This window comes from Grampus griseus (genome assembly GCF_964374135.1).
Source record: "Grampus griseus genome assembly, chromosome: 5".
Lineage (NCBI taxonomy): Eukaryota > Metazoa > Chordata > Mammalia > Artiodactyla > Delphinidae > Grampus > Grampus griseus.
In genome coordinates, this window is record NC_138998.1 from 75,669,675 (window position 1) to 75,730,622 (window position 60,948).

The following is a 60,948-nucleotide window of genomic DNA, read 5'->3' on the forward strand; positions in this document are numbered from 1 at the left end:
GGCCTTTAGCTGGATTCGTGGGCTGTTTTTGAGCTGTAGGAATGTTTTCAAATGCAGTTGTCATTTTATACAGAAACTGCCTATCTGATAGCAAAATATTTCCATGGGGAGCTTGCCCACGGGGAGGAGAAAAAGGAGGCTGCTCTAATGAATAGATAAGCTTGATTTGCGTTTGGCAACATACTTAGCATTTAATTCCAGCAATTAAAGTAGGCAAGTCTCCTTTGTTTCCTTCTCCTTGCCAAAACAATTAAATATTACAGAATGTTTGGAAAACAGAAAAAAATTCCTACTCATGGACATACCACCTTAGGGTGAGCACCGCCACCACCGTCCACAGTACTTGTCCGACAAGGTATGAACCAAATATGCTGCTCACCTTATTTCATTTAAGCTGCGCTGCAACCGTGAGGCAGGGTCCTGGTTCCAATCCGTGGCGTGTCCCTGAATGCCAGGTTCTCTCCTCCTGTGTCTGGTCCGCCCGCCTCCACCCACATGCCGTCCCCTACAGAGTTGCCCTCACGAGGTTCACACTTGCTTGTTGTGCCAAGTGATGTAAATATTCCCTTTCTATTCTTGTTTTCAGTCCTGACCTCGTGTTGACATACTCTGTTCATAGGAGCACGTCCAGACTGATGATAAATGCAGAATGGCTGTGGACTGCACTTTTAAGCTTTCCCCGTCTGCAAATGTTTGCCGGAGCAGCCTGAGCTCCGGCAAGAAGCCCTCCAGGCCCGGACTCTGCTCACAAGGCTTTGTCCAATAATGCCATTTTCCTGTGTGGTGCACTGAGACTGTGCAAGGGGCAGGCTCTGGAGCTCGGCCGCCTGGGTTTGGGTCTGACTTCTACCTGTTTGACCTTATGTGAGTTACTTAGCTGGTCTGCGCCTCAGTTTCCCCATGAAATGGGGATGAGAATAGTACCTGCTCCATAGGATTATTGTGTGGATTAAATGGCATAATATAAAGAGCATAGAGCACTGCCTGATACATAATAACATGGTCTTTGTTGTTATTATTTAGTCTTGGTTTTCCCACCAGCTCCCTGCCCAATCTCAAGCTTCACTTTCCTCATCTATAAAATACAGGGTTGAACCAAATGATCTTTAAGAGCCCTTCCTATTAAACCTTCTGTGATCACACTTTTCCTTTTATCTTCCCCATAGGTTTACTTGCAGTTAGGGGGATGCAGGTGGGACTGCAGGAAGCATGCCAAACACTGATGGGACAGATGCATGACTTGGAGTTTGCTAGGAATAGACCAAGGAGAGGAGACGCCAGCCTAGCCCGGCCCAGCCCGGACAGCAGAGTGCAAAGACAGGGAATGAACTTGCCCCTGGGAAAGGGGGTAGGGGTGGGGGTGGCATCCCATACCCTCACCCTCAGGTTCCAGAGCTGGAAAGTGCTGGGAAGTCTTTCCGAGCCTCTGCCCCTCCCCCACCTGGTCCCAACCTTCTCTGGGGCCCCGGCGACCAGATGGTCTAGATGGGAAGAAAAGAGAGAAATCCGTATCCAATCTGCTCTATTCAGAGCAATGGGAAGGAATCTGCATCTCAATTTTATCTTTGTGCTGAGCTTGGCTAAGCTTTGCCCCCCAAGTGGTGAGTGATGGGTGGGTGGGAAGATGGCATTCCTGGTCCTGGGCAGGGGCAGGGGGAGGGGGAGGGAGGAGCGCCCCCCTCCCCACACCTTTCCCTCCCCACCAGACCGCAGGCAGATTGCATTCTTTCCTGCTCTTGGTTCCCCCTATTTCCTCTTCTTTTCTTTTCCTTCTCTTTTTCTCCTTTCCCAGGCAGGCAGCCAAGTGGAGACTTTGAATCAAGCAAGGAGGGAGGGGCCCGGGAAGGAGAAGCAGCTGAGCCCCCTTCCCTGAGGGTCCCCAAGGGCTCGAGGGCTGAGCTGAGGTGGGGACGGAAAGGAGCATCTCACTCTCTCCCACCCACCCTGGCCCCTGGCTGTCCAGTCTAGGCTGGAGCCCAGGGCTGCCAAGCAACTGTCAGTGCCCTGGGTGTGGGGCTCTGGACCCTGCCCTGACCGTCCAACCTCTGGAATGTCTTTCTCCAGAGCCGCTCAGGACCTGGAAAAACTGGCCTCCACAGCCAAACTCACAGGAGACGGATTTGCGGCCGGAAGTCGGCTTAATCGCCGGAAAGCGCTCTCCCTGGTCTGGAAGCCGACTCAGGAAACCAAATGAAACTCCAAAGGCTGCTTAGAGAGTGTACGCAGCCAGGGCTCGGCAGGTGCCAGGAGGGCTGGGGCCAGTCCTCCTCGTGGGAGGACGGTGTGTGGAGTGGCCGAGAAGTGGGCTTCTGCAGCACACAGTCCCGGATTCAAATCCCCACTCTGTTATCACCTGGTGCTGGGAGCTTGGGCATGCTCCTCAGTTTTGCTCACCTCTGTTTCCTCTCAGCAGCTGAGAATGGTGATCTCTTGGCACCTCTCAGCTTTCTTGCCAAACTGCTGTGAGATCTTGCAGGGAAAGAGCTTAGCACAGTGCCTGGCACAACCTCAACAGGCAGCAGCCACGTTTATTCGAGGTCATAGGTTGTCTTTTCCTTTCTCATTATACCTTTTTTTTATCAGTCAAATGAAAAGAGAGCCCTGGCTGCTCTGGAGACAACCCCCTTGCAGCAGTAATTTGAGTGGTCTCCACTGCTGCCTTGGTTCAGCTCTGTGACCCATGTCCCTCCTACCTGGTCGTCCAGACCCTCCCGGCTTCTATGCAGGGCCACCCACTGCAGTTGGGCTGTTGTGTTCTCCACTGGGTGCCAGTGGGGGCTGAGATCCACCTGTGCTCTGAGTGCACCTAATTCCACTTCTCAGAGTTGTCCTGCAGACAGGTGGCCTGCTCTAACCAATCCCACCCGCTGCCCGCTGCCCCCTAACTTTCCAAAGCACAGATCCAGCCACATCCTTCCCCTGCCCCAAACCATCGACATGTCCTCCTTTTCAGCAGAAGAAAACCTCCTGATGCTTCAGGTTCATGCTAAAGTCTCCATGATTTTGCCTTGGTCTTCCTTTGCAGACTCATCTCCTGCTGCCCATTTCTCCAGCCTCGCTAGATTATGCGAGGATGGACAAGGGCCAAGTCTCTGCCTGTGCACTTACCATTCCGACAGTCTGGAATGCGCTTTGCCCCGACGGCTGGGCGAGCTCCTCTTCTTCCCTCAAGGCCCTATTTGAGTTCTACCTTCTACATGAGGATATAGACCTCCATCCCACTGGCATCCTCTCACTTCCCTTTCCCAGGGCACCTTGGAATCTGCTTCCTGCTCATCCTCTCCTCATGCTTCAATCTCTTGTGGGACCATAACCTGCAGGAGAACTGGGACACCCCCTCGTTCATCCTTAAACTGAATGGAATGGCGGATGACCCGATGGTCCTCAGTGCGGCCTTTCAGCGTCTCCTGCCAGAGGCAGGTGTGGGCAGTGGGCTCTGGCAAGCAGGGAGGGCCCGGTTATACATCACACACACACACACACACACACACACTCTCTCTCTCTCTCTCTCTCTCTCTCTCTCTCTCTCTCTCTCTCTCTCCACCCCTGTCTCCCTCCTCCTTCGCCCCAGAGAGCCAGACAGGAGCAAAGGTCCCTCTAGGACTGTGGGCCTTCCAACAGCCCCAGACCTGGCCCTCTGCCCTTCTTTCTCTCTCCTTCACTCTCTGTCAGCAGTTTCATCCCCTCCCACAGTTGCAGCTAATCCTCCTCCCACTATCTGAGCTGGGAAAATGAGCCCTGGACAAGTCCCATAGAGGCGAGGAGTCTCAAGGGGCGGTCCGCGTGGGTGTGCATTCTCTCTCTCTCACACACGCACACACACACACACACACATTCACACGGCTCCAGGCACCATTACAGTGACCCCATATTGAGGACCACAGGGAATTGGGGCAGCAGCCGGAGAGAAGGCAACAGAAGCTCTGGCCAAGGCTTTGGGAAAATGCTTTCCTTGTCACTGAGGGTTTCCGAAAATAGCAAGAGTCAGCTTGTGCTGCTCTCCCTCCCCCTCTCCTAGAGCACCCCGCCCCAGTGCCAGTGCCAAGCGCTTGGAGACAGGGTGAAGTACAGGCTTCCAGTGACCCCTTACCATCCAGACCCCAGGTCCAGGTCACTGTCTCTGCCTAGTGACTTCTCGTGCCATGGGCAACTGTCTCCGCTCCTCTAGTGAACCGTAAGCTCCTTGAAGGTAGGGGCCAAACTTTTATCCTGTGACGTTCCACCTCCCTCACATCCTTTATCTATATAGGAACCTGCACATAGTAGGTATTCAGCAAATGCTCAGTAAAGTATCATATTAACAAATGCATGGGTGAACCTGGGAAGACATTTAAGTGACTAGTTGAATGTTTTATGTACATGAAACTTTCATACAAATGGATTTCATAAAAGACCTACTCTGTGCTAGACTTAGTTCTGGGAGCGTGACAATCATTCTGTCCAAGGCAAGGACATATTAGCCGTATTTTACAGGTGACAGAACTAAGATTTGCACTCAGGTCCTGCAGCTTCCCAAGCTCCAGACTTTCCGTGGTACTCTACTAGCCTCAAGAAGGTGGGATGACCTCTGCTATGCACTGCTAGTGGAGAAATGCTGTGATTATTTTCACGTCAGACTAGAAAAACATAATAGAAATAGAAATTTCTGTTTGTCTTAGGCGTGTTGGTTGTAGGTATGAGAAACCAAACTGTGTGGAATAGGAATCGTGCTTGGCTAATGATATCTGAGGCCTGAAAAAAAGGGCTTAAATTAGGAGTGAATTATGCAATAATAATAATAATAGCCAACCTTTATACAGCATCTGCTTTGTGGCAGGTGCTCATCTAAGCCTACTAGACAAAATAACTCATTCAATGTTTGCAGCAACTCTGTGAGGGAGGTATTATTATTCTCCCCATTTTACAAACAAGGAACAGACACAGAAGTGTGATGGTCCAACATGAGAGAGACGCCTGGCGGTAGGCAGAGCAGAGCTGATTCTGTCATCAACAGCCCAGGTTCCACCTGTCTTTCTGCACCACGATCCTTATCATGTGGCTAGAGGTCACCTAAAGATGCAAGGCTGTCCTATCTTCAGGCCAGGCGGGAAAGGAGCCTTCTCAGATACGTCCCCGCAGGCCCCAAGCGACTTCCTTGCGCATCTCACTGGCCACTGGTCTGAAGGCCAGGACAGGCCCTGAGCAGGGCAAGCTGCCCCCACCTCACCCCCAGTGATGCACAGGCGCCTTTAGGAAGAAGGAGGGCAAGAATGGACACCCAAGAGGCAATAGTGTGTAGGCGACTCCTGGTCTGACACAACTCCAACAAGCTTAGGCAAAAACAGGGACTTTGATTACAAGGATCTGGGAGCGGGTGGCTCACGGAAGTAGAAGGTAGTCAGACCTCAGGAAAGGGCTAGAACTGGGAACTAGAAGGCTGGCAGCGTCCCAGGGAGACTGCTCTCTCCTGCCACTGGTCTCTGACTTCTGCTCCTCTCCTCAGCCCACAGGACAGGTGGAAGACAGCGGCCCCATGGGGCCATTAGTGTTCCAGGTTCCTCTGAAAAGACTGACTTGACCCTGGGGTTGGGGGTGGGAAGCATACACCCAAATGGCCAGGGAGAGCATCTGATTGGTCTATTTTGACCACGTGACTTCCCTGGGTGCAGGCAGCTATGGTGGGGGGGCGGGGATAAGGTGTGTAAGGCTGCTGAGGGTCCACCCCTTTAACGTGCAGATGGGGGCGTAGATCATTTCCAAAGATGGGGAATTCTCGGGAGTTGGGAAGTCAGGGCCCACCCCAAGGATCTAGAAAGGGTTCAAGAGGTCAGACCCTGTAACCCTCTCAGTGATGTGGAGGTTAACTGCCTCCTTTTTTCACTATGGCAGCCCCTGCTCTGCTGGCATCTCCAGGCCCTGGTTCACGGAGCCCTGGCCATCTGCACCCCATGCTCCCGCCCCATCCCTTGCCACCCGGTTCTTTCTGTCCCTCCTCTGTACCCCTCTTAGGATCTCCCGGCTTCTTTGCCAAGGGCAGAGGAGGTCCTTGAAGGTGGTGGTCAAATAGGCTGGGCACGGCCCCTGTGGCATTGCGAAGTCAACACGTCCGCCACCCCGCATCAGGATCAGAACCCTCACCGGAACAAAGACTCTTCCTGTCTGCTCCCTGATCAGAGTCTGCCTGTCGCTGGGTGACTGTGGTCTGCGAGCCGCTTCCACGTCCATCGACTGCTCGGGCTCTCTCTCCCTCTTTTCTCCTCCCTCGCCTGAGCAGCGGAGATGGGAATCCAGGTTCTGCCCTCAGTCCTTCCCGCCCTCATTCCTGTGCCGTGTACCCTTCCCTTCTCCTCAGGCCGCAGATGTGCTGTGCTGGGGCCAGGTGGACAGAGTGATATTAATCTAGCAATTATTGATTCAGGAGGGACCTGGAGGACATATTTACATGAAAACCGTAATGTGAGCAGAACTTCTGCTGCGGAAATTAGGTATTTTTAGGCCTGGGGTCTGGGGGAGAGGAAGGGGCCTAGGATGTGCTCCTAATTCAGGCTGGGGGGGGACTCAGAATCTGGCCACGCAGAGGGCCAGACCTGGGGACTCTGGGAGTGGCAGGGAGGCCTGGGAAAGAAGCGTAGGGCAGGGGGAGGGTTGGGAATAATGGGGGGAGGGCAGCTGCCTTACCGCCTTCCATGTCCTGAGAGGCCAAAGGAAGAAAAGCCCCAGCTAAGGTCTAAAAAGAGTAGGCTTGCATATGCATTGAACATTGACAATTAGGTGTTAATATCAGTCAGGGTCCCCATAGGAAACAGATGGCACATGCAAACTGGGAAATGTGAGGCCAGTTTAATAAAGGAACTGTTGACAGAGGTGTGGGAAGGGTTTGGGGAACCATATGGGAAGGCTCACTGTGCAATACCCTCGGGCTGATAACCAGGGGGCAGTACACCCCCACCCTGAAGGGAGGAAGTGGGGAGCGATTGTGGAAACCTGGAGGCCGAGAAGCTGCAGGAATGAGCTCTGACCTTCTGTGGAGGGATGCAGCGGCCCACTCTGCTGCCTCCTTCCTCCCTCCCTCCCTCCCCCTCCCCATCTTCTGCCAGTTTCCCCCATTGACCAGAGGGAAGGAGGCCCCCCGATGCAGTCCAGACACAGAACAGGGAGGGGGAGGGAGAGTGGAGGAAAGAATAAAAGGCATCCACCGCAAGGGCGCAAGGGGATTTCCCCAGTCCCTCCCCAGTCCCGTGTTTCCCCCCTCCCCTTCTCTTCCTTCAGGGCACCAGAATAGCTCTAATTGATGCTCACTCTCTGCCGGGCACTGTTCTAGGCCTTTAAAAGGTAGGGAGGGAGACGCAAGAGGGAGGAGATATGGGGATATATGTATGTGTATAGCTGATTCACTTTGTTATACAGCAGAAACTAACACACCATTGTAAAGCAATTATACTCCAATAAAGATGTTTAAAAAAAACAAAAAAAGGTAATACACTCCAGTATCCATGGGGGATTGGTTCCAGAAACAGCGCCCCCATACCAAAACTACCTTATATAAAATGGTGTAGTATCTGCATATAACCTATGCACATCCTCTCATATACTTTAAATCATCTCTAGATTACTTATAATACCTAATGCAATGCAAATGCTATGTAAATAGTTGCTGGGAGCATGGCAAGTTCAAGTTTTGCTTTTTGGAACTTTCTGGAATTTTTTTCCCCCAAATATTTTCGATCCATGGTTGGTTAGAGGCAGAACCCGCAGATACAGCCACCTGTAACTCCCTTAACTTTTACAACTGCTGAGGGAGTTGATATTGTTATGCTTACTCCCAATTCGGGGAAACTAAGGCAGGGAGAGGTTAAGTATTTTTTCCTAGAGTCGCACAACTGGTAAGGAGAAGGCTGGGATTTAAACTCAGGTTGACTGGCTCCAGAGGGTTGGCCTTGCCTGTTGATTCCACACTCCCCCAAGGCCAGGAATCAGAGTCAAGGAAAGGAGATGATGGGCACCCAGGACAGGACAGCAGTGCCAAGCCCTTTGCAGCAGGAAGGACCCAGCTTAGGACTGAGGAATAAGTTCTAGTGAGCAAGTGTGTGAAACATCGCTTCAGGGAATAAGTTTGAGCCAAATCTCCCTCCCAGAGGGTCTCTGCTCAGAGAGATGGCCAGGCTCTCCTGGGGAGGGACAGAATTGAGCCTGAGAATGAAGGAATGAAAGAGGTGCTCTGGGGACTAATGACCCGTGGGGTGCAGGATGCGGTAGGGTAAGGGTGCATGGACGGTGTAGTCACTGGGGTACTTCTGGAAGCCTTGCAGCAATGCAGTAATAGGTTTTAATACCGTTGCACACACAAGTGAGGAAACTTAAGAAGAAAATCATCCTGCTGTAGCTTTCCAGACCTTGAGTAAGTAGTGGCAGTAGGGAGGGAAGAGAGAGGAGGGGTTAGGAGCAAAAAGAGCATGAAGGAAACCCAGGGGCCTCTAGGGCTTGGGGAGGCTCATCACAATCACCTTTGGGATCACTTACCTGCTGGCCCCAGGACTCCGCCCCCAGTGGAAGTGATTCTGATTTGCTCCTATCCCAACGGGGAATCCCTGATCTAGTTCAACCTTTCACTTCACAAATAATGAAAGTGACATCAAAGAGGTCACTGAGTGGGTTAAGGACATGTGAGGGATGTGGGATCAACAGGGCTTGGTGACACATTGGATGGCCCTGGGAAGGAAAGAGGTGGGAACTGATTCAGAGGGTCTGGGTCAGGCTCCAGAGGAACCGTTGGGCAGCTCCATATTAGAAGTTTCAGGGAACCAACACTAATTTTTAAAAGGTTTTAAAATTTTTATTGAATAGGTATTAAACATATTTAATATTCAAAAATGAAAATAAAATAAAAAGGTATATATTGAGAAGACTGGATCACCATTTTGCTACTTTTAAGTAACCATTTTTTAAAGAATTAGTTTTGGTTTATTTTTCCATTGTATCGTAATGCTAATATAGCAAATATAAATATATATTCTTATTTCTACCCTCTTTTTTAAGAAATTTATTATTTATTTTTATTTTTGGCTGCGTTGGGTCTTCGTTGCTGCGCACGGGTTTTTCTCTAGTTGCGGTGAGCGGGGGCTTCTCTTATTGCGGAGCACAGGCTCTGGGCACACGGGCTCAGCAGTTGTGGCTCATGGGCTCTAGAGCACAGGCTCAGTAGTTGTGGCCTACAGACTTAGTTGCTCTGCGACATGTGAGATCTTCCCGGACCAGGGCTTGAACCCATGTCCCCTGCATTGGCAGGCGGATTCTTAACCACTGCGCCATCAGGGAAGTCCTCTACCCTCTTGTTTTACACAAAAGGTGCTATTACACTGTTTTGCACCTTTCTTTTTTCACTTAATACACCTGGAGATTCCTCCATAGCAAGATCTGGTGCAAACCCCCATTCTTTTCTGGAGCTGCATCATATTCCCTTCCAAAGACATAGCGTGGCTTATTTAAGCAGTCTCCAGTTGCTGGATATTTGGTTGTTTCCTGTCTTTTGTTATTTCAAAAAATACCACAAGGAATAATCTTGTGCATAAGTCACTTTGCCTGTGTGCAGGTGCGCTTATAGTCTATTTTTGTTTCTTAACTAACTGTGGTGAAGGAGCAGGTTTTCCCTTTCAATTTACAATCTGTCGCAGATGGATACTTATGTAAAATTCAATAAAAGCAAATTCCTTGAGGAGTGAATTGAAAAAAAAAATCTAGGCAAAATACAAGTCCACATATTTTGTTATTACATCCAATAGACATAAAAATTGCTCTGTTGGGTTTCCCTGGTGGCACAGTGGTTGAGAGTCCGCCTGCCGATGCAGGGGACACGGGTTCGTGCCCCGGTCCGGGAAGATCCCACATGCCACGGAGCAGCTGGGCCCGTGAGCCATGGCCGCTGAGCCTTGCGCGTCCTGAGCCTGTGCTCCGCAACGGGAGAGGCCACAACAGTGAGAGGCCCGCGTACCGCAAAAAAAATAAATAAATAAAAATTTGCTCTGTCAAATTACGATAAAGGTTTTAAAAACCACTCTCCAAATTCATTTATGTTATCTCAGACTGATCACAGCTTGTGGATCGGGTGACCGCTTTACTCCCAGGAATTAGGTCAAAGGGTAGACGCCTCTGTTGTTTTGCCAGATGTTGCCAAATCCCTCTCCATCGGGTTGTACAATTTTGCCCACCCACCAGCAGTATATGAGAGCGCCCCTTTTTCCACTGCCTCACCAAGAGCTTTCATCTCACTTGGATATGTGCTAAACTGACAGGTGAACAACGATATCTCAGTCCAAGTTTTCATTTGTGTTGCTCTTATTATGAGTGAGAATAGCGTCGTTCATATTTTTAAGTCCTGTTTGTATTTATATTCTTTGCCATTTTTCTACTGGACTGTTGGTCTTTCTCCTCTTAATTCTCAGGAATTCTTTGTATATTAGGAATATTAGCCCCTTGTCTCTGACATGAACTGCAAATCTTTTTCCCTTTCTTGTCATTTGCCGTTTGATTTTGCTTGATGTTTGTTTTGGGGAGAGAGGGAGCATGCAGAAGTTTGTGGGATTTATGTAGTTAAATTTGTCAATCTTTTCTTTAATAGCTTCTGGATTTGGAGTCGTGGTTCTCCACTCCAAGGTTATGAAGAATTCGGCCCACATTTTCTTCTAGTATTTTTCTGGTTTTATCCTTAACATTTAAACCTTTCATCCAGTGGAATTTTTCCTAGTTGGTGTGAGTTATGGATCTAAATTTATCTTTTTACAAATGACTACCCACTTGTCCTAACTCCATTTATTAAAATCCCTAAGATACCACCTTTATCATTAAAATAAATTTTAAGCCATTTGGGATCATAATAGAAAAAGCTCTATAATTTGTCAGTTTTGTCCAGAATACCATTACAAGGGAAATTAGCTTTCAAGGTATGATCTATAACTTTACATTACTAGAGCAGAGCAAACTCTTAAGTATTGTAAAAAAAATTAAATTTATTTAAACAGACAAACAAACAGATCCCGTGGGGCTACCGACAGGCACGGAGGAGATCGGGAGAGGTGGGCACTGCTGAGGGAGTGTGTGGTGAGAGTGAGTGTTTGCATTTCAGGTCTCCCCCCAGCCCGCCTCCAGGAGCTGGGAGTACAGAGGGGCCCATCATGGTGTTCCCGGGACCCCTGGCTGTCACCCTGCTGCCGCCCAGCCTCACACTGCTGGTGGTGCACCTCGCCAGCTCCCAGGATGTCGCCAGTGAACCCAGCAGTGAGCAGCAGCTGTGCTCCCTGAGGGAACACCCCATCGTGGCCTTTGCAGGTGAGAGCCACTTCCCTCTCAGTCCTTTTTTGCAATGACTGTGTCCTGAAGGACTTTGTGTCTCTTTGGCTGTTGGAAGTCATTTCTTGTAGGGTACGGGAGACTCTTCCTCTGGGGATAGATGTAAGAAGGATGGGCAGCCATGGGCTCGAGGGATCTGATTTTAGTCTCCAGACAATTTGTTCAGGCCCTTCATCCATTTTTCCCTGGGGGAGGAGGTGGTCTTTCTCTGGAATTCCTTTGCCGGAGAATGAGGTTATAGATGCCCAGGGTGCTGTAGCCAAGGGTTGGTTGGTCTTCTTGTGCTTCCAGCTCTTCTGGAAGCACAAGCTCTATTTCTTGGCTACCCTGGGAAAGAATGAAGCTGACTCGCTCATTAGGAAGTGCCTAGAGATCTCTGGAAAGGTTCCCTGTGCTCTAAGATGGCTGCAGGGATGCCTGTCTTCGGCGCCTTGGGAGCCCCCAGGGAAAGGGGCCTTGATGACAAATAACTCCTTCTGTCAAGGAAGGGCATGAGAGTGTCTTATCATAGTCTTTCCCAGACTGGAGTTTGGGAGTCGCTGGACATATTCTGAGGGGTCCATACGTTCTCAATAAGTTTCTAAAATTAGTATATACATTTGATGATCATCTAAAATCGTAACAAAACACACATCCTGGCGCATCCTGCACGTTCTCCCTCAGCCTGTTAGCCAGTTTGGTGGTCACCGGGGGTGTTAGGACCACGTCGACACTCCATGATGGAGCTCACACTGGGATCTGCAGATGTGGTCTCAGGGGTCCCCATGTTCTTAAGTGATAAACACCCATCCTATTTCCTCTTCACAATAACACTGGCAGCGAGGCAGGGCAAGGGCTGTCACCTCTGTTTACAGATGGGGAGGGCTGAGGTGTAGACGGTTGGAGCCAGATCTCCATGTCTCCCTCCTGACTCCATCCCGGGCTCTTCCCATTCCCCGCCGCAAAGGGACCAGGTGCGTCCACCGTCAGATGCGCGGCAGCCCATCCTCTGTGATTCCACACAGCCAGCTGAGAGAGGCAAGATGGAAACCAGAGTGGAGAAATGAATCCATAAGACCGAGGCGGGCGTGGGATTCGGCGGGTGGGGAAGGCAGTATGGATAGGAGTTGGGGCAGCGAGGTGGGGAGGCTGGAGGCGTTTCAGATGTGTGCGATTCCCAGCTGTGGGCTGGCTCCTGTCTCCGGGAGGAGGGTTTCCAGCTGTCTTCTCCGTGCTGTCTTGTTTGAGCTGGGATCTGAGGCTTCGAAGGCTTAAGTGGATTAGAGCAAATTAGTAATGTCCTTAAACCTACAAAACGCACGCACACCCTCCGACTTCTGATGGCTTCTGGAGGCTGTCACTGCAGGGAGGGACGAAGGAGCAGAATCCTGAGCGTGTCCTCATGCGGGGGCCGCCTGCGGCAGCTCCTAATGAGCCCTTTCTTCTCAGGGGCTTTGCTGGGGCACAGTTGGCCTGGCTGATCCTGGGGCCATGGACAATGGAAGGAGAGCAGGGAAACCCCTGTCACCCAGCCAGGCGGATCTGTACTGGAACAAACTGGCTGGTGATGGGAGGAGGGTGGAGAGGTGGAGGATGTGTTCCTTGAAAGCCTGGCTTCCTTGACACCATTTCTGATCTTCAGCTGTAAATTACTTGAATGAAACTGACTTCCCACCCCGCCCCCTTTCAGAAGGAAGGAATGAGGCCCAGAGTGACATAGGCAGTTGACACAGAGTGACTAAGAAATCCCCTGAGCCCCAGGTGAGCAGAGATGGTCCGTCCTAGACTGACAGCCCCGGAGACGGGCGTCATATCTGTTTTTCCTCCTCAGGCCTCCTGGCCTCCCCAAAATTCACCCGTTCCCTCTTTCTGTTGGCTTTGGGTTTTCCTGTCTATTGGCCAAATTTTTCTTGGGCCCCTGACCCAATACCTGACTCCAGGCACGGAGCTGGACGCTGCGGGGCCTCAGAGGTGAAGAAGTTTCCTTTGAGTACTCATGTCCCTGTTTTTCCTTAAATGTCGCTCCCTTTGGTCCCCCAGTGCAGTTAGTCCTGGATGAGGGCTTGTCCTCTTGTCTCCCCGCATCCTTTAGTTCTGCTGGGCACACACTAGAGACTCCATTCACGTTGGGTGACTATGTTCTGGGTGATGCCGTGTTCCAGAGAAGCTGCCATAATCCAGCCCGGCACCAACCCCCAGCTTCCGGATGTTACATTTTACTTCTGACAGTTGAGTAGGCTTCTAACCCTGTAGCTGTGAGTTTCCCTCTCCCCTGACACCTGGCTGATCTGTGAATAACCCCTAAATACCCCAGAGGAGCTGCCAATTGCAGAATCTGACAGACGTTCTTCTGTTTTGTAAGGTTAAATTTTCTCCTATGGGTTTCTTTTAAGGGGATCCACCTGTGTTTCTCTCCGGCCTGCACGTTATTCCTTTTGCCACAGCTTGGTCTGTCGAGGTGGCGGGGAGAAGCCAGTATGGAGTTCACACTGGCAGTGGTTAATCCACAAAGTGGGTAATTGAATTGACTATAATTAAAATCACAGGCACGTCATGGAGAATGTCATTTTTCTCTTAAAGTCACTGTCCAAAGCGTTCACTGCACATGGAGCTCAGAACGTGCTCGGTGTTTTAACAACAGCCTTCCCTCTGGTCCTGTTTGCCTGTGTAATAAGAGGAAGCTGGCTCCCTTCCAAAGACAGCTCCCCCAGGATCACCACGCTGTGCCCCCTGCATCTCCCCCCCTTGCCCCTTCCCCCTTGCCCTTGTCAGTCACTTCGGGGTAAGGAAGAGGGACAGAAACTGGAAGGGACCGCCCCCCCCTCCTCCACCCCCACCTCCCACTGTCTTCCTGGCTCCTGCCCTTTTTCCTCTTCCTCTCCCTTCTCCCCAAGAAAGGGTTGGAATGAAGGCTGAGCTGAGCCATCTCCAGATGGAGTTTCTCCTGGTTTGCCGCAGACCAGTCATGCCACGTCTTCCCCTGTTCAGCTGCTCACATCTGGAATACCCCTGTCAGAATGGAAGAAGGGGATTAAAGTGCAAGCCAGTTGCTACTATTGGAGAGCACCCAGTATGCTGGGGATGGCAACCCCTCACACACACACACACACACACACACACACACACACACACACACACACACACACACACACACACACACACACACACACACACACACACACACACACACACACACACACACACACACACACACACACACACACACACACACACACACACACACACACACACCACCCGGAAAACAGATGAGCACATTCAGAGTGACAAAAACATGCAGTATGAATGGAACACGAAGGGTGGAGAGAATATGGAACAAAATAAGATCAGGATGGAGAGGTTATAATCCAGGAAGGCTTCCTGGAGAAGGAGGACCCTTGGCTTAGTCTCTAAGGTACCATGACATCCTATCAGGATTTCTGAGAGCAGCCCTGAGGTCAGCTAAAAACCCGGCCTACCCGACTCCACATCCACTCCTTATACTGTGATCACCCAAATGCCATTGCAACTTCGTGATGGTTCTTGCCAACCTATAGTCACCTGCTGAGGGCAGAGGCAGACACAAAGGATTTGCTTCATTTTGCTGCAGTTTTTCTTTCTTCTTTTTTTTTAATCGTCCATATCACAGTTTTCTGAAAAACATCCAACTCGCAAAACCTTCAGTTCTCCAGGGAGCGATTAAGTGTTTGCCTGCCGTGCAGAAATGAAGCACTGCTTTTACTCTGTAGTGGAGGGATAATGAGCACTGATTTATTTCCCTTGGATTACACACACACACACACACACACACACGCACGCATGTGCACACACACGCACGCGCGCGCGCGCACACACACACGCACACTACTCTGGGCCTTCTGGGAGCCAGTTACTAATACACTGTGAGGAAGAAATCTCAGGGCCTCCTCACATTCCCCTCATCTTTACCCTATCGGCGGGAAAGTTCCTCTGCCCCACAGCTTTCTCTCTTTACTGGTCGGTTCCCTCACATCCATGAAGAAGGAGCTGAAGGAGAGCTATTAAGGGGCTGTGAGCCAAGATGGGGGAAGTGGTTCTCCATTTGGAGGGAAAGTCAGCTGGGCACTGTTCCCCAGGTGTACCCTCTCCAGACCACTGCCCCATCCATCCAGAGGGCTTCGAGGTCTCCTCTGCCCACCTGGTCCCCATGAAAGACTTTGGCCTTGGCTGGGAAGAGTCTTCTTGGAGACAGAGATGGGCACTGCCCACCCACCCTCCATTCCTTACACCTCTGTGGAGTCTTGTCTGAAAACCTGAGGCTTCTTGTACAAAAGGGAGTTGACGATTATTCATATATTCATTCAAATACTGCCAGCTGCTGGGAGGAGGCTAGAGCTCCCAGAAGCAAGATTTTCCTTGTCCCCCAGGGCAAACTACCAGATTAGACACCCAGTGAGATAGGAGCTTTGATGGCAGTCAAGAAGAGGTCTATGGGAGCCCGTCACCTTGCGTGGGGGAGTCAAGGAAGGCTTCTTGGAGGAGGTGGGGTGGGGACGGGGACAAAGAGGAACTGTTCCACTGAGGAAGAATAGAATTGCAAAGGTTTGCGGGCTCTTGTGGGATAGATCTGGAGATGTGCACTGTGTTCTGGTTGAATGTGACTGGAGTGGAGGGTTTAAGGGGGAATGTATAAGCAGAAGCTGCATTCTTTCAGTGGATCACTAGATCACTAATGTGCCAGGCATTCATTCTACTTGGGAGGACAGTGGACCAGAAACCAAAGGAGTTGGGACTTTTCCTGGAGGAAACTGGGAGCTATTAAAGAGTTCTCAGCTGGAGAGTGACATAACCAGATTTGCATTTTAGAGAGATCACGTTATTGCCTTGTGGGAAATGGGCTGGAGGGGCAAGAGTGGAAGCCATGCCAGTTAGGATGCTGTTGGCATCAGTCCAGGCAAGAGATGATGGTGGCTTGGCTGGGGAGTAGGGTGCAGAGGGCGAGATGGATGGATTTCAGAGAACGGACAGGATTTGCCAGTATGTTTGGCGTGGCTGGTGAGGGTCTCGGGGGGTCAAGGATGATTACAGGTGTCCCTTTGTGCAGCTAGGGGGTGGGTGGAGCCCTTCTCTGAGCTAGGGAACAAAGCAGGAGCAGTGACGCCACCCGCACTCCCTGTCCCCCAGCCGGCTGCTCACAGAGGTGGGCAGGCAGAACCCAGATCTCCGGGGTGCCTCTGCCTCACTGCAGCCCTTCCGTTCTTGGGTCCGATGCTGGTGCAGCTGGGAGCCCCTGGGCCAACAGTAACCGAATGGCTGCTTCTCCCTCCCCCAGATCTGAAGCCATGGGTCTCTAACTTCACCTACCCTGGAGCCCAAGATTTCTCCCAGCTCGCTCTGGATCCTTCCAGAAACCAGCTCATCGTGGGAGCCAGGTAATGAGGTACAGGAGGGTTGGGGCCAGGACTGGGGGATCAATTCTAAGCGAATTGAGTGGAGGGAATATCATTTGGCATGACCCTCTGTGGGCAGACCCTCACCCTGGGCTCCTATTCCGCCCTACCAGGCCCTCTCTGTGTCTGAATGTCAGTCCCCCAGAAAAGGAAGCAGTGGATGGGTGGGTGCGGGGAGGTGGGAAGGAAGTGACCTCCAGATCTCAGCAAGACACATTCCTCAGGGTCTGGCAGTTATCAAGGGCAGGAATGCCTGCTGGAACCTCCCAGCCCCTGTCCCTGCCATCCTGCCAGGACCTACCTAGCTGGTGTCCTCCCCATGCAGAGAAGGTGCCCAGGAGCCCCCTGCTGGCTGGCTGGCTGCCTGCACCTGGGACATGGGACACGGGCCATGTGCTTCTTTTATGAAGGACCTCACCTCCCTGTTGCCTGATATCAGTTAGCCCCACTGCCCCGATCTGGTATGCAAGGGGTAATACACTCTAGGGAGGACTTGTAGAGACTTTACAGAGCAGAGTAGGAGGAGAGAGTCCTCAAAATCATAGACCTTCAGCTCTGGTAGGGAAGGGAGCTTAGAGATGGTCTGTTCCAGTGGGACCAGAAGCATCAGCAGCATTGGGAAACTTGTTAGAAATCGAATTCTTGGGCCCTACCCCAGACCTGATGAGTCAGAAACTCTGGAGGTGGGGCCCAGCAACCTGTGTTTTAACAAGCGCTCCAGGTAAGCCTGATGAACACTGGAGTGTCAGAATCACTGGCCTAATCCAACTGTCCTCGATTTCAACATGAGGAAGCAGAGGCTGCAGTGGGGAAGGTGACCTTCCCAAGACCACGTAAACAAGATGACAACAGAGTCTGGGGACGAGAACCCAGGTCCCCTAACCTCAGGGCTAGAGTTTTTTCTGCCAACCCACGTTACCACCTCCAACTGCACTGCTGTTTTTCAGAAGCTCTCCGCCCCAGGGGTTCTGATTCAGCAGGTCTGGGGTGAGGGAGGATGGTCACTGGGTTGGATGCCTCCAGGCTCCACTGTGTAGCTGACCATCCTTGACTTCTGGGCTTTCCTGAGTGGCCCCGCCCCTTCATTTGCCACGTGAAAAGGAGGCAAGTCGAGGACGGAGCTCTGGACCAGATGAGCTGCATTCTTGTCCTGGGTAATCTTGACCTGTGAGCCTCAGTTTCCTCATCCATAAAGTCTGGGTTATGTGATGCTGCCAACATCACAGGGCTATTAAGAAGCTGGGCTGAATGCATTTTATTTTTTTAATTTTGAAATTAACTTATTACTTTGCATCAGTGATATGTGTTATGGTATAACATTCAGAAGGTACAAAAGTGAAAAGCAGGGCCAGCCCACTATACACCAAGCAGGACCCCTCACTGGAGGCGTGCCCTGTGGTGAGTTTGCATGTCCTCTCAAAAGTAATCTCTACATATGCAAGTATACAAGAGTGTGGACCTTATTTTCCAAGCAAAGAGAATCATTGTTTTACTTTTTATGTTGAGATAATGGTAGATTTACGTGCAGTTGTAAGAAATAATACAGAGATCGCATCCTTATATCCTTCACCCCATTCCCCCCCACACAGTGGTAACGTCTTGCATAACCATAATACAACACTGCAGTCAGGAAGCTGACATTAATGCCATCCTTCCACCTGATTCAGAGTCCACCAGCTTTACATATGTAGTTTTTAGACTCCTGATGCCTTTGAAATAAGACAGAGAAAGACAAACACCAAATGTTGTCATTTATATGTGGAATCTAAAAAATAAAACAAACGAATTCATATAGCAAAACAGAAACAGACTCACAGATATAGAGGACAAACTACTGGTTACCAGTGGGGAGAGGAAAGGAGGGGGGCGAGATAGGAGTCGGGGATTAAGAGAAACTATTATCTATAGAATACATAAGCCACAAGAATAAACTGTACAGCACAGGGAAATAAAGCCAATATTTTATAATAACTTTAAATGGAGTATAAGCTATACTTTTTTTTTTTTTAATTAAGACTTTTTTTTTTTAGAGCAGTTTTAGGTTGGCAGCAAACTTGACAGGAAGGTACAGAGAGTTCCCATAGACACCCCCGCCCCACGCAGGCCCAGCTTCCCTCACCACCAGTAGCCTCCACCGCAGGTGCATTTGTTACAACTGATGAACCTACACTGACACATCATCATCACCCAAAGCCCAGCGTTTACCTTAAGGTTCACTCTTGGTGGTGTACATTCTGTGGGTCTGGACAAATGTATACTATCATGTACTCATCATTAGGGTAACATACCTAGTAGTTTCACTGCCCTAAAAGTCCCCTGTGCTCTGCCTGTTCATCCCCGCCGCCACCCCACCCCCTGGCAACCGCTGATCGTTTTAATGTCTCCATAGTTCTGCCTTTTCCCGGAATATCATATAATGAAATCATACAGCATATAACCTTTCCAAATTGGCTTTTTTCACTTAGTAATATGTATTTAAGCTTCCCTACGTCTTTCCATGGCTTGATAGCTCATTTCTTTTTAACACTGAATAATATTCCATTGTCTTGATGCACCACAGTTTACCCACGCAACTACTGAAGGACATTTTGGTTGCTTCCAAGTTCTGGCAATTATGAATAAAGCTGTTATAAACATCCGTGTGCAGGTTTTTGTGTGGATATAAGTTTCCTTATTTAAGGTTTTCGAGCAGCAGGCTGATATGATGAAAGCAGTGTTTGAGGAGGATGAATCTGGCAGCCCCGTGCAGGTGGCGATGTGGAGGAGAGGAAGCACGAAGTGGCAGAGGGGCAGTTTGGGCAAGAGGAGACAGGCTGGGCCAGGGAGGTGGCCGAGGGAAGGAGGAAGATGACCTGCCTGGGTCCCCACAAGAGCTCCATGAGGCTTTATGTTGAACAGAAACAGGTTCCATGGTTGGGAAGGGGGTGTGGGAGGCTGTGCCCAGGGCCTGCTGGGGTGGCGGGGAACAGAGACAGTGTGGGCTTTGGGAGCAGATGCGTCTGGGTTTCAATCCCACATCCTGCACTTACTATCTCTGTGATTTGGGCCATTTACCCAAACTGTTTCCTCTTCTGTAAAATGGAGTTTTCTCTCTACTCCCGGCGTGGCAGTGCAGATTAAATGAGCAAATGGAGGTGAAGCTCTCCCTGGGGTCGGCCCACTGTCAGCCGTCTGCAGTCGGCACCCAGTCCTGGCACCCCATGAGGCAGGAGCCAGGAAGCTGTTCCTGGAGACCTACCTGCAGAACCAGCCTGACTTACCATCTCTGTTTCTGTTTTCACAGGAACTACCTCTTCAGACTCAGCCTTGCCAATGTCTCCCTCCTTCAGGTACATTTGCTTCCCTTCCCTGTAATTTCCCTGGTATTTGGGGGCTGGGGCCAGGGCAGCACAAGGAGTGAGATTCAGAATTCAACCCCCAGGGTTGAAAACAGGAGCCCTGTGTTCTTTTCACTGGCTGTGGACTCACACTGGCAGTGGGGGTAATGGCTGGGAAGATATTTGGAAGTGGGGGCGTGGCCACAGAAACACGGGGGCACACGCACGGCTCCTGCGTTGTGAGGACAGGAGCTAGGTGCTCCTGTTTGCCTAGACTGAGGGGTCCCAGGACGCAGGACTTTCACTAGAACCAGTACAGTACTGGGCAAACTGGAACGGCTGGTCATGCTAAGTCCAGCTGCTAAATCCACAGGAGGGTCTCTGGGTTTGGGCCTCGAGGGAAAGGGTGGCCCTGGTTCCTTTCTTAGCCTGGCCTGAGTGATCCCATTGTAGCTCAGCGTTTTCACTGAGCTGCGACTGATTTGTTCTCTGCTGCCAAGAAGGGCTCCCCCAGCATCATTCCCTGAGTGCTTTGGGAGGCACTTTGATGGGACTCCTGGATCCAGAACATTTATCCCAGATTGAGAAACAGATGCCATATCACCTCTGCAGAGGCTGGACATTCTAGAGAAAGGAAGGCCATCTCTTTGTCAATGAGGGGAGGGCCTCAGTTCCTGCATCCAGGGGAGGCTTGCTGGTCTCCAGCGATCAAGTGTTCCTTGAGCACTTGCTGTGTATCGAAAGTGAGCTGGGGGCTTCCCTGGTGGCGCAGTGGTTGAGAGTCCGCCTGCCGATGCAGGGGACACGGGCTTGTGCCCCGGTCTGGGAAGATCCCACATGCCGCGGAGCGGCTGGGCCCGTGAGCCACGGCCGCTGAGCCTGCGCGTCCGTAGCCTGTGCTCCGCAACGGGAGAGGCCACAACAGTGAGAGGCCCGCGTACCGCAAAAAAAAAAAAAAAAAAGTGAGCTGGGGGAGGAGGGGCTATAAGACAAGCAGAGTGTCTGGCCGCTAGGGCTCACAGCACAGCCAGGATAAGATGATGAGTGATACACAGAACCTAATTAGAGAATGGTACAAGGAGTTTGTCAGGGCCTGGGCTATTTGGTATTTGGTATTTCACTACAAAGGGCAGTTGGGGAAGGGGAGACCTCCTTGGTGAGCTAGTGTGACACTCTGGTCTAGTTTCTTCTAGCTGCACCTGGGTCTAGACCCCCAGGGGCCATTGCAGCTGGTTGCCACAGAGGAGGTGCTCCACAGGGAGCAGAAAAGGTGTGACCATCCGAAAGGAGGAGCCAGGAAGAACTAGGGGAAATTGAAAAGAAATTCCATTCATCCATTTTTAATAAACATTAATAAACATTAACAAACATTTATGGAATACCTACTATATGCTGGGTGCTATCCCAGGCACGGTACTAGGCATTTGAGATCCCAAGGTGAATCAGGCTCTGTGTCTTGCCTGAAGGAGCAAGCACATAAGAGTTCATAAATGATTCCCTTTCCTGGATGGGACATGTTCCTGGGGCCTGGGCTGGAGCAAGGTGGAGTAAATTCCCAGAGACAGCATCCCATGTCCTGCCAGCTTGGTTGGTCACAAGCAGCCCAGCCAGAGCCTAGTTTCCAAGTGACTTACATGGGAAATGAAGCCAAGATGCCAAACCCTGCAGGTCAGGGCCTGGGGCAGCCAGTGCACAGATGGTCCAAAGTGGGTGGGAGGAAGTGGATCCAAGGGTCCTGCCTTATGCTCAGGAGAAAGTTGGCTTTTTATTAAGTTCCCATGGTCAGCAAATGAAAGTCTTCTGGAACAGTAAAGTGGCCAAAGTGGGGAAAGAGAGACAGATGCACAGAAATAACGGCAGTGCTGTGGGAAGCATGTAAGAAGGGGTGCATGCCAGGTGCCAGGTGCCCAGAGGCATGAGGAACCCCCAGGCTCCGCAGGGTCTGAAAAGTCTTCCCAGAGAGCTGCCCTTGGGCAGCAGTTTGAAGGATGGGGGTTGGCCAGGCAGCTAAGGAGGAGACAAGGTGTGAAATAGCACGGAGCACTGAGGGGGCCAGTGTGGCAGGATCATGGGGTGGGAGTGGGATAAAGGTAGGAGATGAGGCCCAGGAAGAGAGAGAGGCTACATCACAGAGGGTCTTCATGGCTGAGCAGAGGGGTCCATATTTTATTTTGAAGGCAAAGAGGTATAAGCCGAGAAGTGGCATGAACAGATTTGGCGTTCAGATCACCCAGCCCAATGCAGAGAATGCATTAGCAGAGGAGCTCGTTAGGAGAAACGGCAACAATCCCGGTGATTGATGGGGACAATTGAATTAAGGCAGCAGAGTGGGGGTGGAGAGAAGAAAGGAAATGATCTCCAGGTGGCAGAATCATAGCATCACGCGGCTCCACAGAGCACCAGGCACATTGTCTTCTGCGTGAAGGTGACCCCTAGAATTGGGAAGCTGGCAGCCCTGGAGGGCTTAGCGAAGGCTTGGACTACAGTGGTACCATCTAGGTTTCTGGCTTGCAGAGCTGGGTAGCATAAATCAGGATGGGACTGGAGCTAGCCTGACTCTAGACACTGGTTCTCCCTCGGTTGCCCGCTAGAATCACCAGAGGAGCTTTACAAAGCACTGATGCCCAAGAGGTTCTGTTCTAGGGTACAGCCGGGCACTGGGATTTTTAAAGGCTCCCAGGTGATTCCTTTGTGCAGCCAGATATAGGAACCACTGCTCTAGGATGTTAAGGCCTTTTTTGTAGATGCTGCCCAACTGGTTAGGCTTCCCCAGGTGTCCTTGACAGTTGACCTGCAGGTCCTGGGTCCCGTCCTTTAACAGATGTTAGGACCCTCCTCCGGCTTGAAGCTGAGGCCTGTCGTTTGGTTCATTCTGCTCCGTGTGGATCTGGTCTCAGCCATGGGAAGGTACCTTCTGCCAGCCCTATCACTCATGATTGAGGCAGGAGCTGGGCCTCTGGGGCTTTTCTGAAGGCTTTTCTGCAGACCAGCCACAGCAGCACCAGGAATTGGTTTTACCACCTTCCCAGGGTGTCTCTTAGGGCCTGACTCCAGGAGTTCAGATTGGATTCTTTGTAACAGAGCTAAGAAGATAAATAAATATAATTCATGTTTACATCCCCACCTCCCCACCATAGGGGGAACCACCTAGCCACAAAGAGGAGGGAACGAGAGAGAAGTTAGAGCGGGCTGTCCAGCATCCCCTCGACCAGGCAGGAGGCCGACCTCAGCCTCTGGTCTCCTGGTTTGTACTCTGATGAGAAAGCCCTGCCTTTTGACCATGAAAGCTGGACTTCATTGAGCGCTCCTCCATTGCCCTGTCTGGGGCTTTGGGTTCCTGTTTATAAGCTTTCAGTCCACAGCATCTGCTATCACAATTGGCTCACAGCAACTAAGTGCTAAAAATGAGCTGCACCCCTTTGCTGAAAAGAGGAGACAGGGTCAAGGCCTCCCTGCTCCCCAGCCCAGCTTCCTTTACTCTCCGTCCTGCCTGGTGCACACACGCAGTTATAAATCTCCATTACAGACAACTGATCCTCCCACGTGGCCCCAGGGTATGATTTAACCAAACTTAAACCTCAGTGCCTTATTGATAGTTTAAATAATTAACATCCCTTAAAGAAAAATCTAAATGCAAACAGTTTATGCAAACCAGTGTCCATTAAAAGGACTTCTAAGTACCTAACCCCTGTTAAATAATTTGTGTAAACTACTCTGCCTTAAGGAAAATAGAAAAACCCAGCTTCCTTCCAAGTCTCTAAGCAACAAGAGAGGAGAGATGCAGGTAGCGGCAGAGGGGGCAGGGTGCGTGCGTGCCTGCGTGTGTGTGTGTGTGTGTGTGCGCGCGCGCGCACGCCCGTGCTTGCAGAAGGGGAGAGGAAACCAAATCAGCTCACCAGTGATTGTCATTTATCACTGTAACTTAATAAACTGGTGTGGGAAAGAAAAGGTGGCGAGTGGTCGACAGTGTCAGGGGGATGCTGAGTGATAAGCTTACTTGGATTGGTCAATCAGGCGCTCATGAGCCACCTGTGCCACAGCAGTTCCAGAGGATGACGTGGCTGGAGGCCTAATTGCAATGGATGTATGATCTTGGGCTGCCACGTGTCCTGCATGTGCAGACATGGGGACTGTTCTGCACATACGCATCAGGATGCACATGGGGCTTTGTTTGCGCCTGGGCAGATGGTGAGGCTGATCCTGAGCTCTTTTCTAGTTGTCTCCACATTGTCCAAACTAAGCTGGCAGCTCCATAGTTTTTTGAAATCTAAACTCTGATGAGCGGTGGACTTAATGCTCAGCTGTTTTAATGTTCAGCCATCGTCTCTGGTGTCCAGGGGTGCTGCTGAGTCTGTAAGGAGATTATCCAATTCCTGGCTGTCTCAACTGCTCTCCCCATACCAGAAAACCATGCAGTTTCTCTTTGCTAGAGACTGCCGTCCTGGAATTTCTGGGACAGTCCTAGTTTAAGGCATTCTGCATGGCCGATTATCATACACATCTTATCTCCACTCCTTCACAAAATTCACTAAAAGGACAGTGAGAAATTTTAAAAGGTACAGATCTGCAATGACAGAGAGAACAAAAGAGATGTCAGTAGAGAAGAGATTAAATGTATTCTGGGAAGGTGGAAAATGGATGGAGCAAATCATAACCAATTTAGTAGAGCAGAACAGTTTTACAGAGGGAGATATGCCAGAGAAGCATGATGACTCCCCAGAAGGCCTCAGAAATTAGGGTGTTGGATATTGTGGAATGTGAGGATGAGGTACAAGGCTAAAAGGGGGAAATGGTTGAAATTATCTAAACTGAGAGGTCAGAACCCACATCTCCTGTCCCATCCCACACAGTAATCCCTTCCTCCATTTCCCCCTCCCCCAATAAAGGGAGATTAAGACCCTTTTTTTTCATTAAAAAAAAATTTTATTGAAGTGTAGTTGATTTGCAAAGTTGTGCTAATTTCTTCTGTGCAGCAAAGTGACTCAGTTATACATATATATATATATACTTTTTCATAGTCCTTTCCATTTCGTTTTGTCACAGGATATTGAATATAGTCCCCTGTGCTATACAGTAGGACCTTGTTGTTTATCCATCCTGTATATAATAATTTGCCTCTGCTAATCCCAAACTCCCATTCCTTCCCTCCCCTCCCCCGCCTTGGCAACCACAACTCTATTCTCTATGTCTGTGAGTCGTTCTGTATTGTAGATATGTTCATTTGTGCCGTATTTTAGATTCCACATATAAGTGATATCATACGGTATTTGTCTTTCTCTTTCTGACTTACTTTGTTCATTATGCTAATCTCTAGGTTCATCCATGTTGCTGCAAATGGCATTATTTCATTCTTTTTTGATGGCTGAGTAACGTTCCATTGTCTATATATGCCACATCTTCTTTATTCATTCATCTGTTGATGGACATTTAGGTTGTTTCCATGTCTTGGCTATTGTAAATAGTGCTGCTGTGAACATAGGGGTGCATGTATCTTCTTGAATTATACTTTTGTCTGGGTATACACCCAGGAGTGGAATTGCTGGATCATGTGGCAACTCTAGTTTTAGTTTTTTTGAGGAACCTCCATACTTTTTCCATAGCTGCTGCACCAGTTTACATTCCCACCAACAGTGTAAGAGTGTTCCCTGTTCTCCACACCCTCTCCAGCATTTGTTATTTATAAACTTTTTAATGATGGACATTCTGACAGGTGTGAGCTGGTACCTTGTTGTAGTTTTGATTTGCATTTCTCTAATAATTAGCAATACTGAGCATCTTTTGATGTGCCTATTGGCCATCTGTATGTCTTCTTTGGAGAAATGTCTATTTAGGTCTTCTGCCCATTTTTTGATTGGGTTGTTTGGGTTTTTTTGTTGTTGAGTTGCATGAGCTGTTTGTATATTTTGGAAATTAAGCCCTCGTTGGTCGCATCATTTGCACATATTTTCTCCCAGTCTGTAGGTTGTCTTTTCATTTTGTTTGTGGTTTCCTTTGCTGTGCAAAAACTTGTAAGTTTGAGTAGGTCCCATTTGTTTATTTTTGTTTTTACTTCTATTGCCTTTGGAGACTGACCTAAGAAAACATTGGTATAGTTTATGTCAGAGAATGTCTTGCCTATGCTCTCTTCTAGGAGTTTTATGGTGTCATATCTTATGTTTAAGTCTTTAAGCTGTTTGAGTTTATTTTTGTGCATGGTGTAAGGGTGTCTTCTAACTTCATTGATTTGCATGCAGCTGTCCAACTTCCCCAGCACGACTTGCTGAAGAGACTTTTTTCCCATTTTATATTCTTGCCTCCTTTGTCAAAGATTAATTGACCCTACGGTGTGGGTTTTTTTCTGGGCTCTCTATTCTGTTCCACTTATCCATCTGTCTGTTTTTGTGCCAATGCCACGTTGTTTTGATTACTGTAGCTTTGTAGTATTGTCTGAAGTCTGGGAGGGTTATGCCTCCTGCTTTAAGACCCTTTCTTTAAAGACCCAACTGGTGAGCCTCCAAATTTGGAGATTCCAGGAAAGGTGAAATCGCACTGATGGGGTACGGGGCTAGAACAATATTTCTTTTTCTCTCTTTCTGCAATTTATTTATTGAAGAAAACTGGTCATTTGTCCTATAGTGTTTCCCACAATCCTGACTTTGCTGATTGTAATCCAAATGGTACAATTTAATGTATTCCTCTGTTCCCTGTATCATCTGTGAATTGATTGTTAGATTTAAAGACTTTATTTAGTTTAGATTCTGGCAAGATTACTTCAGAGGTGTTATTGTGTACTTTTTTCGGTGGTACATAGTATCTGATTTTCTCTGTTTTTTTTTTAATGTTAGCAGCCATTGATGATTGTTTCCCAGATCCATTAATTCTTTAGGTATTACAGTATATTAGCCGGACTACTTCTACAAGGAGAAACTTCTCCTCATCTCCTATTTGATTACCCAATGATACAGTCATATAGAAAAGGCAGGATAAATATTTTGATACTCTGTCTTTATTCACCAGTTTTCAAATAATGAACTGGCTTGGAAGTATCTGTCAATGATGATCAGTTAATTTAATTTTATTATTATTACAGACTCATGGCTTTAAACATTGTGGGTGTTGCAACCTATTACATTTATCTCTCACGACTATCCCATCTTTCGCCAGTAGGGGGCCTCTTCAAATTGGCTCCTGGCCCTGTGACACTATGACCCTAGTGGTCTTTGCTTCCTTACTATTTGGTGTGAGGAGATATGTAGGCTCACCTTGTACATTTCCTGCCCCAGACCTAGAATTAGTCGTTACTCCAAGAAACCTTGGCTCCTTTCAGTGGGAAATGGTTAATGATTTATTTTAAAATATCAATAGCCAAAAATCACCAGACATTTGAGGAAAGCCTCTACAGTGAAAGGGAAAGATCAAAACAAACAAGCAAACAGAATGAAGGAAGCTGTAAGAAACAGGGACAATGCAAGACATACAAGAAAACACTTTGTAAATTAATTTTAAAAACTAATTAGAATCTTCTGAGATATAAGAATATATTTTGTTTATAAAACATTAAATTAAAAATGAAAATTTAAAAAGTGATTGGGGAAATAAAAATTGAATGGAAGGATTAGAAGATAAAGTTGAAGAAATATCTCTCAGAAATTAGAACGACAAAAAAAAGAAATGAAAAACAGAGAAAAAATGAGAAATAACAGAAAACTAGAGGATCAATGCACAAGGGCCAACAGTGGATTGGATTAATAAGAGTTACAAAAAAGAGAACAGAGAAAAAAATGAGGAAGAAATTATGGATGAAATAACATAAGAAAATTTGCCAAAATAGAGGATGAGTCTTCACATTGAAAGGGCTGACTGAGTTCCCAAAAGAGACCCTGCACTAAGGCACATCACTGTGAATTTCAGGATACTGTTATCAAAGGTGATTCTAAAAGCTTTTAGCTTTTTTTTCTAAAGAGAAAAAGGAAAAGAAAACGATCACTACAAAAGATTGGGAATAAGAATTACACCAGACTTCTCAGTAGCAACACTGGAATCTAGAAGACAATGGAGGAATAAATGCCTTTACAATTCTGAGTGAAAATTATTTTCAACTTAGAATTCTATACCAAAATGATCAATGAAGTATGAAGATAGAATGAATCAGACATGCAAGAATTTTAAAAAATTGATCTACCATGTTCCTTTTCATAGGAAGATACTGGAGATGTGTTCTACCAAAATAAGCAAGTAACTCAAGAAAGGGGAAACACAGGATTCAGCAAACAGGAGAGGAGTGGAGGTAAGTCCCAGGTTAACAGCCAAACAGGAGACCTCAAGAGCAACCAGGTCACACTGGGGCAGGAGGCTGGAGGCTGGCAGGAGGAAGAGAATGGGAATTAATAGGTTATCTGAACCATTTGTGTGTACAGTTAGCAGATGATATTGAGAGGGACTGTTGGGCATTAGGGAAAAATCAGTGATAGGTACGTTGTAAAACAAGCCAATGAAGAAAATCAAGACAATTATTCAGTCCAGGAAAAACAAAAAGTTGGTCAAGAAAGGATACCTCATCAGAATAGGTATATTTCATTGATTCTCAGAGGCATATGTTTTCACATTTTACTGAGTCTGAAGTCAGGCCATGTCTTTCTGTCAAAGGCATCTTACAGTCACCATTGGCCAGACCACAGTCCTGATGGAGTTGTCTCTACCTGTGAAGGTGTGAACTTGGTCATTATTCCTGGTGTTCTCACCCAGCAACAGCCACCCATTGATATCTCAGCCCACAAACCATTTTAGAATCATATGAGGAGGAACTAGGAGTCCTGGTTGGTCAGAAAACCTTCTGTGGACACCTGCTGGTAAGATCAAGAAGGTGCCAGCATCCAACCTGCAGAATGGGGGCCATGACTTGGAAGAAAATTCTGGAAACCAGAGAGGAATACTCTTGAAGAATTGCTGCATCACTGGCCTCCTGGGTGGTTCAAAAAATGATAGTCTAAAACAAGCAAACAAACAAAACAACAGAAAATGAGCACTGATGACAATAGAAAAGTGATTCAAAAGAGATGAACTCTGAATTCAGAGAAGGTTTAAGAATATTTAATTAATTTTGCTTACATTTTTCTTTTTTGTGTGCACAAGATTAATATCTGATTAAATATATATCTAAATAAGAGCACTTCCAATAAACTTACTTTAAAAATATAAGTAATAAAGGAGTTCGGCAGTATGTTTTCTTTCTTCATGGTTCCTATTACGATAGATGGTGTCTTACATTCAGTGAACTCTGGGGTTCTAGCAGTGAACAATTTTCACACATTCACAATAAAGTAAATACCGGTGTTGATTTTAAAGTATTAAATAATTATATTAAAATATTAAATAATTAATATTACATAATTATAATGGGAGGACAGGGAGAGGGGAAATGTATGTGTGCTTTGGGGTGGGGAGAAATGGGGATGGGTAAGTGGAAAAAAATCTTCACCTCCGTAACAGGAAGTCAGAAGATGAAGTCTGAGATTGACACATATATATTTTTTTATTTTGCGGTACGCGGGCCTCTCACTGTTGTGGCCTCTCCCGTTGCGGAGCACAGGCTCCGGACGCGCAGGCTCAGCGGCCATGGCCCACAGGCCCAGCCGCTCCGCGGCATGTGGGATCTTCCCGGACCGAGGCACGAACCCGTGTCACCTGCTTCGGCAGGCGGACTCTCAACCACTGCGCCAGCAGGGAAGCCCATGACACATATTTTTGAGAAATTGGATTTTTAAAAAAACACATACAGAAAAATAGCTAAAGGAGTCTCAAGTAGTTTCCTTGGGAAATGGGGCTGGGGTGTGGGAGGAGTCGGTTGCTGGGGGCTTCTTAAATTACTTTTTCATACTATTTAACTTTTTCAACTCTGCGCATCATTATTTTGATAAAAATATTTTTTAAAATAAAAATAAATAAAATGACTCAAGCCTGTTCTGTGCTGTTGTCATTATAAATATACATATTCTTTTCAGGCCATATGTTCTAACTTTTGGTTTGAGAAATCTACTCACTGTGAGAGGCTGCAGGATGTAACAGAGAGAGCTTAGCTCTAGTGTCAGCTGTCTGCGTTTGCATCTTGGGTTTGTTGCTTACTAGCTTTGTGACCTTGGGAAAATTGCTCAACTTCTCTGAGCTTCATTTTCCTCACCTGTAAAATGAAGAGAGAGGTGTGTCAAGTGCCTGTCCTGGTGCTCAGCTCCATGTGACTTTGTCTACACCTTTTGATTGTACACAGCTGTCCCCCATGAGCCCCAACCCTCACAATGGGTTTCCCACCCCCTTAGAAATAAGGCTGACCCCTTTAAAGTGCCCCAGTGCTCAGGGACCCCAAGGCCCCTTTGTCCACACAGTCTCCCTGCAGCCACCCACTGTCCAGAGCTTTAGGCCTGGACATCGGCAGTATATGTGGGTCATTGCCCTTTTCTGCCCCCAGAGGCCCTGAGTTTGCTTGTTCATATCCCTCTTTCTTCTCACATCAGGCTCAGTCTTGGAGCTGATGTGGTGTTGAGTATGACAATGGCTCCATTGTTCCTGGCCAGAAGCCCATGGCTCTGTGGCCAGATGCCAGGGGTCATTTGCCCTTCTCCAAGGTCTGGGAGCAGAGACCTGAGCTCCAGGCCTGGCATGGCAGGATGAGCCCAGCCTGGTCATCGATCTGATGGAGGCATGACCAAACTCACCACCCAGCTCCCAAATCCAGGGTCTGCAGAAGTCAGCCCTCCCACTGCCCCACCAGGCAGGCGCCCTGGGGCTGTGGGTGAGCTGCAGCCTGGACTGCAGAGAGCAGCCCAGCCGCTCCGGCTCCCAGCACCTCTTCCCCTCCCACATCCTGGGTCCTGGAGCTCGGCAGGCAGTGACTGCACGCCTAGAAGGAGCTTTGTTAGAAATTAAAAGCAGGTGGGTTGTTTTTCTTTCTTTTTCTTTTTTTTTTTTGTTTGCCCATTTGGATAGAGGAGCTGCTTGCTCAGGGCTCCCTCTCCCAGGACAGGTGGGCAGTTCATGTTTATACATGTGACCCAGAAGTATATAATGTCACTGACACTGCCTGGACATGAAGGGTATCACTTCTCCCTCCACTGCCTGGACATGAAGGGTAGCACTTCTCCCTCCACTGCCTGGACATGAAGGGTAGCACTTCTCCCTCCAGCTGCTCTTCAGTGACTGGGAGGGCTCTCAGAGAGTATAGCAGAGCAGATGAAGGGGAACAGCATTTTCTGGTGGGGACAGCCCTCTCCTAATGCCCTGGGCACTGGAGAACATGCAATGTCCTTTGAGTCCCTGAGTGGAAGCTGTGTCCCCAAAACATGACCCCACGATAGAGCATGAGTGATACTACAGGGAAACAAGGAAGCAGCCCGTACAGAGGTGGGGCGAGGGTAGCAAGTAAGAAAGGGGAAGTCCTAGGTCCTTGAGACAGTGGGATGAAGAGGAAAAAAATACGTAGCCTTTGAACCAGGGATGTGGGTTCCAATCTCTGCTCTACCACATACCAGCGGCAAGTCATGCAGAACTTTGCAGCGTTGTAGTGGGCAGGTGAAATCGATCTCCTGTATCTAAGATTGGCCGATCTAGCCTTTCCTCCCTCCCTGCCTCCCATTCATTCGAGGGACATCTGGCACATACTGGAGGCACAATTCCGATCTCCCACTCAGGGCCTGGGGTGGGAATGAAGGTCCTTGGCCACTCAAAGTTCCTTGGCTAACCTGGGGAAGGAAGGGGTGGGGAGGTCCCAGGCCAGAGCCGCGTGGGGACGACGTGGGCTAAGGCGGTTTTTACTCCAGGCTTCCCCGACCCGAGCAGGTGTAGAGGGTTTTGGGCTGAGGGGTTGTCTAGGGGTAAGGAGTCCGGCAGCCCTGCTGGGTCCACGTGGATGTTGTGAGAGGAACCTTACCCTGCAGGCCGTGGCTGGCCCTTTCCCAGCTCTCTGTCCTCTCCAGCCACGGCTGCTGCCTGCTCTGGCTGTGAGGGGCACAGCTGTGTGATGTCTGTGTGCTCCTCCCACAGGCCACAGAGTGGGCCTCCAACGAGGACACGCGCCGCTCCTGCCAAAGCAAAGGGAAGACCGAGGTACGTGGCCTTGGCAGCCAGGGGCCTGGCTTAGAGCCGGCGGGAGGCTTGTGGTTGTAGGGGTGGAGGGGCACCGTGTGGGCACGAGGCCACCTGCATGAGAGGCCCAGCCTGGAGGAGCCAGGGGCTCCTGGTGCAGGCGAGGATGCAGCCTGAGTATCTGAGTGGGTGGTGAGGCAGGGAGCCGGCCTGGGAGGGAGGTGGGGGGAGGGGAGACATCCACAGGTGCAACCTCAGCTTCAGAGTGCGGTGGATCTGGAGCAGAGTGCTTTCGAATATTTGCGGTGCAGTGGCGTGACGGAAAGACACCCAGCTCTGCAGCTGGAGAGCGCGTCCCTCTATTACTTACCCTTTGTTGCTTCAGGAGGAGTGTCAGAACTACGTGCGAGTCGTGATTGTCACTGGCCGGAAAGTGTTCATGTGTGGGACAAATGCCTTTTCGCCAGTGTGCTCCAGCAGACAGGTGAGGGCTGTGCAGCGTCCGGCAGACAGAGGGGGACACCAAGAGGTTCCCTCACTCAGGCGCACAGCCTGGGAATGGGGCTGTCAGTTCAACACAAAAACCAAAACGAAAAGGATGCCCAGTTAGATTTGAATTTCAGGTAAAAAACAAACAGTATGTTAGTATCAGTATGTCCCAGGCAAGATTGGGGGCATCCTTACACTAAAAAATTATTCGTTGTTCATCAAAATTCAACCTCACCTTAGAGGTGAGGCAATTATGGCAATTGCCCTGACTCTTGGCACACCTTCCCCTCCATGACGGCTGCTCCCTCAGAGGGACTGTGGGGTGGGCAGTGAGGAGGAGGGGGAGGGAAGCAGAGGCCTAGAGAGACCAGGGACCCAGGAGGAAACAAAACTCTGGGGGGGAAAGAACAGGCAGCCCCAGGGTCTCGGGGAAAAGCGCCCCATCTCCCCATTATCCCCAGGTGGGGAACCTCAGCCGGACCGTGGAGAAGATCAACGGTGTGGCCCGCTGCCCCTACGACCCGCGCCACAACTCCACAGCCGTCATCTCCTCCCAGGGGGAGCTCTACGCAGCCACGGTCATCGACTTCTCAGGTCGGGACCCCGCCATCTACCGCAGCCTGGGCAGCAGGCCACCGCTTCGTACCGCCCAGTATAACTCCAAGTGGCTCAATGGTAAGGAGATCCAGCCCCGGGGGGCTCCCCTGGTCCTAAGCCAGCCAGCCCACCCTGACCCCCATCAGTTTCCTTCCTGCCCAACCAGAGTGGGGCAGATGGTCGCCCAAGGACCACAGCATGTTGGAGAGGGACTGTGGATGAAATCACAGATGTCCTGAGGACCCAGAGCAGATAGAGCGCAGGCTACGAAGGGAGAGAAAGAGTTAGGAATTGATGAGGAGGAAAGGTTATGGGAAAGAAGAGATCGGAGGAGGGTGATTTGAGTTTCTTGCCCCTTGGAGTTGAATCCCTGCTTCTCCATTAACGAGCTGTGTGGCCTTGAGCAAGTACTTGACCTCTCTGTGCCACAATGGTCTCATCTGTAATATGGGGACGATCATAGTATATACCTCATAGCTTGTTAAGAGGACCAAACGGGTTAATGCATATAAAGTACTTATAACAGTGTCTGGTACACAGTGAGTGCTCAGTCATCCATGTTAACTATTATTATAACTGCACTTTGCGTTGGAGGTGGGAACAGGGTTAGAGCCCCCAGGTCACCAAGCTGGTGGGGGGTTGTCAGGATGCCCATCTGAGGAAATGGAAGTAGTCGAGTACTCCCAACTCTGCCCCTTCCTCCCTCCTGGCCTGACCCACCCCTTGTTCCTCTTCTGCCCCCAGAGCCAAACTTTGTAGCAGCCTATGATATCGGGCTGTTCGCGTACTTCTTGCTGCGGGAGAATGCGGTGGAGCATGACTGTGGACGCACCGTGTACTCTCGGGTGGCCCGCGTGTGCAAGAATGACATGGGGGGCCGGTTCCTGCTGGAGGACACTTGGACCACGTTCATGAAGGCCCGGCTCAACTGCTCCCGCCCGGGTGAGGTCCCCTTCTACTACAACGAGCTGCAGAGTGCCTTCCACCTGCCGGAGCAGGACCTCATCTACGGGGTCTTCACCACTAATGTGTGAGTCCCTGCCCTCCCCCCACCCCGGATGTCAGGAATGCGCTCTGAACTGCTTCGAAGCCTGATGGCTTTGGGCAGGTCCCCCTCTGAGCCCTTGTTTCTCTTTCTGTAAAATGGGGATTGCTGTGCCTTCTGCACTGGGTCCTCTGAGGATTTTGTGACTCGCTGCCTCCTGAGAGGTGAGCCCTTGTTCTGGGTTGCTGTGACGGGCAGGCCTAGGCCAGATATGAAGAAAGTAAAAGGAGCTGGATTGTGGCTCCGGGAAGGAAGAACTTGCTGGTGATGAAAGTGAAATAGGCTGCCTTCAGTGAGGGGATGGCAGCCTCAGGAGGGTCCAGCAGCTTCCCGTCGGGGAGGCTCAGAGGGGACTCTTCACCCTTCCAACCTCAGGACTCCATGATCCTGCTAAATCTATCAGAGTCTTCTGGCAATCCCGACTGCCCTGGAAAACCCAGGCTGGGAATTAGAGCCCCTTTTGTTTCCTAAGTGTGAGGAAGGGTAACCCTCATGGAGATCATGAGACCCTCCTTCCACAGCCTCTTCTGTTTAAAGGCTGACCCATTCAGGTGATTTTTTTATAGAGAATGCTGAATGGGCGGCAGAGACCAAGAAGCACATTTGTTGTACAGGATGCTGTGCTGGGTTCTTTGTAAGGACAGAAACATATGAAGCATAGAGTGGAGTTTGCTTACCTAGGGCCCCAGATAGCAGGCACTGGATGAGGGCCAGGTTAGCTACAGGAAGGATAGTCTAAGGGGATGGACAGGGAGGAGAGTAAAGCCGGGAAGCTGGAGCAGAGAAGCCATCCAAGCCAGGGGACAGACATGCAGCACAGCCCACACAGGCCATGAGCTGACAGCGGGGACTTAGTGACCAGCCCGCTGTCAGCAGCAGAAGGTGGGCAGCCGTGAGCAAAGGGCAGGAGTCACTGCAGACGCATCAAGGGAAAATAGCATTAGTGTAGACTGCAAATTGTTTATATATTGTGCACCTTCACCATGCCCCAGGTTCTTGTCATGGTGGAGGTCAGGGGGATGGGGGACACACCAGTGGGCAAGAGCAGCCCTGACTCTGCCCATAAGGACCTTACATTCTCGAGAAGGGCCAGTTTTAACTGTAATAAATCCTATAGAGGGAAAGGGCAGTGTGCAGGGAAGCTGTGATCAGTGTGGAGGGTCGATGATCAGGGAAGGCTTCCTGTAGAAAGTGACATCTACAGGATGACTGGGAATTATCCTGTAGCTAGGGGAGAGGAGCATTGCAGCCCGAGGGAACAACATGTGCAAAGCTTGGGGTGGGAAAAAATGTTGGAGGAACTGAGAGGAGACCCGTGTGGCAGGAACCTGGCAGGTGAAGAAGGGAGAATCAGCCGAGGGGTGGGCATGGGAGGATTATGCCTGGAAGGGCCTTGTAGACTGCTTTAAGGGTTTTGATCTTTATCCTAAGAGTAAGGAGATGTTATTGGAGGGTTTGAAGGAGGACAGGGACTAGCTCAGATGTGCATTTTGTAACACTCACTCCGGCTGCTGTGTGGATAATGGATCAGAGGAGACCGGACGGGCTGCAGGGACAGTGCAGCATCCTGGAGGAGACAGTGGGGACTGCGACCAGGCAGAGGGGAGCGAAATGCACACATTTGGGAGAGGGACTGAGTGCAGAGAACAGCCCTGGAAACACTTGGTGTAGTGGTATCCTCTCTCCAAACTGCCCACATCAGACTCATAGAAACGTCTGAATCCATGACTGAAAGGGATCTGAGAGGTCATCTGGCTGCGGGTGGTGGGCTGCAGCATAGATTACTGGTTTGGCAACGAAGTTGTTGTTGGGTTTTCTTTTTTTTTTTTTTTTTTTGCGGTACGCGGGCCTCTCACTGTTGTGGCCCCTCCCGTTGCGGAGCACAGGCTCCGGATGCGCAGCCTCAGCGGCCATGGCTCACGGGCCCAGCCACTCCGTGGCATGTGGGATCCTCCCGGACCAGGGCACAAGCCCGTGTCCCCTGCATCGGCAGGCGGACTCTCAACCACTGCGCCACCAGGGAAGCCCTCTTTTTTTTAAATAAAATAAATAAAGCAGAATCGATCAGAATAAAAATATCAGAGTATAATGTATTTAGTAAGGGTACATATTGCTTCATGAAAATTCATTGCAAATATGTATGTATGTGTCCTACTGAGCTGTAATATAAAATATATTTCTTACAGTGGGCCAGGGACTAAAATGTTTGAAAACCATTGACTTTATTTGACCCTCCCACTGAATAAACGAAGGGGATGAGGAGGTAGCACAGAAGGATCTACCAGTGCTTCTCATCAGCGGGTCTTTCTTTACCGGAGGCTTTCCACGGTGTGAAAACCATGTTCCTCCTTCTGTGATACCCCTGTGGTGCGGAAGGAACCAGAGTCATCATAGGTGCCTAGTAAGCCTTGGAGCTGTGCCATGCTGTGATTTGACAGCTGGCCATGGGATTTAAGGGGAAGGTGCCGAGGCCTCCAGGGAAGGCAGCATGCCTCCATCTCTTGCCTTTCAGAAACAGCATTGCCGCATCTGCTGTCTGCGCCTTCAACCTCAGTGCCATCTCTCAGGCTTTCAATGGCCCGTTTCGCTACCAGGAGAACCCCAGGGCTGCCTGGCTCCCCATCACCAACCCCATCCCCAATTTCCAGGTACAGCTTCTCCTCCCCTTTCCCTCTCCTCACATACCACCCTCCCCCAGACTACCAACCGCAAGCTGATTCCCAACTACTTAGTGCAACCACCAAATGTGTCCCTGCTGATCTATGCCCATCTGTGGGGTCTGCGATGGTTCCCTAAGAGGGTGGTAACCTCAAGACTGTGGAGCAAGGAAGGGAGAGTGGGTGGGATGCAGAACAAGGGAGGCTGCTCTGAGCCATCTCTAAATATGACCCCTCACCTCCAGAGAGGCAGGGAGGGTGGACCTCAGCTCTACTCAGTGTAGGGAATCAGGAGAGCAATCACAAGCTATCTGGCCAGAATTCAGGGATTTTTAGCTGGAGTTTGCTTGCAGTCTACCCAGTATGGGTACTAATGCCTGGAGGATCTCTGAGTGCCAGGAGTGGTCAGAGCCCAGCCATGGGTGGTGTGAGCATCCCCAGTGTGGAGAAGGGGAAGTAGCCATGGGACAGAGAAAACTGCAGATGGTTGATTTGCATATCCATCCAACTTCCTGACCAGGAGGCAGAATGGAGCAGGGTAAGACCTCAGGCTTTTCAGTAGTACAATCCTGACCCAGATCTAGCCCTCTCTGTGTCACCTTGGGCAAGTCACTCAACCTCCTTGAGCCTCTTTACCCTTATCTGGCACATGGGGATAATACCATCGACCTCATAGATACGTTGGAGGGTTGATATGCACCTGAGGTGGTCTGTAGAATGTAGTAGGTGCTCAATAAATGGTAGTTGCCTTCCAGCTTTGGTTTAGAAGGCATAAGAACCTTGAGCTGATAGGGACATGGGAGAAGGAAGGCAGGGCTTGGCCCAACATGGGGGAGGGGCACCTACAGCGACAGCATGAAATAACAGGACACTTGTTATCCACACTCATATGATCCGTTTCTAGATAATCCAGCCCCCCTTTCATCTTCCTTGTCCTCTTCTCCATCCCTGGTAGGTCCCTCATCCTGTCTTCCCAGCCTCATTTTCCCTTAGTTCCCAAAGATGAGACATCTTCCTGGAAGAGGGTGCAGGGCACTTAGCGGGGGATTTTGTGGGGCAGGGAGAAGGGATTGGAGAATCAGAGTCTGGGTTGCGAGGAAGGAGGGATACGGGACCGCGGCAGCCCGGCGGCTGGTCACGCGTGACCCGGTTCCCTGCCGCAGTGCGGCACCCTGCCCGAGGTGGGCCCCAACGAGAACCTGACAGAGCGAAGCCTGCAGGACGCACAGCGCCTGTTCCTGATGAGCGAGGCCGTGCAGCCGGTGACACCCGAGCCCTGTGTCACCCAGGACAGCGTGCGCTTCTCACACCTCGTGGTGGACCTTGTGCAGGCCAAGGATACGCTCTACCACGTGCTCTACATCGGCACGGGTGAGGCCGCCCCGCCCCGCCCCGCCGGCGCTCGGGGTGGGAGGGGGTTGAGCGGCAGGGTCTGGGCCGCGAGGTTCCGGGGCCTTTAAGGCCACCCTGATCTGGCCCCTCCAGAGTCCGGCACCATCCTGAAGGCGCTGTCCACGACGAGCCGCAGCCTCCGCGGCTGCTACCTGGAGGAGCTGCACGTGCTGCCCCCCGGGCGCCGGGAGCCGCTGCGCAGCCTGCGCATCCTGCACAGCGCCCGCGCACTCTTCGTGGGCTTGAGTGACGGCGTGCTGCGGGTGCCGCTGGAGAGGTGTGCCGCCTACCGCAGCCAGGGGTAAGCGGGCACCGCGGGAAGGCGAGCGGGCGCCGCGGGAAGGCGCCGCCGGGAAGGCGGCCGGGCGGGTGCGCCTCCAGACGCAGATGCCTGCCGATCGCACTGGGAGCTGGCGCTTAAGAGGTGGAGCTTTGGAGTCAGGTCGTCCTGGGATGGCGTTCCTGGCGCAATCTCCAGTTGTGTGCCTTTGGACAAGTCATTTAACCTCTCTGAACCTTGGTTTCCTCCTCATAAAATCTCTGCAGGGTTTTTGTGAAGGATAAGTGGGATAATCTGCCGAAACCACTTAGCACTCACCTGGGGAATATATGTGTTGAGCAAGCGGTGGTGGCTGTCGTTATCCCTGTTGTCAAGCCCACAGTTAGGGCCTGGTGGCCATCTCTAGACCACGTGATTTACTCTCAGTCCCTTCAGTTCAGAGAGTGGTCTTTATCTTTGAAATCACAGCACTTGCTATGCAGATGTGAGGGCAGATAGGAGATGATACTTTGAGTCAGCCCCAAGTTTGCTTCTGTAACTTCCCCACTTAGAAGAGGCAGAAAGGCCTGGCATGGGTGGGTTGGAGGTGAGGAAACACGTGGAGATGGGACGTTGTCTTCCCAACAGCTTCTGCAATCAGTTCTCCTTACCTTAGCTTCAGGTGGATTCACAAATTTGGCAATAATGACATTGACGTTTAAGGGGGAAACAAAAGCCTATTCCAAAGCCAAATGCACATGTATCTCAGACTCCTAAGCATGTGAGGCTACCCTTTAGCTGCACCCGTTCACTTTGGAGATAATTCAGAAATGGCCTTTAGCTGGCATAGCCACAGCCATGTGGGCTTCTGTGGCCTTTGCAACACAGGGACCTCCTGGCTGTGCCCATCTGTCCTCAAGATTTGGGAGACAAATGGCGTCCAGGCTGCCAAGGGTTGTTTTCCAGCCCCGGCGGAGTGTGCTGGGATCTGATCAGAGGCCTGGAGGGCCAGGGAGGAGGCTAGAAGGTCATGGTGTGACAGCGGGGAGTGGGGGGGAGGCGAGCGCAGTGGGCAGATACCCAAGCTTCCCTCAGCCCCAGCACAGGGCTCCATCAGCAAAGCACCGAACGTTTGCGAAGCCCTCCCACGCTCAGAGCACTTCACGGGGCTGTCGGTGTGAGAAGAGGGAGGCAAGATGAAATAGGTCTGGAACACTCTCACTTCCCTCAGGGCTCTAGATGTCTGGCTGGGGAGAGAGACCTTGGCCTGAATCTGACATGTGGGGAGAGAATGGGGTATAATGGGAGGAACTTGCGTGGTGGAATTGGATGTACCTGGGACCCCATCTCAGCTTCGTCATCTGCCAGCTATATGATATTGAGCAAGTTACTTACTTAACCTTTTGAGCTGTGGCTTTCTCCTGGGGAAAATAGGGGGAAATGTGACGAGGCAGATGGTATTTACTTTTGGCAGACGAGCTGTAAGGATCGGGAATAATGCTCACGAAGTGCCTAGTCCAGCGAGTCATCATTGGTAGCTAGTGTCCTTATTCCTTTTTTATCTCCGCCAATGCATTTAGGGGCCCTCCAGTCTCCTGGGCTCTCCGGAGTCTCAGGATTTGTGACGCTGAATACAGACAGCACTGCTTGGCAATGAAGCACGGCATTTCTCTCTTATGTGCTTCTTTAACTGCTGTGTCGTTATTAAACTTTTCACATGTACCGTGTTCTTTAAGAGGTTGTAAATCCTTGAAGGCAAGTCCAATGTCCCAGTATTTTTTATACTCCACCAGGGGGCCATGCCCAGCCCCAGCCACAAAGTGGCCTGCTACACATGACTGATCCTGCAGTTGATTGATTGCTTGGCCTGAGAGCAGGCTGGTGCAGGAGAGGAGTGGGGAATGGGACTGGAAAGTGGATTGAGGCCAGCTGAGAATGCCAAGGGAGGATTTTGACTTGAATCCTGTGACTGGAGGCACTGAAGTGGTCTTTGAACGGGGGAGTGGTGTGATGGGCAGTGTGAATAGGTGTCTTACAAAGATCAATCAGACAGTGGCGAGCAGCATTGTCTCGGGACAGATGGTTGGCCAGCGTGAGCTGCTGTGGCTCTAGGCCAGATATGACGTGATGGGGTCTGCAGTGGAACGAGAGGAGGGACAATGCCGGACGTTTCCCCATTCACGTGGTGCTGCAGACAGGGGACAGGGAGTTCGCCAAACATGGCCAGGTGGAACAGCAAGGTAGACAGAGGTCAGTGCGGCGTCTGATACTTTTGGTTTCCTGAGTTTGGGATAAGAGGCCTTGATATGTACAGTGGAAACCCTGCCATAAAGCTATAGGTGGATCTAAAATGTGAGGTCTCGTTACTGCAAAGTTCTAAAATGACCAGAGTAAGCCCGTGCTGCCAGCAAGCTGTGCGCTCCGGGAGTCTGGGAGCCAACTGCCCATCACACTATATCAGAATGTATGCTGTTGTGAGGCAGTTTGTCACGGGGTTTTACTGTGTCCCATGAGAGACCTTTCCTGCGTCTATCCTCATTCCTTCCAAAGCTGGCAGGAAGCTGAGGGTGGTTAAGCAGAGGCCCCTTCAGGCCCCCTCCTCTGTCCAGAATCCAGAGGCTTGTCTCCAGCACCCTCCTTTCACTCAGGCAAACCTCAGCCCCATGGGGCACGACCAGGACCCTGGCCTGGCCAGAGAGACTGGTGCTCACAGGAGGACGAGCAGAGCGAGTGAATGGCTGACTGGCTCTACAAAGCAGGTGTTTTATGCATGGAGAACTGCCCCCTTCCTCCTTCCAGCACGCCTTTCATGCTGCCCTGGAGGGAGGGGCCCCTTATTGCCAGCTTATCCCAACCTCCCTCCCTGGCAGGGGGTCTGGGCCCCATTCCACTACCATCTTAAGTAATGGCCACTTGCTCCCAAGCTCCACCCTGGACAGCTCCCATTGTGAAACCCTTGCTACTGCAGTGCTGGAATCCGCCTGCTTGCACATTTCACCATCCATCTCTGTCCTGCTTTAGAGCCCATGAAATGAACCTGTTGCCTTTTGTAATGGCTGCTTGAGACACTGCAGTAAAAAAGACATGATGATATATTATTGGTCTGATGGCTGCTTTTATGAAAGGAACTCTAGACTGCCACCCACTCCTATAGTCAGAGACACTTTCACTCTCCTGTGCTTGGAGCTTTAATTTTCTTAAGAACATTCTCTGCTCTGGAAGCTTTGGAGTGGCCTTTGGCCAAAAGCAGCAAATGTGGAGAAGAAAAGAGCTCAGGCGCTGGTGCCAGGGGGGTCTCGCAGGTCCCCTCAGGCGGCCAGGACTGGGGCAGGGCAGGGCAGGCGTGTCCATGGAGAATCTGGTCTCCTCTTTCTTCTCTGGGAGAATTGTGAGCAGGAGAGGCTGAGGGCAAGGGATCCTGAGTGAGAGGCTGGGGCCAGCATCTACTCTGTGTTTTTCTTCACTCTTTTCTTATCCTGTCATGGATTGGAAAGACAAGGCACTTCATCTCTTGGCTTGAGAACCCTGACAAAAGTGGCCCTGGAACAGTTCTAATGCTGTTCATTGCAATCACCTGAGGAGTGTTTCAAAGACTCTGGTGCCTGGGCTTACTCCAGTCCAGAAGGCCCGGAAATAGGAGGGATTTTTGTTTCGTTTGCTTAAGCCTTTTAAAAGATCCCCAGGAGATTCTAATTTGTTGTCAAGACTGGGAACAACTGTTCTAGAACTGGTTAGGCCCTAAATGAAAGAAGTAGCATGAGGCAAATTGCATTCCTCCAGAATCTTCTGTTTTTATCTGTGTAGATCAATTCAAATTATCTGCTCTCATCCATTCTCCCTACTGGCAGACATTTGTTTTTGATGGATAGAATCGTATATATGTATGTATGTATGTATTATTATTAATCACTCGTCATGGCTAGTTTTTTTTTTAAGCTATTTAATCTATGTTGCTTATAAAGTGCCGTATCAATGCTTCTAGAGTTTGATGCCCATTTCTGAGAACTGAGGGAAATACACTCAGGAGTGGGCTTTACTGAGTTCTGATTGGCTGAATCTGCTAGCAGCAAATTTGACCCAAATGTCAGCCAGTAAGCAGAACCTCAAAACCACAGGACGCTGAGACTACTTTTGCACATGTATTGTATTCAGTCCTATGATGTCTAGTTTGATGTATTTGCTGGCGAAACACACCTAAATCAAACCATTGATCCCAAATGAAAATACAAGCACCCGTACGTTGTATAATTCACACAAATTGTCCTTGAGAGAATAAAATGGAAACATAGTCTTGAGAAACAGATGAGTGTTCTGGATTCCCAGGTGGGCCAGGGTATGTTTACTGGGGTCCAGCGAGGCTGTCACCCACTGAAACCCCACGCATCACCTCCTTCATCCGAGGTCATGAGCGGGGGCTACTCTTCACTGCGGTGCGCAGGCTTCTCATTGCGGTGGCTTCTCTTGTTGCGGAGCACGGGCTGTACGCATGCAGGCTTCAGTAGTTGTGGCACATGGGCTCAGTAGTTGTGGCTCACGGGCTCTAGAGTGCAGGCTCAGTAGTTGTAGCGCACGGGCTTAGTTGCTCCGCAGCATGTGGGATCTTCCCGGACCAGGGCTCGAACCCGCGTCCCCTGCATTGGCAGGCAGACTCTCAACCACTGAGCCACCAGGGAAGCCCCACCCTCTTCTTTATAAGGTCTCTGTATAACCTCTTTTCTCTTTGGTCTATTGAACTCACTGAAAATAAAGAACTCACCTGACAGGTGACTTTGCCTGAAGTTTCAAGAGAAAAGAAAGATTCTATCCTGAAGACACCAAAAGGGGCAGCCCCTTGACTCCTTTGTGTATCCCTTTAGCCCTGGGCAGCCTTAGCCCCTTTGGCCAAAGGAAAATCCCTCTGCAGACTCATGTCATCGCATGGGCTCCCCCACCCTCTTTGTCATCCAGCACCTCCTTAACCCCAAACTTCTTCTGCTTTCTAACCTCCAGTTACTGCCTCACTCTCACTCTCAGTGCTCTCCTAGACCCTCTGCAGCAGGCCCACTGCTGTAGAGCAGCCAGACCTGGCCAGAGAGGGTGGAAATTGGCGAAAGGAGGCAGAAGGGACCCAGCGAATCCCCTGAGGTTGGCAGTGGGCTCTCTGGGTATTGGAGGGAACTTCCTTCAGGCTCCAGAATCTGATATTCTGTTTACTTAGCAATGGACAGCAAATCCCGATTCCACAATTCCCATATTGTTTTTCCCCTCCTTGGAGTCTTACCAGTAGAGATTTAACTCTTGTTGTTGTTGTTAAAAACTGTAGAGGATACAATGACTAAGTCAGAAGTAAAAAGGGAAGAGAGGAGCCTAGGTTATGAGAAGTGGGGGCTTTGGGACATGCATCAGCGTGTGAACCGTTACCTCTCCGGGTTCATTTGAGATAGATCTGCCTAGGAATAATGGGGACCTGGGATGTGACCCCTGGCTCATCCCAGCCTGAGCTCGTTCTTATGATGCCAGTGCATTGGCCTCTGGGTCCTACCACTGAGCAGCACAAACGTGTGGATGCCCAGGTGACCCTGGACTATGCCCAGGTGTCCCCTGACCCTGCACCTGTGTTTTGAGGCACGGGCTCACGTTCACTCAGTGTGTGAAGTAAGACACAGCCTCCAGCTGGGAAGCAGGTGCATGAGGGGAAGAGTGTGGTGGGGAGGTCTAGGTTCTAGCCTCAGCTCTGCCACGTACAGTTTGCGTGATCCTGGGGAAACGCCTATTCCCTTCTCTGTGACTGTTTCTTCCGTTGTACAATGAAAAGGTTGTTTTGTGGATCCCAGTGATTCTCAGTCTGGCTCCCATTAGAATCACCCTCAAGCATTTTTGTTTTTTGCGGTACGAGGGCCTCTCACTGTTGTGGCCTCTCCCGTTGCGGAGCACAGGCTCCGGACGCGCAGGCTCAGCGGCCATGACTCACGGGCCCAGCCACTCTGCGGCATGTGGGATCTTCCCGGACCAGGGCACGAACCCACGTCCCCTGCATCGGCAGGCGGACTCTCAGCCACTGTGCCACCAGGGAAGCCCCCCCCCTCAAGCTTTTAAATCCCCAGCCCACCCACCCAGAAATTCTTGTCTGGGGTGGGCCCATGTATCAGTATTTTTAAAAAAGATCCTTTAGGGACTTCCCTGGTGGTCCAGTGGTTAAGACTGCACTCCCAGTGCAGAGGGCCTGGGTTCGATCCCTGGACAGGGAACTAGATCCCACATGCCTCAACTAAGAGCCCACATTCCGCAACAGAGATCTCTCACGCCGCAACTAAGACCCGGCGCAGCCAAATAAATAAATACCTACTATTTTTTTTTAATGAAGGAAATTTTTTTTAAAAAGCTCCTTTAGTGATTCTAACGTGCAGCCAGGGTTGAGAACCACTGGGCCAGATCATCTGTAAGGGCCTTTCCATCACTATAATCATGGTGTCTAGCAGGGAGGAACTACCTCTTTGGATTTTTGTTCACCGCATCTTCACCTGTGGCCCTAGATGAGGACTGTGGGGCAACCAGACTCAGGGAAGGCAGTAATCTCTTGGCTAAGTGTGTGGGTTCTGGAGCACCATAGTGTGAGTCCATGGTCGGCTCTGGGTTTCCTCCATGTAACATGAAGATAATAAGAGTACCTTCTGCATTGAGTTGTTGTATTGAGTTAATTCATGCTTCTAAAGTGCTTAAAACGTTGCCTGGCACACAGTAAGTACTCAGTGAACTTCGTTATTATTGTGGAGGACAACTGAATGAAAGAAGTGCCCAGAGGAGAGTGTCCAGGTGTATTCTTGGGATGCAGGTGATGGTGGGAGTCCAGTGGGCTTGAGTCTCTGGACCTCTGTCTGGCAGGGCATGCCTGGGGGCACGGGACCCGTACTGCGGCTGGGACGGGAAGCAGCAACGTTGCAGCACGCTTGAGGACAGCTCCAACATGAGCCTCTGGACCCAGAACATCACAGCATGTCCTGTGAGAACCCTTTTGTACCCCCCACTAGGGACCTCTTCCCCCGAATTCAGGCCCTGACTCTCCATCAGTGTCCCCACAGCCCTGGGACCTTGTACCTTCCCTGCCCCTGCCTTGTGTGACAGGGTCCTGCTCCTGGTGTGTGTCTTCAGGTGCGAAATGTGACTCGGGATGGGGGCTTCGGCCCATGGTCACCATGGCAACCGTGTGAGCACTTAGATGGGGACAACTCAGGTTCTTGCCTGTGTCGGGCCCGGGCCTGTGACTCCCCCCGACCCCGCTGTGGGGGCTGTGACTGCCTGGGGCCAGCCATCCACGTTGCCAACTGCTCCAGGTATGTGAAGACGCAGGGCTTGCTGGCGGTGGCCTTGGAATGGGGGAGGGGGGATGGAGGGAACGGGGCATCCCCAGCCAGCTGTTTGCACTAAGGGACAGAAAACACTTCAGGGCTGTGCAGGGCACTGGACAGGTGGCTGATGTCTGAGGCAGGAAACATGAGCCCTGGGAGAGTTTCCACTCCAGTGGGAGAGAACTTTCTGCCTTGCGGTGCTCTTCATACGAAGAGGCGTGGGGGTTATCCCTAGCCAGATCATATCCTCAATAAGCCTTGCAGTCCCAAACAGGATAGCATGGGATGGTTGTAGCTACCTAACCACTCTGAGCTTCTCTAAATGAGGGTTACAGTGCCCACCCTGAAGGTTGTTGGGAGGGTTAAATGAGATCATATTATATATATATTTAGAGAGAGAGAGAAAGAGAGAGAGAGCTTGCACACTGCCTACTACCTGAGGACTCCCTAAAGTGATTAAAATAAATAACCCATAATTCTTGACACTCTTAAAATAATTTTATATACACTACATTTATTAGTTTAACCATCACAACCTCATGGTGTAGGAATACAATCATTATCCTTACTTTAAAGATAAGAGTATGATGAGGCACAGGTGGTTTTGGTAATTTGCCCAGCCTTAAACAGCCAGTAATTGGTAGTGCCAAAATTTGAAAATTAGGGGCAAAGGAGACAAGAGTGGGTGGTGTCTTGAGGTTGGAGCAAAGCATGTGCAGTAGTAGAATGGGGGAGAGAGCATGGGTTTGAATACCAGGGTCTGCCAACCAACAAGGCTGAAACAAAGGTTGCAGATGGCAAAGGCCTTCTCTAGAGAATATGTCCTTTTCCCCTGCGACTAGAGGCCATGTGGGTATATCTTTGTGCTCTAACCCTAAGCACAGCCTGATATATGGAAGAAGGCTCTCAATGCATGTTTGAGGAGTGAACAAATGAATGAATAAGTCATTCCTGAGAAGGCCTGGTTAGGAACTATCTCCTGTCAATCGCACTTCCTGACAACAATACAAAATCCATCTGTGCAGATGTGATTAGATCTGAGAAGCTAGAGCTCAGAGGGTCATTTGTCTCTATCCCCTCCGGCCCCACCAGGAACGGGGCGTGGACACCGTGGTCATCGTGGGCCCTATGCAGCACCTCCTGTGGGATTGGATTCCAGGTCCGCCAGCGAAGTTGCAGCAACCCTGCTCCACGCCACGGGGGCCGCATCTGCGTGGGCAAGAGCCGGGAGGAACGGTGAGCTAGGGCGTGGCTATTGGTTTCTGCGACAAGCCAGCCCCGAGGTCGCCGACTACCCGGGCCCCCTAGAAGGTGGCCTGGATTCTCCAGGTGGTCCAGTGGACCCTCGTTTTCCCAGTCTCGCAATCTCAGTGACCTCTCATAGGGAAAGGGGTGCCCGTTCCCTAGAGTAACGACTCCTCCCCCTCTCCCCGTCAGGTTCTGTAACGAAAACACGCCTTGCCCGGTGCCCATCTTCTGGGCATCCTGGGGCTCCTGGAGCAAGTGCAGCAGCCACTGTGGGAGCGGTGTGCAATCGCGGCGTCGGGCCTGTGAGAACGGCAACTCCTGCCCGGGCTGCGGCGTGGTGAGGGCCGGGCCGGGGGCGGGCGCGGGATGCCTGGACCTCGAGCCAAGAGGAGTGCAGAGAAGGGGCGGGGGGCGGAGCGCGGGACAGGCCTGGGGCTGCGAGGCTGTGCAACAGCACCAGTCGTCCTCCCGAAGGAGTTCAAGACTTGCAACCATGAAGGCTGCCCCGAAGTGCGGCGCAACACGCCGTGGACGCCCTGGCTACCGGTGAACGTGACCCAGGGCGGGGCGCGGCAGGAGCAGCGCTTCCGCTTCACGTGCCGCGCGCCGCTGGCCGACCCCCACGGGCTGCAGTTTGGCCGGAGGAGGACGGAGACCCGAACCTGCCCCGCGGACGGCTCTGGAGCCTGCGACACGGACGGTACAGCCCTGCGTCTCCCCACCCGCCACCCTCCCTCCCAGGCCCAGAGCGATGGGGCGGGGCCGGGAGTGAGAGCTGGGGGAGGAGGGGGCAGGGAGGGGATGTGCGGTTTGGAAGAAGGCGGGAGGCCTTTGGGCTGCCGTGGGAGCCCTCTGTGGCTGAGGCCAGCCCCCCTGTATCCCCCCCAGCCTTGGTGGAGGAGCTCCTGCGCAGCGGGGGCACCTCCCCGCACACGGTGAGCGGGGGCTGGGCCGCCTGGGGCCCGTGGACCTCCTGCTCCCGAGACTGTGAGCTGGGCTTCCGCGTCCGCAAGAGAACATGCACAAACCCGGAGCCCCGCAACGGGGGCCTGCCGTGCGTGGGTGACGCTGCCGAGTACCAGGACTGCAACCCCCAAGCTTGTCCAGGTAACCCTCCACTAAGGAATCTTGGCCCAGGGAACCCCTCGACCAGGGAACCCCCATCGGGGAGACTCCCAGGCCTCCCCAGGCTACAACTAACTCCTGCTTGGAGACCTCTCCTCCCTGCCAACTCTGTACAGGGCCCCCAGAGCAATTTTCTGCCCTGAACATGGACACGGCAGCTACTCGCAGGGACCAGGGCATTTCCTCACCCTCCGTGTCGCTGTTTTCTCTCCTTTAATGGGTTAGCTAGACAAGGAGCTTGATTTGAGGCGAGGTTGGTTTTTGGTGTCCCCTCTGCAGCCTGCATTTCTCCTGCCACCCCTGAGGGGAGGGGGACTCCCTGACAGTGGACCGTAGGGCTGGGGCAGGGCGGATGTTGAGGGCAGTGTGGCCCTGAGAGGCCTAGCCTGGGTTGGGCCATGCCTGCACCTGCAGCCCCTCTTCACCCACCCCATCGCCTTGCAGTGCGGGGTGCCTGGTCCTGCTGGACCTCTTGGTCCCCATGCTCAGCCTCCTGCGGTGGCGGCCACTATCAACGCACCCGCTCCTGCAGCAGCCCCGCCCCCTCTCCGGGCGAGGACATCTGTCTCGGGCTGCACACGGAGGAGGCGCTGTGTGCCACACAGGCCTGCCCAGGTACGAAGTGCATCTGGCAGGGCCTGGGGAGCAATGCGGAGCCTGCGCATCCCCACTGAGGGGGTCTGGGTGGTTAACCTCATCCCAACCCACAACACACAGAAGGCTGGTCGCCATGGTCTGAGTGGAGTGCGTGCACGGAGGATGGAGTCCAAAGCCGTGGCCGGTACTGCGAGGAGCTGGTCCCCGGGCCCAGCACTTGTGCTGGAAACAGCAGCCAGAGCCGCCCCTGCCCCTCCAGGGAGATGCCCGGTAGGTCTTGGAGCCAGCACCTTCACACCAACCCTTCCTGCCCTGAGCCCCAGCTTCCTTCCCCTTCTGAAGCATCCTGCGGGGTGCCAGCACCTTCACACCAACTCTTCCTGCCCTGAGCCCCAGCTTCCTTCCCCTTCGGAAGCATCCTGCGGGGGCAGGATGAAATACCGGGGCGGGAGGTTCACACACTTTGGGCCTTTGCACGTCCTCATTTGACGGATGGGCCTACCTTTCTTAGAGGTGGGGCCTGGGGGGAGACCAAGGGAAATGAAGGTCCCCAGGTGCAGTCCCACAGGTCGGCGCTGACCCAGGGGCCCTCCGAGACACACACCAACACACACCGCCCTGGAGGGACTCACGTCCTCTCCTCCCTGCCTCTTACACCCACTCTGCTTGTCTTCCTGCAGTGATCCTGCCTGCCTCCAGTGTGGATGAGGCCACTGGCTGTGGAGGTAAAAGGAACCTGCCCCACCTCATGATGATCCACGCCCCCCCCCTCCCCAAGGAGGAGACCCACCTACTCTGAAACCTGGAGCCTCTCCACTTCTCGCTCCAGACCCACAAACCTTGTTGAGGTCCCGCACTGCTTTAGACCACGTGTAGGAGAGTCTGGGCAATTCCATCCATGCCCCTCAGCTAAGAAGTGGTGGTCAAGTCTGTATTCAAGAAGAGTCACCCAACTCCACACCACTGGCTGCCTCCTCCGACCCAAGCCACAGGTGGTCCTGTGAGACAGGCCCCTGGTGACAGGCCACGCAGCCTTCCTGTTTCTGATGACTCTGGCTTCAAAGCCCTTCCCTTTATGTCTCAGAGCCTCCTATTGGGGGGCAGTTGGGGGTCTTCACAGTGGCCCTTTTCTTACCTCTTGTCTCTTCCCTCTCCCAGAGTTCAGTCTCCTCCACCTGGTGGCCACAGGCATCTCCTGCTTTGTGGGCTCTGGGCTGCTGACCTTGGCGGTGTACCTGTACTGCCAGCACTGCCGGCACCAGTCCCAGGAGTCCACGCTCGTCCATCCCGCCACCCCCAACCACCTGCATTACAAGGGCGGGGGTGCCCCCAAGAATGAGAAGTACACACCCATGGAATTCAAGGTGGGAGTCCTCTCGGAGAAGCAGAGGGCAGGGTGAAGGGTGCAGTGGTCCTGGCCCTATGCTGGACATAACTAGGCTGGGCACTCGGGAGAGAGCAGTGGCATGGTGGGCAGAACACTGTGTCAGCAGCCAGACGTTCTCTCATTGACTGGCTCCTGATTTCCTTGCTCTGGCCTGTCCTCTTTCCCCGTCTCTCCCTTCACCCCTTCCTCTCTTGTTCTTTCCTTCTCCCACAGACCCTGAATAAGAATAACCTGATCCCCGATGACAGAGCCAACTTCTACCCATTGCAGCAGACCAATGTGTACACGACCACCTACTACCCGAGTCCACTGAACAAACACAGCTTCCGGCCTGAGGCCTCACCTGGACAACGGTGCTTCCCCAACAGCTGATACCACTGTCCTGGGGACTTGGGCTCCTTGCCTTCCTAAGGCACAGAGCAGGTGGAGGTGGGACGGTGGAGCCAGTTTGGTTTTCTCCCTCTGCACTAGGCCAAGAACTTGCTGCCTTGCCTTGTGGGGTCCCATCTGGCTTCAAAGAGCTCTGGCTGGCGGTGACCATGGGGGAGAGGGCTGGCTTCAGGCTGGCACACGGCTGCAGTTCCAGCTCAGCCCGGGTCTCTCATGGCCTCCTTGGAACCCACCATCATGCTGATCTCCCCTGCCATGTCTGGGCTGTGGACCTACTAGGCGTGTGAGGGAATTGGAGAGTGGAGATGGCAGGAGGGCAGGCTTTTAGGTTTGGGTTGGAAATGACAGCCCGTGTAGCTATCAGGGGCTGAGTCTGCCCCTCTTTGGCTGGCCCCAGGAAGGGCCTGGGCTACATCCTGATTATCTCTGAAAGAAACTAGTCAAATGACCCCAGTAGTTCTGGATTCTCTGCCCAGGGCTGGGTCATTGTGGTGCTGCCCCAGTGTGACATGGGGACCAAGGCTGGAGCAGGTTGTCCACGTTTGCCTAGCAGTCTGTGCTTTACCCAGCGACATCCCTCTGGTCAGAGGCAGTGAGGACGGGGGGCTGGAGACTGAACTGTGCTGAGAAGTCCTTTAATCTGGGCTGGCACATTCCTCGGCCTTTCAATCAGAGTGCACGAAAGGTGACCCAGGAGGAAGGGAGGCGGGAGGCCAGTGGAGACGGCTTTCCAGTTGCTGCTCAACAGAGCTGTTGGCTGAGACCCGCGTGGGAGTCTCTGCTGGGCCCTCATCTGTTCAGGAACGCACACATGTACACACACAATCACAATCTGCCGCAGCAACAAAAAGGATGTTGGGCTGTGGCATTATTAAAGATGATATCCAGTCTCCAAACGTAACGTCGTCTTCGTGCATATGTGTGTGGGCTCCTCTTGGCCCGGTCTGGTCAATTAGAGCAATGCACTGGGGTGACAGATGGTCTTCTCAGGGTGGGGGAGATGACCCCAGTAGAGTTTGACTTTAATAGAGGATAACTTTCCATTTGTGAGTAAATCTCCACATACACACGTTGCCCTAAACCCTTGTTGGAAAAGAGGGATGATCACAGATTCACAAGTAGGGACACAAGTACACCAAAGGCAATACAACGGGAGATTTCTGCCCATTGCCTTAGCAGCTCTAATCGGCAGCACTTCCACAGTGGAAATGTGTGAGTCCAGCAGGGGAGTATTGATGAAGATTATTTTATGAGGTGCTTACATTGCTGAGTTTAATAAAACCAGAACTGACTGAGAAATGAGTAAATCTGTGAGGTGGGGGAAGCCCTCTGTAGTTTTGGCTGGATTAAATCAAAATAGCCTCAAAGCCTCAGCCCACCACATCCGTGCCACCATTTTGGATGAGATTGTTGGACATGTTAAGTTTAGAGAGGAATTTCCTGACTTAATTGGCTGGATCAATTACAGGATTTGCAGCAAAATCTATTTGTAGGTCAGGCTGTAAAGTGTGAGATCCCGGTGGTAGAGGAAGTAGAGGATCTTGGGGAGGGGAGGAGGAGGAAGAAAGGAGCACTCCTGGACCTCGTGTCTTGGACTCCCTTGTGCTTACTGGCTCAACTGCAATAGCCGTGTCCTCAGTCCAAGGTGGAGCCCAGTCAGTGACAGCTCAGGGGACATAATGAGTATTTCTGCAGTTTGGGGATTCTTCACTGAGTTTCTATTCACCCCATGAATCCAGAGCCTGTAGGGGCCTGTGTTAGATCTTGGGGTTTTGGATTCCCTTGAACCTGGTAGAGCCAATGAAGTTCAAGAGTGTTCTAGGGCCCAGGGTGCCTGCTTCACAGGGGCCACTCATATATGTCAGGCACTGGTCAGGTCTGTAGCAAGCAGTCATGAAGAATTCCCGGGTCATGCCCAGCCACTTTTGACTGGAATGGCATCAGTGGAGTGGAAACCCATGTGTGTCATGGCAAAACACACACCACATGTGTGTGCATGCACACACACACCATCTATTACATAAAAGTATCAGTCCTTCACATGAATTAATCATAATTTATTTAAACCACTATGATTTGTTTCAAATTTTTCTTTACCAAAGAACGCTATTATGGACCTTCTTATCCGTATCTCTATGTCCTTAGGATAAATTCCCAGAAGCGATTGCCCTTAACCTCTGTGGCCAAATCTCTTGCTGATGGGAGTACACAGCCACCAGCAGCACATTCTCATTGCATTATTTCTAATGCTAGTAGCTAACTCTGATAAGTGCTGTCACCTCCAAGCACCATACCAAGTGCTGGTCATTTCTCTTATTCAGTTCTCACAACAATCCTGAGAGGAAAGTACTATTGCCATGCCCACTTTACAGATGAGGAAACTGAGGTTTAATAAATTTAAATAACTTGCCTAAAGTCACACAGCTAGTCAGTGACGGTTCAACCCAGGCAGTCCAACTGCTTGTTATCAACTTGATAATTTTTTAAAGCGTAATTGTTTAAGTTTTTAAAATATTTACTGAGTGACCATTTCCCTCCATTTACATATTGGCCATTTGCATTTCTTATTTTTAAGAAGGATATTTTGTACCTTTTCTCTTAGGTGGTCATCTTTTCCCTATTGCTTTGTAGAAGATATTAACCTTTGGTTAAAAGATATTAACCTTTGGTAAAAAAAAAAAAAAAGATTTAAATATTTCCTTAATTGATCCTATGCCTGTTTTGATACATAGATATTTGAATTTTTCACATAGAACTACTGGTTTTTTGTGTTTTTTTTTTAAAGGAAACTATACGGATTTTGCTTGAATGAAACTGAAGTAATGAGTTTTCTCACTGTCACCACCATGAATCTCAGGGATGCAGGCTTTAGGGGACACAGTTCTTTCCTTCTGCATATGCTGCATAGTGTCAGTTACTCTAAACAAAGACAGGATCCAGGCTGGGGATCTATTGGTTTGGGACTTGACTTAGGGGAGCATACAGCCTTATGCACTCCAGAGGAAGGGGTGCCTTAGAGGGAGAAAAAGAACAGAGTGTGTGTTGAGAGGTTCATTTCTCTGGGAGGAGGAAGTAGAGCTGGGTCCCCTCTACCTGTCAGGGCAGGTGAAATTTAGACAAGAAACAAAAACTGGGCTCCTCTCTCTGGTGGCAGACACTGGCCATGTGGTGGACAGTTATTGGGACCCAGAGTACAGGGTCCTTGTCTCACAGCCCAGTCCTTGAGCAGGTCAAATATGACCCTCAAGCATCGATGGCTAGGAGCCCATTAACAATGAAAGAGATCATCTCCCCACATGGTCAGGCAGGTGGCCTTGACAGGAGGCAGTACACCTGGGTGAGGATCTGGGCTTCCCCGACTAGAGGCTGGATTCCAAGTCCTGGTTCCAAAGTCACACGGCACAATTCAAGCCTCTATATTCAAAGTTAAATTTTAGTTTGATTTAGCGCCTATCGTCTGGAGAGAGAGGATATTGACCAAACTTGCTTTGACAGCTGGACAAGCAATCTTCCTCCAGTAGCCATTCTTCCTATTCATTGTGTGGGAGGATGGCTCAGTCTCTAGCTTTACTGCTCACCAGCTGTGTGACCTCAGCAAATCTCTTCCCTCTCTGGATTTCAGTTTTCTGGCCTATGTCATGTCAGGGTTGGGCCCAGAGTCTCTACCAACTTCTGTGATTCCTAGAGCTTTGGGAAAAATTCTTGAACGTGGTGCTTTTTCCTCTTTGGTGCTAGCCAAGTGCTCCAGTGTTACTCTGGCCCTGTCTCTGCCACCTCTAACTTGTCTCAGAGTCGGCTGTGCTACTCAGGGCTGGGTCATCTTCAGGGGAAACCAGGCACCCTGAACCCGCTGTCCTCACACAGGAACCTGGGGAAATGTCTTCCTCAGAGTCTCCCATTTTTGATTCCTGGGCCCCAAGTTCCCCTTCATTGAGGCGGATAGAGGTGGACAGTGGATACACATGCATATGATGTGTATTTGTGTGTCACTGAAGTTTGGCTTTGACCTTGCTATTCAGCCCAAAATCTGTGAATTGGCCTTCAGCCTCTGCTTTTGGAAGTTCAACTGTAACGGGTGGAGTGCACGCACATTAGGGTGAGACCTTAGCGCAGTAGTTAGAGGTCAGGCTCCGCCAGCAGTCAGCCTCGCAGGGCTCTCCTGGCAGAGTGCGGTGAGAGGCGGATCCCAGCCTTCTACCTGGGGCCCTCCGTGTCCCCTGGCCTCGGGGCCGGTGGGTGAGCTGGGGGGCCCGGGGACAGGCTGAGGGCTGTGTCCCGCAGAGCTCCAGAGCCCTCGCCACGGCCGACCACTGGCCGGGCCCAGGACCCAGCTCTGCGACCTGATAACGGTGACAGTCTCCATGGGTCGCAGTCCATGGAGGCCTCAGCAACTGGAGTATATGGACACTGCCATTAAGGTAACAGCTTCAACCAGCTTCAGTCTTTCCGTTCAAGTTTCAAAAATTGATACGCTGAGACCGGTTGTCTACCCCTAGGAGGCGGCCAGAGGTCAGGGTTAGGCTGCAAGGACGTCACCCGTCGTTTCTTCAGGTCCGTCTCTGTGGTGGGCTGTTCTCAAAGAAGGGCGACGGTGAGCTGTGAATTCGCCTGGTTGGTATTCGCCACAACATGTACTCCTTCACAAATGATTTTGTGTAGGATCACAAATGATCCTACACAAATGATTCTCTCCAGTGTAAATGAAAAGCCTGAGGGCCGGCTGGGTCCTGGGTGCCCGGCGTCCTCAGTGGTGATGGCTGAGCAGGGTCTGGGGACCTGGCCTTGAGGGCGCCACAAGCTGAGATCTGCCTGGTGGGCCGGGCCTGGGCACTGGTGGGAGGACCCAGCCTGGGTGCTGGATGAATGCTCCCGGGCAGGGTAGCCGGCCCCCGCAGGGACCCCATCCTCTTAGCCAGGACCTGGACCTCGGAGGGTGAAGGTTGAAGGGACCTTGCCCTTTCTCGTCGGAACAGAGAAACAGAGAAATAACATTTGTTTTGGTGGAGGTTTACAGGAACATCGTGACCTGACCGTGACCTGACCTCAAGGACAAAGGATCTGACACCAAGAAGTTTGCAACAACTAAACCACTCCCCTCCCTCACCTTTCCTGTAAAAGGGCTTTGCTGAAAGCTTTCGTGGAGTTCTGGGTTTTTAAGGCATGAGTCACCCATCTCCTTGCATGGCCCTGCCGTAAACCTTTGTCTGCTCCAGACTCCAACATTTTGGTGGTGTTTGCCCTCACTGTGCATCAGGCACACAGACTTCGTTCGGTAACATAAATAGCTGAACGTGTACTTCATCATTTAGAGCACCCTCGAGCTTGTACCTGAGCTACAGCCATGGTTACATAGGTTACCGGTATTTCAATCAGCTCATCAACTCTGGTGACATGCACAGGGCATGCTATTTAGATTTATTGTTAGTAGATAACACTCACTATAAATGTCTAGATGAATCTTGAAGTGAAAAATCTCTTTATGCTTCATATGTTAAAATTCAATTAGTCAGTTGAACTATATATATGCATATTTAGTACTGTAAGAGTAAAATGCCCCAATAATAAACAATGATTGTGAAAGCTGCTAATTTTATGTTCAAACACAATTAAACCCTTTAAAATAGCAAATAAATAGGGAACAAGACTCAGAGTTAAAAAGAATGCTGAGAGAACGTTAGCTAGATAACTTTAGGAAAACATTACAGTCTTTGTGAACTAATAAATGTTAATTTAAGGGCTTCCCTGGTGGCGCAGTGGTTGGGAGTCTGCCTGCCGATGCAGGGGACACGGGTTCGTGCCCCGGTCCGGGAAGATCCCACATGCCTTGGAGCGGCTGGGCCCGTGAGCCATGGCCGCTGAGCCTGCGCGTCCGGAGCCTGTGCTCCGCAACGGGAGAGGCCACAACAGTGAGAGGCCCGCGTACCGCAAAAAAAAAAAAAAAAAAAAAAAAAGTTAATTTAAAATAATACAGGGCAGGGACTTCCCTGGTGGTCCAGTGGTTAAGAGGCCACCTTCCAATGCAGGGAACGCAGGTTCGAGCCCTGGTCGGGGAACTAAGGTCCCACGTGCTGTAGGGCAGCTAAGCCTGAGCTCTGCAACTACTGAGCCTGAGAGCCACTGCAGCTAGAGAAACCCACGCACCGCAACGAAGAGCCCATGCGCCCCAAGGAAGACCCAGCACAGCCAAAAATTAAAAAAAAAAAAAATACAGGGCAGAATAATAGAGATTTGATTAAGTCATAATTCTAATATTTGCCAATTGGCTTGGTGTCTATCATTCATTATGTTAAACAAAATAACCTTTAACCATTATGTTTAATTTTGGTATTTAATTTCATTTAGGTTATGAGTCTTTCAAGAATAAATTCTGTTTGGGAATTCACGTCTTATGAAAATGGATTTCTAGAAAAGAATGTCAGTTTTTCTACTTCAACATTTCATAGGTAGGCAGAAAAAATTACCAAATCATGTATAATTTCCATGATAAATCACCTTTAATTTAGACATAATAAATAACGTAAAAGGAATGGAGAAAAGAAAAAAGTCCAGGAAAATGTGATATCCAAAAAAATGTCTGGCTTCTCTACTGTTCTCAGTGAAGTGAGCATCTACTTAGCACCACAAAATTGCAGCTGACTATGCCAAGCAATTACTTTTCCTGTACTGTAATGTCAAATTTAAAATTTATGTAATATTAATTATTTGATTTAATTAGTATTAATATAATTTTAATAGCAAAATTATAAGAATAATTACATTCTTTGGGATGAGATTTCAGATTAATTCCTGAATCCCAGATGTTTTGTTTTGAGATGGTGCTATCTGGCTTTGGCCTCAGTTTTAACCCAATATTGATCTTAGCATTTGCCCCAGTGTGCATTCCAGGCAACGTAAAAGGCCACTGGCACACACTGCTCAGCACCAGCCTGTCCATTCGCCCATCTTCCTGCAGAGTGCTTTGTGGCTGTCTTCTTTTCCTAACAATTAAACCACCATTTATTTAACCCAACCCCTAATGATAGACTTTGAGGGTATTTTCAGTTTTTTGTTACAAACAGTGTTGCAAAGACTATCCTTGTATATGTACAACTATAATGGCAGAATGAATTCCTAAAAATAGAATTACTCAATGAGTATACACATTTAAAATTTTATAGATTATCCAATTTATTGCACCTCACTTAGCACCTTCTGGTTTTATCTGTCTCTCTGTTTTAGATGTAGTTCTCCAGTTTTAGTGGTTGGGCTCAGTCTGGGGGAAAGAGAATCAATCAAGGTGATTTCATTGTGCCTCCATCGCCAAGGCACTCTCTCCCTTCCTCCCCACCATGGTCCTGGTCCCCCAGCTACCTGGTCAGACCCCTATGAGGGTCCCACCACACCTGTTCAACTTTTGCCATCAAAGCTTGCCCGCTCAGTGTCATAGGTTTCCTGGGTCCCTGTTTTCCTAACTGGATAAGCAGAATCCAGCTTCGGTGTGATTGGTTGACACTGCATTATAATTAAGGCTTTCAAAGCCTAACCTCAAAGAAGTCAATGAGGCTGGGACTTTTAGGAACTCTTCCTGGCGGGTGAGACAGAGATTTTGAGCAAAGGGATTCCCAAAACCCTCTGCGTCAAAGCTGCCTGGGACACTATGACCCTCCTTTCTTCTACCCCTTTCCTTATTTCAGGCGTTGGGAAAAGGTCTGATGCTCTGGAATTTCTCCGTGGCTCCCACCTGACCCTCCACTGGGCAAGGAGCAGGGTCCCTCCTGCTGCTTAGGGCATCTTTTCCAATTTAGAAAGTTCCTTTGTTCTCTTAATCTTCATTTTAATGTCTGTATAGGACGATGGTCCGTCCCTAGGCCATGATTTTTACTTGATTTGTGGGAGGGGCTTGGGACAAGCAAGCATGGGGAAGCCAAGATTTCCATCTCAACCACAGAGAAAGACACTCAAATGAATGAGTCCTGTCAAGTTCGTTACTCCCGAATCTCTGAAACAGCCCCACACCCACACCAGTCTTCCTCTCATCAGACGAGCAACGTTAGGCTGGTCTTTACAGGAGGATGGCCACTGATTGGTTGCACCTGCCATAGGGTGGCCTGGCATGAAGGCCTGTGCCTAAAGCCCAGAGGGAAATCGGCTAAACCAATCAGATTGGCTTCTGTGGGATTTGGGCTGGAGAATGAAAAGATTGGTTGGTAGCAATAGAAGAAAGGAGCAGACAGAGATGGACAGGCAGAGGCGGGGTGGGGCAAGGATGGCTGCCCCTTCTCCTGGCTCCAGATGGCTGAGATAACTAGGATTCTCATAACTGGAGGAGCACACTCCCTGGTGCACCTCGTGGGTGTGGCTCGGAACTTTCTCTCCTGGCCTGTTCTCTTCCACCTCCCGCTTCTCCCAAGTACCCTGCTGAGGAGATTCTACACCCACAGGGTGTAAGACTGACTTGATCTATGGCCTTTACCTTTAAATTCCCTTTTAGAGAAAAGAGGAGTTTGAGACGTTCGTGTCTGACGCCTGGGCCCCATCCAGGAACAGTCTATGTGCCGAGGTAAACCCACTTCCTGAGTGTGGCATCTCCCCGCTCCCAGGAGCACACCCAGTGCTCAGTCAGCACCCGGCATCCATCGCTAGTTCTTTTATGTGAGGTAGAGTGGTGGCTATTAGTAGTAGTCGTATTACCTTTTTTTTTTTTAAACTACGTACTTTCTGAAAGATTTTTGAAAAATTTAGTTACACCCTTACAATTTTTACGTTGATATCTAGAATTTTTCATCATAGCTTGAAGAGCTGCAAAGGATGTAATTTCTGGCATATTGCAAATACTGACATTTAAAGATAAAACTGTTCTTTTAAATATAACTAATAGCATCTAACAAACAGAGCATTTTTAAAAAATATAGAAGAGCTCTACTTTCACAACTGGAAAATTTACATTGTTCCTTTTTCCCTTCGAACATGTATGTTATATGTTCCCACAGAGTTTCATCCTAACGTAATATATTTTTAAGCGTGAAAGTCTTTTATTGTTCGCACTATCATACTTCTCTGCAACTAAAATATACATGTGAATTGAAATGTTACTTTAAAAAATTTTTATAAGTTAAAAAATTATTTGGGATCAAGATATCATGATTATTATTAACATCAAACATAGAGATACTTGAATTTTGACAATTATTAAATGTAAAGTTATATTTTAGAGAGCAGCAGTTTAGAATAAATGTGATTTATCACTAGAATGAGAAAGATTAACAGCAGAGAGACAGAGAGAGTGAGAGTATTAGGACTTAACATCAATGATTAGTGTCAAGTGCGTTATTTACAGAAGAATCTACAATATACTCCTGGTAGAGTGTGGACATTGAAATCTATGGTAGGAATTTAAAACGATAGAGAAGCTGGCAGTTATGACAAAGAGGCTTGTACCCAAGTAAAAGATGAGTATGGTTTTATGGTATCTGGTAACCTTTTGACAAAATTTAATAAAAACAATAAAACTTTTCTAAGAAAGAATAGGAGAAAATCTTCATGAGCTTGGGGTAGGCAAGGATTTTATATGACACCCAAAGCACAATCTAGAGAAGAAAATATTGATAAATCATACTTCATCAAAATAAAAAACTTCTCTTTGAAAGACCCTGTTAAAAGAGTTAAAATATAATTCATTGGGCTGGAAATTCCCTGGTGGTCCAGTGGTTAGGATGCCATGCTTTCACTGCCAATGGCCCGGGTTCGATCCCTGGTCGAGAAACTAAGACCCACAGCCGTGCGGCGCAGCCAAACTAAAAAAAAGGCGGGTGATCCACTGGTGAGGAGAAAATACTGGCAAACCCAGATATATGAAGGACTATCAAGATGCAGCAATAAGAAAACAGAGAACAACATAAATGGGCAAAATGTTTGAAGAGACTCTTCACCAGGGAAGATTTATAAATGCCAAATAAACATGTGGAAAGATGCCATTTGCCATTAGAAAAACATGAATTAAAACCACAATGAGGTACCATAGCACACTATTAAAATGTCTAAAACTGAAAACGCTGATCATATGAAGTGTGGTGAAGATGTGGAATAAGTGGAACTCTCCTACATGCTGGTAGAATGTCAAATGGAACAACCACTTTGGAAAATAGTTCGCAGCTTCTTAAATAAACGTACATTTACTATATAATCCAGTCATTCCACTCATAAGTATTTGCACAAGAGAAAAGAAAGTATACGCCCACACAAGAACTAAGACACAAATGTTCACAGCACTTTTATTTGTAAGGGCCCCAAACGGGACACAGTCTAAATATCCATGACCAGGTGAGTGGTAAACAAATTGTGGTGTATTCCTACAATGGAT

The 60,948-nt window shown here is 50.1% G+C and overlaps 1 protein-coding gene across 2 annotated transcripts; it reads left to right on the top strand.

Moving 5' to 3' along the window:
* Window positions 1-11,120: 11,120 nt before the first annotated feature.
* On the top strand, window positions 11,121-50,795 carry SEMA5B (semaphorin 5B; the record flags this gene model as incomplete). Of its 2 annotated transcripts, none has more annotated exons than XM_082655391.1 (21): window positions 11,121-11,301; window positions 16,610-16,709; window positions 20,011-20,056; window positions 32,057-32,119; window positions 32,484-32,582; window positions 33,049-33,262; window positions 33,929-34,214; window positions 36,742-36,877; window positions 38,050-38,257; window positions 38,372-38,579; window positions 45,399-45,516; window positions 45,666-45,847; window positions 46,955-47,098; window positions 47,300-47,447; window positions 47,585-47,810; window positions 47,999-48,217; window positions 48,680-48,850; window positions 48,953-49,102; window positions 49,513-49,557; window positions 49,991-50,196; window positions 50,433-50,795. In XM_082655391.1, 21 exons carry the CDS (start codon window positions 11,148-11,150, stop codon window positions 50,589-50,591), a joined length of 3,282 nt encoding a protein of 1,093 aa, XP_082511517.1. In that variant the 3' UTR covers window positions 50,592-50,795. The 2 variants fall into 2 exon arrangements, with proteins under 2 accessions (XP_082511517.1, XP_082511516.1); XM_082655390.1 differs by having other exon boundaries at window positions 11,148-11,301; window positions 48,788-48,850.
* Window positions 50,796-60,948: the final 10,153 nt, after the last annotated feature.